Source organism: Crocodylus siamensis, chromosome 7, assembly GCF_052110815.1.
Source record: "Crocodylus siamensis isolate JL-2025a chromosome 7, ASM5211081v1, whole genome shotgun sequence".
NCBI classification, from domain to species: Eukaryota; Metazoa; Chordata; order Crocodylia; family Crocodylidae; genus Crocodylus; species Crocodylus siamensis.
This window is the reverse complement of record NC_143401.1, coordinates 13,641,539-13,713,167: the sequence shown is the minus strand read 5'-3', so window position 1 is coordinate 13,713,167 and position 71,629 is coordinate 13,641,539. Positions and strand designations below refer to the sequence as shown.

The 71,629-nt window shown below is 48.3% G+C and overlaps 1 protein-coding gene across 1 annotated transcript; it reads right to left on the bottom strand.

The window, feature by feature from the left end:
- Window positions 1–28,732: 28,732 nt before the first annotated feature.
- SERINC2 (serine incorporator 2) lies at window positions 28,733–55,883 on the bottom strand. The gene is made up of 10 exons (XM_090057966.1): window positions 55,683–55,883; window positions 41,439–41,600; window positions 39,883–40,070; window positions 38,795–38,874; window positions 36,461–36,598; window positions 35,762–35,931; window positions 34,006–34,096; window positions 33,034–33,169; window positions 32,109–32,321; window positions 28,733–30,457 (listed from the first exon to the last, which is right to left on the bottom strand). The coding sequence occupies exons 1-10, from the start codon at window positions 55,875–55,877 to the stop codon at window positions 30,319–30,321; spliced, it is 1,512 nt and encodes a 503-aa protein (XP_089914092.1). The 5' UTR covers window positions 55,878–55,883; the 3' UTR covers window positions 28,733–30,318.
- Window positions 55,884–71,629: the final 15,746 nt, after the last annotated feature.

Here is a 71,629-nt window from a genome sequence, read left to right as displayed (position 1 = left end):
ATGCACCTGCAGTGGGGTTGGAGTAAACTCCTAGATCCAGATCTTGTAGTGGGAGGGGGAAGAAGGAATACAACCTAGATCTGAATGCTGAGGCTGGAGCAAATCCAGGCCTCTGCTTGAGGTGAAGGGAATCTTGGGCAGCTGAGTGCAGCAGAACCAGCCCAGATCCTTCCTGTTGGCTCCCCATTCCTTCCTAGCTCACATTTCACCCAGAGCTGGACATGCACAGCAGTGCAGCCCTCCATGTAGCAGGCAAATGCAGTAGCACAATGTTCAAGGCTGGAGGAAGCTGGGGTGGTCTGGGGAAGGAGGCAAGGACCCCACACGTGAAAAGGGGTTATAACACATCCCAGACATGGTCACACCTGGTTACCGCTTCCCAGAGACCGTTCCCACTCTTCCAAACCTCTGGGCCACACACCAGCGTGGCCACCCAATTAATGCTAGCTCGACTGCATTACTCTCCTTTTCCCCTTACACACTGAGCCTAATTAATGATCGCTGCATCTTCAGTTCCTCAGACTAACAAAATAGTTTGGACAGTCTGTCTGTCCCCAAACTCCTGCCAAGCAGAGCAGTATTTACAGTCAGCTCTGCCTGCCCTGAGCTGACCCTGCAGCTCTGATACAGCAGTCCGGGAGGCAGAAGGAGCCTGGGGAGGAAAGATCAATGCTGCCACCTGGAGTTCATGGTCTTGTCCACATCGTTCAGAGCCCAGCGATATGTTTTGTGGGTGTCTCCAGGGAATGTATTAGTTAGAGATAGGCTGCAACCAAACGCCTTCACCACATACCTCCCAGCTCTCAATCCCCCTCCCCTGGCTCTGCATCTGGAGCCCTATCTTTGATACTTGGGGCTGTCTCTCGGCCTGTGCTTATACAGCCCTTAGCATGATAGAGCTGTGACCAGAAAGACTAAGTGAGCTGAGTTCTGGCCTGGGGTTCTTGTGGGGAACACTCTGGAGGCTCAGCGTGAACCTATGTTGCTGTAAATACTCCTGCAAATACTTTTGTAAGAGGGACATGTAGATGCCCTTTTCATCCCAGGAGAAGTCTGGGGCTGGCAGCAGGGCCTGGATACTGCTCTCTGGTTCCCCCTAACATTGTGTTTAATTTTTTGAATGGCTGTTGGTCCCCAGATTGACTTTAATTGTTCTGTTGCAGTTTTGTTGCAAGAGTGGCTGACGGCCTGCAAAGAAGCAAAGCTCGGATGGAGCTGGAGTCCAAGGGAGTGCAGAAGGAACTGCAGTGGCACAACAAAGACTGTTTGAAGAGGAGCTGGTTGCTGTGCTATTTGGGATACCAGCACTCCAGCCCCCTTTTTGAAGAGGGAACTACCCACCTTGGCAACTGTCCAAAAAATGAGCTTTTTGAGGCGGGGCATGAAAGATAGCTTGCCCCGCCAGAGTATGGAAGCCAGAGGTGTGCCCCTTGGGAAGCCATGCCAGGGTAGGTTCAGGGGGTCCTTCAGGGTGGAGACTAGGAAAGCTTTCTTTCTGGGGAGTCCTGAGATAGACCTTCTCCTGAAAGGGGCAGATCTGTGAGATGGGCCATGAAAAAATATGCTTTCTCAAAAGATCAGCTTTTGATGGGCTGTAGGCAGTGTAGGAACTATTGTTTTCATAGGGTTCCTTTCTGCCTCTGGTCTTAGCTGGACCCTGGGAGTGTAAATAGTCAGGAAACTAGAGGAGAAAACTGAAGGAAAATGAATAGTGTGGACTAGTGAATAGTGCACTGTGCTGGGACTTGAGAAATCTGGGGTTTATTCTCAGTTCTGTCCCTTGGCTATGTTGCTTGCCTCAGTTCCTCCACCCACCCTCCTTTGACATTGAAATAATGGGCATTTATACACGTGCTCTGGGGGGTGCACTTAATTAGAGTGACTCCAAGACCTGCTCTAATTAAAGTACCTTGAGCATCTCAGGTATCAGCATCCCCATGCTGAAAAATGGTGGTGGGGGGGGTGCTTTAACTAAAGCTAATTGACCAAGCTTTACTGAGGAGTTGCCCTATTACCTCCACAGCAAACATCTTGGTGGTCTAAGCATGCAGCCCTATTAGGCTGCAGGAAGCCAAAAGCTCATTGAACAAGTTTTAGTTAAAGTGTCTCTGCTGCCATTTTTCAGTGGGGGAATGCTGATACATGAGATGCTGGAGTCTGCTAAAGTGCAGTTATTACCATGCTCCAGCAGACTCAATTAACTGAGACTGCTCCAACATGCTGTAATTACAGCACATCAGAGCAGCTTTGCTGCACATGTATAGGAGCCCAATGAGACTAACCTCTTCCAGTAAAAAAGAAGAAAAGTATTACAGAAGAGCCTGCACTTATCAATATGGCCATGTCTATGGGATATGGGGATATGTATATAGTACTGTGGGGGGTACCATCTCTATACTACATATCTCCCATACCCTTGTGATGGGATAAAACTTCACAAAAACTGTGCCAATCTGAAAGTTGTTGTGAAAGGGTTAAAAATGGGCTGTGCCCCCTCCTGCTTTCTGGAAAGAACAAAAAAGCAGGCACCCATCTTGTAGCACTACATTTTCATGAAAAAGCCAGCTCTAGGCCAGGACTCCGGAGGAAAAAATATTTCTACAATCTGCCTTCCAAAAACAAGAGGCAGATCTTCTTTCAGAGTGTGGTATGCAAGAAAATATGGTATAAGGTACTAGGATCTGTAATTGTTGCTACTGTTGATGGAGTTCCTCCTGATCTATGGTGATGTGGGTGACGCCAAACCACTCACTACACACTGAAGTTTTTTGCCTCCTACAGACAACTACAGGCCCTGTGCCCATCTTATGGGGTGGGGATTGAGATCACATGGGATATTCCTGGAAATATGGGGGTTGGTGGCTTCTTGGCTGGGGCCCAGAAGGAGGGGGATAAGCCTAGCCTGTTCCTTCTGAAGGGGCCTGATTACTTTAATCATCTACAGAGATGAAGTTGTCCCTGGGAATCTCTAGGAGCTGCCAGCTGCTGAGGTTAATACGCACCTTTCTTTCCAGGAGACGAACCTTGCTTGAGTGCAATGAGTGCCCCTTTACAAATAACCCTGCGGGACAAGACTGTGCTATGCACACTGGATTCCACTGGTAAATAAAACATCCTGCAGGAACTAGGAGGAGTCCAGCACCTGCAATGCCCTTGGCTGGAAATTTGAATCACTTCCAAGCTTTGCTGGGTTTGGGAAGGCACTGATTTATCTCTAGCTGGACAAAAATAGTAAATAAGCAATAGGTTTGCAACACCAGTGCTATTGAAATGAACCACCCATGCAAGACTTTGCAACGACAGGCGTTTTAAATATGCAACATACGCAGATTTGCATGTGCAACTGTGCACAGGTATCTGGCCTGGAATTATGCAGCTGTGTCTGAATCTGATTGGGCTTCTGAACTAGACCACAAGAGTTGCCTGCTTGCAAAAGGGTATTTAAATGGGAAGGCGTGTAAGTGGGAGAGTAAAGCTTGTGCAAGTCAGCTTCTCCTTGCTTCAGTAGAACTACAGGCATTTTCACCAGCTCAAGATCTGGCTCTGTGTGTAAGCGGGTGATTGAAGGAATATGAATGCTCCAGAAGCTTAAATATTGTGGTCACACAAGGAAGTTCCCAAACATAAGAGAAATAGTCTGTAGCGGGATATAAGGTTTCTCTCACACAGTCTTTATTTGTCTTGGGAAAATTTGCCTCAGAGGACACAACAAACCCTATAAATCACAGCACATACAAACAATGCAAAACAATGAAGGATTAAATCAAACCCTGGGGTATTTCCCCAGCCTCTGAGAGAGCTTCCAAACCTTGGAATCTCTTCCCAGACCCTGAAAAAGTACTCTGGTTCAGTGTTGCAGCAGCTAACCTGGGATCCCTCTTTTCCCCTGTCTTCCACTCTCTCAGCTTTAACTTCCTCTGGCCAGCCCATTATCTCCAGCAGCTGGCCCAGTCCTCCTAGGCAGCCATCACCTCCTTAACACCTTCAGCTGGGCTGCAATCCCTGGTACATGCTGCCTGCTACACCCTGAAACCTGCAGCCTGCTACATAGCCCATAACATCATAGATGGCCATGTGTATCTGCTCGGTTTGTGATGGCAGGCACACATGAGGATGAGTTGATGGGGTGTACATGTTTATGGGTAAAAAACAGTCATTCGAATTAGGTCATATGTGTGGACAAGAAGGGAGTTGAGTGCATATGCAGATTGCAGGTGTGGGTTTATACCTGCATGAATGTATGTGTGTAGCATGGAGAGTAGGTAAGTATGTGCATGCATGTTTGTTTGTGTGCAGACAGCATTCTGTTAGCTTATGACTTTATATAGAAGACACATTTGTGTGGTTCAGTTGTGCAGACAGCTGATGCAGGACACAATTTTAGATTCAGTTTTGGTAAGTGAGAAAGACAACATAGAAAGATCTGGTTGTTGAAAATAACCTTAGAGTGAGTGATTATAAGTTGATTTAGCTTGAATTAAATTGGAAGATGGACAAAAAAAGATCTGTAACAAAGGTTTTCCTTTACTAAGGGGCAGACTTTGAAACAAATGGAACTAGCTAGTGAAGTCAGATATACTGAAGGACTTGGGGAGTAGGATGTCTAATAGGCGTGGAATTGCTTTAAATCAAAGGTATGAAAAACTATCTGGAATCATTGTCCTAAGGAAGGAGGAAAAACTCATAGGGATGAGCTGGATGAGTAACCACTTCAAAAAGGACATTAGCTATAAGCAGAAAGCCCACAAGAGGCAGAATATGGCGATCATCAGCAAAGAAAGCTGTACTGGAGACAGTGTGCAGGGATGAGGGAAGAATTGTCAAAAGTCGGGCTGACTTAGACCTTGCAATGGAACGGTAAAAATAGGGACAGGTTCTTTAGCCATATAAATAAAACATGAACAAAGAAAGAAATAGGGTCAGTATGAAGAGATAAGGGGGGTCAAGATTAAAGAGCACCTGGGGACATAGATGAAAATATCAATTCTATTGATATCAAAGGATACTTATAGAAGCTGTTACAGTGTAATACGTGGACATCCAACTGCTCTTGAAAAGTTACAAGTGTTGCAAAGCCACTGGAACTTTAACTTTATGCTCCCCATTGAAGTTACAGCAATTTAGCTAACTTGTATTATCGTAGCAGCAGCTTCTGTACATCCCACTAGAGACAGCTCCCTTTTTAATAAGGTTACAAGTTATACTTGTGCACAGCCTAGGGTTGGATCAAATTCCAAATGAATACTTTGCTTCAATTTGCAAACAGGAGGATGATGTAGAACAGGGAGCAAAGGCAGGACGGCTAAAGGCGAAGAAAGCCTAGAACTGGGCAACCAAGAGCTCAAGCTGGACAGAGCTGTTGAATGAAACTACACATGAAATGTAAAGGCTGGTCACAAAGATTCTCAGTAAACCTATCAAATCACAGGTACGACATGACTGGAGAATAGAAAATGCATCTATATTCAAAAAATGGGGAAAAAATAATTGGGCAACTAAAGACTTGATAGTCTGACTTAACCAGTACTCAAGGCTTTAGAATAAAGTGAAGGCATGGAGCTAACAGGAAAATGAAGAAAAAACACATCGTGGGCTTTCCAATGGTAGATCATGCCAGGTTCACCTGACATCTTTGATAAGATAACAGAATATTTAGGCAAGGAGAATGTAGAAGATTGAATCTACCTGGACTTCAGTTGCGCATTTGATATGGTGCCACGTAAGGATATATTAGTTAAATGGGAGACGTGGGAACTGTAAGGGCCTTGTTACACACTACACTGTGAGCCATACAAGTGTTACTGGTTGTTAAGGCTAGCTTGAGTTTAAAGCAGACACATTCAGGCCAGCAGAGGCCTGAATGCCACTTGCCCCCTGGGTCTTCCTGGTTCCCACTCCCATCACCACTACCCCCAGGTCTCCCCTCCCTGCCTCTCAGGGTTACTCCCTGTCTCCTGCCTTCCCCCATCCCCAGGACATCACTTACTTGTGGTTGCCTGCTCTGTGTGTCCCAGGAGAGCAGGCAGGGAAGGATTAACCTGGCTGCCAGGCTGCTTCTCTTCTCTGGGCTGAGCCTGCCCAGACAGCAGCAACAGCAGGGCTGGTGGGACAGACAGATTAGCTCTTCCCTTTCTGCTCCTCTGGGACAGATAGCATGAGTAGCTACAAATAAGCACATGGGGGAAGGGCATAGGCAGCAGAAGGGAGGGTGGATAACAGGGCTTAGACCCCTCCAAACACTAGGCACTGGTAGGGCCACAAGGCAGCCTGGCCATGGGTTTCTGGTGGCTGTAGCAGGGGTGAGGGAGGGAGTGGGGTTAGGGCAGGGGCAGATGCTGCACAGCCTGGGCAAGGCACAGGATGGACCCATGAGCTGCTTTTCCAGGGGATGTGGCTCCCACCACTGTGCGCACCCTGGGAAGGCATTGGGGTGGGGAGCGGGTGTGTGCCCCCTGGATCTGTGGAGGGCAGAGTGGGCTGCAGCTGCTGGCTGGGGATAGAGCTGCACCAGGCTCTTCCTGGCTGGAAGATGAGCTGAGCTGCACTGGGGATGGGTGGCAGCAGCACTGGGAGGGGACTACATGGGGGGGGCTACAGTCACCCCAAAATTGTCTGTATCCCACCCCCAGCACCACCGCCACCCATCCCAAGCACAGTGGGACCCAACCTCCCCACTGGGAACAGCCTGGCACAACCTCAGCCCATCCTGCCCCACACACACAGATATGGGGGCACATGCCTCCCCATTCCCTCCTGGGGTGCACGCAGCAGCTGGAGCTACCACCCCTCTCCACGCTGGGTGCTCCTGGGACAAGATGCTCACGCCCCTGTCCTATGCCTGCCCTGGATGTGCAGGTCTGCCTCTACACCCAGCCCCACTCCTGCCCCCTGCTTCTTCCCCCAGACTTACCTGCTGGGGTTGCGGGGCACATACTCAGCCCCCCCAAATAATTGTTTCCCCCTCTGCCTATGGGAAGGGCAGTGAGCAGGGATTTAGGGTGCTGGGCAGGGCAGGGGGGAGGTAGTTAGCCTAATCTGGGCTGGTGGGGAAGAGGGGCAGGTGGGATGTTTACACTAAGGTGTTGCTAATATAACACAAGCTAGGTAACATGGATCAGAGGTAATCCTGCCCTGGAGTGGCATAACTTTGGGCAGAAAAAGGAGTGCTTAAAACTAGTTGTAGGTGTTGATGTGTAGACAGTCCAGGTATTAAGAGCTCCAGAAGCCACCCAAAATTACTGTATAACAAGACCCTAAGAAAGGTAAAGCTGACTAAAAAGTAACTAATAGAATTTCTCAAGGATCAGTCTTCTGAGAAATCTTATTTAATATTTTCATTAATAATGTGGGTACAAAACATAGGACTATGGTAATGAAATCTGCCGATGGTACAAAGCTGGAGGGCATTGTCAATACAGAAGAGGATTGTGCTACCATTCAGGAAGGAGCAAATGATCTCAAGGATTGGGTAATAAAGGAGATACAATTTAATAATAGAAAGTGTATGGTCTTGCATATAGGGGCTAAAGCTAAGAATTTCTGCTTTGAGCTGTGGGCACCTTAGCTGAAAATGACAAAGCAGGAGAAACATGTAGGTGTATCCATTGACAACTATGAGCCATCAATGTATTACAACTGTGACAAGAGCAAATGCAATATTAGCATGTAACAGGTAAAGTATTTCCAGTAGAGATAAGGAAGTATTACCAGGCACTGGCAAATCTCCCCAGAAATATTCTGATATACTATGCTCATACATGTTCAAGACAGATGAATGCAGACTGAATGCGCACAGAGAAGAGCCAGTAAGAAGAGCAGGAAATGGAGAAGCTATCTAGAAGGCCTAGGCTTATTTAGCCTAACAAGGAAAGGGCAAGAGAGATTGTCCTTGGTGTGCAAAGTCACACAGCACAGCAAGCCTTGGGGAAGGAGAAGAGTTATTTTGCTAAAGAGCAATATTCACATAAAGACAAGTGGGGAGAACCTAGCCATGAATAAATTTAGACCGAAGAACCGGTGTTTGGAACAGCCTTGCAGTGGGAAATGTCAAGGCAAAAACTTTGCTAGTTTTGAGGCAGAGCTCGATCCTAGTCTTCTGTTCTGTTACCTGCTTCTTGTGCCTGTGGTATATAGACAGCAGGAGTAAAGTATGAGTTTTACATAACAGCTACATTACTGCAGTAGCCAAGCCAAAGGAGCCTCCTATGTGACGTCATTGCCATGAATCCTCTACCAGAGCTCAAAGGTGAAAATGCCAGGCTGGAGCCGCTCTGTCTGGACATTGTGCAGTTGTGCAGCAGCCAGGGAGCTGGGCAGAGGCACTGCAGCGCAAGAGGAACTTGGGCAGCAAGGAAGATCCAGGATAGAAAACCTTCTGCTGAGGTTATCTTTGCATAAATTTATTAGATTGTCCTTAGACCAGTCTTGACAAAGAAGCTCTGTCTCTCAGCAGCTCTAGTTCTGTTGGATCAATGAGTCCCTTACTGGCCTCCAGCTTCTCTTCCAGGGGACTTATGTGGGACAAGAGGCCATGGAGTGATCACAGAGTCCTGGTACTCCACATTGACTAGGAAAGACTACATAACAATGCTAGACAGCCCACCCTATGGCAGCATGTGTCTCTCTGTCCCTCACATAGCACTTCCCAAAGCAGAGCCACCCCCCATATTGCTGCTTCACGTTGTGCAGCCTCAGAGCATGGTCCAGCAGCAGGAGACAGGGTCCTTGACATTGAGGCCACTATTGTGAATACAATTCAGTATGAGAACAACTCCTCAGAGCTGCCCAGCTCTCCTCTCCAACATCTCCTCCCCTACCCTCACAACAGGCCAGTCAAAGAAAGGCACCACAAAGAAAATGGCAACTGCTTCTGTGGTAGCAAGAAGGGGGATAGTTTCACTTGAGTTGTAATGTGCTTTGAGAGCCAGTCAGAGGGCCTGGAGGTCTTATCTATTGAACACAAGGTCTTATCTATTGAAAGACTAGGTCTTCGGCACAAGCGACTTAGGGGGCCTGTAGATGCGCTGGGAGGCTGCTTTGAAGCGTTGTAATTAAAGGACATTGGAGCAGACTCAAATAATTAAGTCTGCTGGAATCAGGTCTGAGTGCAGCAAGTCTGCTGGAATAATCAAGTCTGCTGGAACTAATTAGCAAGCGCCAGCAGCCTCCATGTCTCATGTATCAGCATCCCCGCTCTTTAAAATGGCAGTGGGGCACTTTAACTATAGCTCATTCCATGAGCTATAGTTAAAGTGCCCTCACCACCATTTTGAAGCACAGGGATGCTGATACATGAGACATTGTGGCATTTTAATTAAGCCACTCTGAGTAAAGCACCACACTGAAGCATGTGCAAAAATGCCCTTGGTGCCTGGAAGGGGCATTACAGAGGCTGGTGCTTAATGAATAGGGAGGTTTGGGGCCCTCTTTCTCTTACAGAAGTCAACAGGGTCTTGTGACAGGGTAGGCAGGCCAGAAACCCCTTTAGAAAGCCTGCAGGCCAGAGATTTATTTTGCTCTTTTTTGAAGCATTTAGTATGGGCACCCAGTGCTTCACAGCCCACTGGTCAGACTGTTTGGGACAGAGACAACTCCTTGGCTACCCTCATGGCATGCTCTTGGACATCATAGGTTTCTAGGCAGTCTTGTGGGACATTGTAGCAAGGACAGGGTCTCAACCATGCTATGCTCCTGTGGGACAAGCCATGCCGGCTGGGAACTTGCCAGACTGGGTCCGGGTGAGTGGCGCATCCTTGGTGAATGGAGAATGATGGTCCAGGGCAAAGCAGGGCAGCAGGCAGGCCCCAGGAGCACAGCATATGTATTCCAGAGAACCATCTCCAACAGGCCTGAGAGGAGAAATGGGAAGTTTAAAGGAGGAAGATGAGGAAGGGCTCAGCATTTGGCATTCTCCAGGATGGAAACCATCACAAACAATGGCTGGGAGGGAAAAAACTCAAGAAGAAGCCTCTGTATGCTTGACCCTTGTGAACCATTGGGACCAAGAAAGATTATAAGCCAGGATCACTTACACTGTCCCCAAAAGGTATGTAAATGCAAACAAGGGGTCATCCCCATAGAAGCCTCAAGGAGTGACCCAGCAGGACGTACACTCATGGGGAAACAGGTGGTGGAGACCAGCCAAAAAGAATGATAGAAGACAGAAAGAGAGAGAGAGAACAGGTCTACTGGGAAAAGTGAGGGACTGGAAGGAAACTGAGGCAGCCAGAACAAGGGAAGGCTTATTCCTGGCCTGTCAGTGGGAAAAAGGAAGAAACTAAGCAGAAACCAGAAGACGGTGACAGAGAGTGCCATGCAGAAAGAAAAGAAACCTGAATGATTCTCTTTTAATTTTTTTTTTGTGAAAGAAAGGAAGAAATTGAGGGCCAAGGGCAAGAAGCTCTCCCTTTGATTTTTTTTTTTCCAGATGAGAGAAGGACCAGAATATGAGGGAGTAATTCCCTAAAGATTTGATTTACAGTTAAGCATGACAATATACCCAGCCCTAGGGGACGGTCAAAGAAATCCGGGCAAGGAGTCCTGAGGATAGGCTGGGAAGAAATCTGATTGAGTTAACTTAATTGATCCTTGTTTAATTGGACTATTGTAGTCACATAGAGATTGGACCAGTTTAAGAGGAAATCTGGATGCTGCAAGTTCAAGACTTGGAAGAGGCTGAGAGGTTACTTCACAGGGTATTGTCTACTCACCATCATTGAGGAATTATGGCCATCAACCCAAGAGGAAAGGGGTAGGGTGTCGGGGAGGTGGAGCCCTGAAGAAGATCAGCAATCTAATCAGACTGACTTGTAAGCCAAGAGACATCCATCCTCCAGAATATCAATTTTCCATCCTGGTTGTGGCAGGTGAGTGGGAGGAAGAGGCAGAAGTCAGCGTGATCCAACACAACTGGAAGTGAGGAAGAACACCGCCCACTCACAGACACACTTGCCTAGCACTGCAATTCACACATGTACACACTGTCGGCACACTCATGGCTGGGTCTGCAGTATTCATATTTCATATTTCACTTGGTATACGGTGGGCATATCTACACAAGACACTAAATATGCGGTAGACCAATTCTACAGCACATTAACACGTCACAGCAAAAGCTTTGCTAATGCACATAGTAGAATTAGTCTACTGCACATTAGCCTCACAAAAAACTCGTGTGCCGGTGCTACTGATTCCAGTGCATTGTTAGTACCTGCTATTTCAGGTACTAAACTTAATGCGCCATAATTATGGTAGATTAATGAATGTGTAGGTGCACCCTTTGAGTATGGACTCTGATCTAATGTGGTTGAGACATCCCTGCACTCATCCCCAAAGCTGGCACAGTGGCATGGGTACTTTAGATAGACATTGCAGCATGCTGTCTGGTACTGTAGCACTTTCCTGCCTGGAATTACTCTAGCAGCCTCTCTAAGTATAACCAAATCATATGACATAGAATACCCATGCAATGGCTGGTAGCCAGGGCTCGTCAGTGACCCACGTGGCTGTCCGGCCCTGGCCAGCAGGATATACCCTGCGAGACAATTATGCAGACCTCTTTTGCCTCTCTCCACTCTGCTCACCGGTCCTTTTAGTCCTGTGACACCCAACATTTCTCCCAGTCTGTGCAATACACATTTGCCTCTTTGACTTAGAGGCTTCCTGAGAAAGGAAGCTGTTGGGGGGAAGGGGGGGGCACAGCTTTCAGACAACACTAAAGAAATTAATATTTGCTTTGCTCTTCTTAGCTAGACGATATAAAATTACAGAAAGATTCCACCCGCAAAACTCCGACAGTGCGTCTGCCATCCTTCACACAGCTCCTTCTCGGGTATCAGCTCCTTTTTTCACTTGGAATGCCTCTTTAGAGGCTGAAATCCAGACTTGATTGATCTGGGAAAAGGGATTTGCCCATCTGGAGGATTCCCACGGCAAGGAATGCAGAGCTGTGTGCCAGCATGGGCTCTCTCCAAGAACAATCCCTGTTTTCTCACCTCTAATCCCATCACCAGGTGAGCTTTGGTAGAACAAGCTGGAGAGGTTTTTGCCAGATGGTGTTCATTTCATGATCTGCTTTGTTTCAGGCCAAAGGTTTTTAAAATAAAACAAACAAAAGGGTTGGATGCTAAACTGCACAATGGAAACCAGTCCAAACAAGTCCAGGAAGACTGAGAAACCGCAGGTTTAAAAATCCACCTGTCTTTAAAAATCCACCTGTCTCTGGAGGGGGAATCCAGAGTATTTATAACAATCCTTCACACCTTGAGCGGGATTCTGCACTCAGCAATGGTGTGGAGAGCCCATTTCCTTGAAGGGGTGCACACTGCACGATCTTTGAAACAGCGCCATGTTCTTGTTTGATTTTGTGATGCAGCTTCTTTGGGGGAACTGTGATAACCAGCAGACAAGTTTGGTGTCTGCATCTGTCTCCCTAACTAAAGTCTTGAGGCAGGGCAGCCCATGAGGAACCAGATGTCATTCAGCTGAGGATGCTAAATGGGAGGTTGGCCCACCGGTAGCAATGTGGTATACTTCTGTGAGCATCTCTGTAAAACAGATTATAATCAAAATACCCCCTCAGGATCCTATTAGCACTGCAGTCTTAACCCACCATCCATCCAGGGTGCTACAGAAGAAAGGGTGTCTGGACCAATTTTTAGGGTCAAGACAGAATTTTTGCCCCCAGGTCAGACTGACAGAGTCTGTGGAGGTTTTGACCTTCCTCAGTAGTGCGGGGCAGGGTCCTCTCCAAAGGAACCTTTGAGCATATAGAAACCCAGGGTTGCCCAGTTTCTGAGTGGCTGGGGCTGCATGCCCTGTGGGCCACCTGCTGCAATGGTGGGCTCCTCAGGACATGCATGCTTTCATGTTGGTAGTGCAGCCCCCAGCACAACACAAGCAGCACAGGCCCTCTACCCCACAGAGAGCATCATCACATTGACACAAGCCTTCTCCCCCCAGCATGCAGGCTGCAGACTTCCCAGGCTCTCTCCTGTCTTTCTGCCAGGAAGCAGAAACTGGAAGAAGGAGCAGGAGACTGGAGCCCCCAGCTGCTGCAGTGGCAGGAGCAATGGGGGGAGCAACAGCCAGGTGGGAGCCCATGGGCTGCCTCAAGACTGCATCCCATGGGCCACCGGTTGGACAGCGCTTTATGGACCAGTTACTTCTTTACCACTGCAATGACAGGGCATGGATGTTGCTTTCAGCTCCTCAGCTTTTTCTCTGTGGCAGAAAGTAATGTGCTTTTGGTTATATTTCCACAAAGAAACAAAACCATCACATGTGGCCATGATGCACGAAGTGTCAGGTTGGATGATTTGGAGAACTTTCTGGGTAAACGGTTGCCTGAAAATGTAGGGTCCCAGATTCAGTGTCCAGGGAGGCCCCTCCTAGGCCTATCACCCTGTGTTCACAACACGGTGGGAGCAAGTATGAATGCTGGTGTGCCCGGTTCAGCAGAAAGGCAGGATCTGACCCCACGATGGAGGCAGCATTGCTGAAGGCAGGACTGCAGCCCTCTCACATGCACATTGTTCAGCAGAGCTGGGGGAAGGGCCGTCCTGAGCCTGTCTGACATAGGGAGCATTCTTGTCTAGGATCAGAGACGCTTCTGCCAGATTTGTTGAAAAGCTACTTCCCACAGGGGACTATGAGGCAGCAAGCCACAGAGAAGCTAAAAGGTGTCTCTTGTTGTTGAACATCGGTAAGGAACAGGCTGGGACTCACCAGCTCTGCCCTGTGAAGGACATGTCTGCAAGCAGTTTGTAGTAGCAGTCCCTAGCGGTTTACAGTAGCCCATTCCCTTGCTGAGACGGGAATCCCGTGTTTGTCACCATGCTGCATCCCAGAAGCTTGTCCATCACAGCTGGAGCCCATGGCCGGTGCTTATACATTCCTGAACCCCAAAACAAGGAGTGAGGCCCTTCCCCTTTCCTGTGACCTGTGGCTCCCAGGCTGGGGTCCTCTTCCCCCATAGTCAAGCATGATTTATCTGGTGTTCTCCTGTTACCCAGGAGCAGTAATTATCATCTGTAAATCAGCTCTGAAGAGGAGTCAGATGAAAATAGGGCTGGCGGGGCTCTGCAATCACTACAGAGAGCCTGTTTGAAGAGCGAGGCGGTAGACACTCATCTCTCTTACAGGGAGGCAGTGTTATGACAAGGGCAGGAATAACGAGGGTAATTAATCTTGACAGCAGGGTCTGACTCAGCAGATTTGTCAGGATGAGCCTGTAACTGCAGCACAGTTGAGGGCTGGCTCCCATGCTGCGGGGTTATTTTACAGCTATAAGAGTTAGTGGTCAGGGCAGGGGACTTGCTGTCAGGATTGCAGGCTCTGCTCCTCACTCCGCTGCTGGGTGACCTTGACCAGCCCCCATAGGCCTATGGAAGTGGTAAGCAATGTTAATCTGTGTTTTTAAAGGGTTCTTGCTTGCAGACATGGCCTCAAATATGCCAGATGTCTGCTAATAAAAGAGTGTGCTGCTTCCTTCGGTGTCTTCTGCACTGTCCGTTTCCTCAAACTCATGAAAACTCTTCCCTTGCTCACCTGCCTAGGACTCTGGCTGTCTTCCCCCTTCCTGTCCCACCCCCTCCTCGTTGCTTTTTGTGCCCTGGCATGAGCAGATTGGCTTCTTTCCTCCAGCTCACTCCTGCATCCTTCTCCATCTTCTTCCTCTCCATCTCTCCTGCTTCCCCTGATTCAGCAAAGCATGTGACTACTGAAGCACTTGTTAAAGTGTTTTCTGAATCACGGCTTCTCCGTTTTCTATCATGTTGCCTCTGTGCCTGGGACAAATCCCATAATCTTACACCCCAGATCCCCGCTCTCCGCAGTGGTTAAGGGCTTTCCTTAAAGCCTGCTTCTTCCCAAAAACAGGCCTCTTCTCCCTACCAATAATCCCCAATCCTCCCCTCACTTTTCCTGAGCTGTATTTTATTTATTGATTTGATTTATATACAGCCCTTCCCAACAAAAGCTCAAGGCAGTCTAAGATGCAGCTTTCATGGCAGGGAGGTGTTTGGAAGTACAAACACTCTGTCTGCTACCAAGAGGTTTTATTGCCAGTGATGGTATGCTGCAGTTCCCAAAATAGATGGATTTCTATACTCCTGGGATTTAGTGGCTGTGTCTTGCAAATAGATGGATTTCTATACTCCTGGGATTTAGTGGCTGCGTCTTACACAGACGCATGCCCAGTGCAGGAATAAACAGCCACAGGTAAGCAGGTACACAGATATGCATGCATATCTATACAGTCCTGCCTCCCATGTGCACATGCACACACAGACACACAAGACGCATGCAAATATATTTTCAGCATCATTCAAATATACCAGGATATATGCACATACTCACACACACACGTGCATGAGCACAAAGGGCTGACCTACATAAGCAGACTCCCTCAGTTCAATTACCAGTCTTTACTGGTATGCCGATCTCTACAAGTCTGCTGAAGCAGGAGGAAAAGAAGGGCCCATTGGGTACAACCCAGTCCCCAAGAACATTGTAGGAATCTGCTGTCTAAGTGGTTGCAAACAGTGCTGTTACTGCACGCTCTGCAGCATAAGGCTGGCTCTTCACCTCCCTCTAGGTTCAGGCCTAGTTTTCCCTAGTCACTTTAGGACGAGATGTCCTTTATGACCACAGGCCCATTCTCTTTTCCCACCCCAGTATTAAGGCACTAGTCAAATGCGCCTTCTTGTCTCAATCTCCTCTCTGGGCTACAGGCTGCACAATCTGGGCTGGATTTATGCTTTGGGCCTCCTGATTTCCACCTCTCATTTGTGGCCGCTTTTGTAGCAGCTCTGAGAGCCACTCTAATTAAAACTCCCACAAGTGTCTCATGTATCAGTGTCCCACACTTCAAAATGGTAGTGGGGTGCTTTAACTAAAGCTTGTTCAACGAGAGATGTAGTTAAAGCATGCCCACCACATTTTGAAGCTCGGGGATGCTGAAGACAAGCCGTGGAGGCTGGCTGGAGTGCACTAATTAGCACACTCCAACAGACTCAATTAATTTAGTCTGCTCCAAGGCACTATAATTACAGCACATTGAAGCAGCATCCCCACACTTGTCCAGGCACCCATGGGCTCCCCCCACCCAGAATGCAGAGATGCACAGTCACACGATGCTCATGCGTGTCTCACATGACTCACAGAGATGCACATACAAGAGGCAGGACACACACCCAGTCACGTTCTCTGCACATTGAGTACCGAGAGCGTCTCATGACCTTTCTCCTTAAGAATCCAGCTCCTGGCCCTTTCAGAAAGCTGGTCCAGCAGCACTCCTATGAGTCCAGCCCCAGAGGCACCCAAGCCCCTCACTGTCTCCAGGGCTAATGTTTTCCCCTTGTTTTGGAGACCAAGCTCCCAGAAAAGCACCCACCCCCTTTGTGGTAACCTCTTGACCTATGAGCTATTCGGACTCTGGCATGGGCTGTTGCTGCCATGCCAGCTCCCCGCTTCCTGGATCCTGTCTAATGGAGGCTACTGCTCTTCCCCTAAAGGGACCTTAATCAAAAATTTAAAACCTCTTTAAGTGTAAACTCCCACTAGTCCCCCCCCATCCTGTAGCCCTTCCCTCCCAGTGCCCATGTCCCCCATGGGTCATCAAAAGCTGCCAAAACCAAAACAAATGGATTAAGACCAATTAGTGGGAAATGTACATGATGTCACTGTGTCTGCTTGATTGAGGGTAATAGGGAGGCAATTCACTTACTACCTTTTACAGCAACCAAATCAAAAGACAGCACATCATTACACAGCACTTGGTAAATAATTGCCTTTGGTTCCTATTAATGCTCTTAAGCACTGTCTCTGGCCAGGAGTGCAGAGCTCCATAGAGGGAGTCACTCTGTATTACTGGCTCTGATTTACTGAGGAGGCAGACAGGTGATCAGTCTCTCAGTGGTCTCATCTTATGGCTTAGCTCAGATTTCAGTAAATGTTAAAGAAACAGTGAGCTTGGAGCTTAAGGGCCAGGGCCAGGGGAGGCATTGGACTTCCATGGATATATGGTAAGCTTCTTTGCATGTAGTGTCTGGGAACTGAGTAGCATCCCTTTAACTACTATGTGAGCCTGCTACTTTAGATAGCAGCAGACCACTGCAACATATACAGAAGGACATATGTATTGCTTTGAACACTGGGTATAGTTAACAGATAGTTATTTTGGTGTGCCAGGGTGGGTTCTTCATGTGGCAGTTTTTGTGGAAAAAGCAAAAGAAGCAACAGTGTGTCATTGGCACTGAACTGCAAAATAGCTGTATGGTTGGGAGCGGTTTGTGAAACAAGGGGCATGTTTACACAAGACACTTTACTGTGCAGCAGAACTAATTACTGCATTGTAAGTGTCACCATCTATACATGCAGACCCTTACTACACAATAATTTGCTCTACTCAGCAGATAATTTGCTACCTGAAAATGCAAGTAGCAAATTAACTGTTGAGTAATTACTGTGTGGTATGGCACATGTAGATGGCCAACTGGGAGCAAATTTGCTTCTGGTCAGCAGGGCAGCAAGGGGCAGGAGACTTCTGCCTGTCCCCAGAAGCTCCCTGCTTCCAGAATGGGCTCCAGCAACAGAGCCTAGCAGGGACAATGTCTCCCTGTCCTGGTAGCAGTAAATTACTCTAGAGGAAACCCACTCCACATTTGCACACATAGACATGCCCAAAGGGCCTGATCCCATTCCACCTATTAGGCACCTAATTGCAATTCTGTTCTACCCTGCTCAAGTCCCTGGAAAGCTGTTAATACAAAAGGCAGCTGGGGCTTCCTCTTACTTGATGCTTCTTGTGACTCAGTCTTAAGGCAAAGATTATGGTGTGGTATGAAAGTAGATGTGCTAATGGATTTTCAGGGTCTTGAGCTGAGCAGAACACCATCACACTTAGACAAGTAAGGCCAGTCAAATGTCCAATAGGTAGAGTAGGATCTGACCCTAGGCATATAGCACACTGCCTCCTTCCCCCTGGAGACCATATGCATGATGAATTTGCATCTGCCCAGACTGATATTTGCCATCTCTGGCTGATCAAGTAAGGCTGTCTTCACCCTGCCCCAGGTTTAGTTCTTCCTACACTTGCCATTGTAGAGGCAGCAACTGGAAGTCACTACTGCCCCTGTGTGGGGCAGCTGCCTTGTGCCTGGCTGCACGATTAGGCCTCTGACTTACTGCCCTGGTGACTGAGGCTGGGAAGGGCCTGGCTACTTTAAAGGGAGAGATTCTGCCCCAACTGCCCATTTCCTTGAGCTTCCCTAACTCTAGGGACATAAAGTCAAGTTTTTTGCATTGCAGCCAGTGTCCTGGCCACCTTTCAGGTCTACCTTTCCCCTCACTGCAACAGGTCAGTGACTTCATTTTCTCAGTCAGACAAGACATAGCACAAAGCTACTAAGCATGTCCCTGGAGCGTCTGCTTCTAAAAGGCCTGCCCCCATCAAGCAATGCAAGCTGTGGGCTGGTCCCACTCAGTGACTGCAGTGAGCAGGCATTCTCCGATATGGCTCACTGGGGACCCTACAGCTGAGCCCACAAGGGGCTGCAAAGAAAGGCTTTGTCACAATGAGCTGAGGCCCTTCTGTAGCTAACCCAAGCCTATAAGGGTTACATCCACACAGGGATGAGAACTCATGGGCCTGCAGCCCTCACCAAATGCAGTGGGCCTGGGCGCTTGGTCTCTATGAATGTTTGCATCTGTCACTGCTGCATGTAGGCCCTTCAGAAGTTAGGTCTCTACTTATGGGTCCAGCTCTGTAGTATCCTCTCATCATCACTCTGGCAACAGGGTTCTTCAGCACCTAAGTGGCTCCTTTTGTGCTGTTCAGCTGCTGGGCTCCCAGAGCAGGAGGTGCAGAGATCAGAGCTGTGGCTGGTTACTTTGTATAACTGCAGGTAAAGATGCAAAGCAGCTTTGATTCCTAAGGAGATGCAGAAAACCTCAGACATCAATACCATAAAAAAGTCTTCTGTTCCTTTGAGAAGCCAGCGGGGCAATCTGGACCGCAGGCTCAGAGCCTTCCTGTTCTAGGCTAGTTCGTCTGTTAGCGGCACTTCTGGGCTGCAGTAAATGGCTTTTTCCAGGAACTTGCCTTTTAGTAAGAGTTTCTGCAGCAGTGAATCTGCAGGGATTTTGTGGTGGCCAGCTGTACTCAGAGCTTGGCCAGAATGGCTCTGCAATGGCAGCTGTGTGCGTTCCAGGCAGCTCAGGGGGCCTGAAAACATGCTCTGGGAAAGAGGAGAAAGAGGAAGCTGTGCTGGGATGCAGGGAGCTCCGGACAATGAGAAGGAAGAGAAATTGCTAGGACAGCCCTTGGGCTTGGAGCAGAATCTACAGGGGTACTCTCCTGCTGGGCACGATCAAACAGTGAAACACCCCCAGGAAGGGAATATGTGGAGACCTGTCTCCGTTCTAATGCCAGGCCTCCCTGGAGCGGCCACAATGAGAGTATTGAGACCTAGGCTGGATTCTTGGGACCCAGCACTAATATTTTGTTCTGACGGGAAAACAGACCCAAAACAAGGATTTCATGGACTCCTCTTTGTGTTGTGGGGTTGTTCAATAGTATCTGAAGCAGAGCTGGGTAGATGTCTCACACAACCCCCATCTCCTAGGTTCAGAATTCTCTGGGATTTAGTTGTGATGCAAGTTTGCAGCCCAGTCATTCCTTCATGGCTGCTCTCCAGCTCCTGGAGATGAATTTCTAGAGTCCTCTGGGCTGACCATATGCCGTTGCCAACCCTGCATTGAGTCATTTGGACCTAGGGAAGGGAAGCACCAAAGCCTACTATACTAGTGTATAGGATATTAAACTGGAGGAACAAGACCTGAACTATATGCCCTACTCAAACACCAACCTGCTGCATGACCTGGGACAAAGCACTCCTCTTCAGTATGACCCTCTTATTGCTTCTATCTTTGTCTTGTCTTTTGAGGCTATGAACTCAGTAATCAAATGAGCCAAATACAAGGTTGGCAGTGCTTACAATGCCCAGGACAGAGGCCCTGATTTTGCAATGGACATCCAGATGCTACTTTAATAGCAAGAACAACAAAGTCTTGGAGGGGAATGAGGTTGGGAGCCACAGTACTTTGGATCCAGCTGTGGGTGAGTCTGTCAAACCCAAAGAGTTCAAGGTTAGGGTCAGGAGACCTGATGTTGGAGATACCAAGTGGGTCAGGTCAGATGTGCTTGTGCAACTTTCTGAAGAATGCTTTCAGCTCCAGGAGCCCACTTGCCTGGAAACGAGTGAATCCTGTTGTGCGGCCAGTCATCCCAGCCTGGATGCCCAAGAAGCTGAACTATGGACAAAATATGGCCAGTGATGGTTATACCTTCTGGTTCCTTAAACGGGCAAGGGGGATCCTTGCATCTTCCCCAGCTAAGATTTTAAGGCAAAGAGTTGCCTGCTGATTTGCTATGGACGAGGGTAACGGAGAGCCTGATTCTCCATCCCACTACATCCTCTTTTCGCCAGTTTGTCAGTGGGCCTAGACTCTGAGCCACCCCTTGCTTTCAGCTCTATGCACTGGGACATGTAGGAGACCTTGCCAGGGCAAAGGGGTGAATGTGGCATGTCTGTACACTGGCTGTTCCTGAATACTAACACAATCTCCTGAGCCTGGCTCTAATGCTGGGCTAATGTAAGCCAAGGGAAGACCTTGAAATATAGAGACTGTAAAGGAGTGAAGAGCCTTCTGGGTATCCCTTCCCACCAGGCCAATCTATCCCTGAGGCCTGCGGTCTAGGATTTCATATTAAAACACCACATTTCCTAAATGGCTATGTTTCACATGGGCAGAAGATGTCTCCAGCGCCCCTTGGCCAGGTATGGGGTGAGAAAAGGGAATTTCATGCCCTCTTCAGTAGCCTTCCTGTGGTGGCCTCCTACCCCCTGCTGCTCCTCTATGAACCCTCCAGAGCAGCATCTTCACTCTTTCTGAAGAGAAGAGGATAAATGGAGTAAATGCAGGTGCCTGTTGCTGGGGAAGCCATGGTGGCTTATCTCCCACCTGCCCAGATCTGTAGATAGTCATACAAATACAGGAAGGCAGAAATAAGGTAGAAAATAAGCTAGGTGTCTTCTGCTGTCCCAGGGATGGGGAAATCTTCAGAGCTGCTCCTGCTTACTTCATGTGGGCTGCACAGGGCCTGGGCTGACCTAGACAAGCGCCAGCAGCAGCACCCTTCCACACCTGCTCCGGAGGAAACTGGATAGTGTGGGGGAACCCACCTCTCCCCATTGCTGCTTCCACTGTTCCCAGCCAAGCCCAGCCCCCTGCCACCCACTTGGACTGTGCAGGAGCATCTCTAAAGCTTCCCCTGCCCCCAGGGCTGTGGAGAAAGCAGCAGGGACCAGAGGAAGAAGAGGGGGAGGAGATGTGGCTCTGAGCATGGAGGAGAAGGGTAGAAACTTATCTACTTCAGGAAGTTTAAAAAGTCCCCAAAGGCTCCTAAAGTGCATTCTGCCTGCACCAAGGGTTGGTGAGGATGAGGCTGGCACCAGGGTGGCAGTGGTGGCAGGTCCCACACCTCTCTGTCAAATCCTGGATCCTCCCCTGGTCTCTCCAATTGGTTTTTCCTGTGTCCCTGTGCTCCCATGCCATGTCCCACTATCCTCCTTTGCCCCCATTGCCCTCTCATGTACTACTACAGGTAAGACCACTGGTTCTCTTGCCCCCCTAGCACCCTTCTGCTCTATGAGGTTTATCAGGTTTACCATGAGCCTCCCTGCCAATATCCTGCTCCAGTCCCCAGGACACCACGCTCGCCAGCTGGGTGCTGGTAGGCATGGGTCCTGAGGAGCTTGCTGGCCAGGGGAGCAGTGCCACTCGGTGTCCCACTACAGCAATAGGTCTGAATGCCAGCATGAGGGCCAGGGGGAAAAAAAGGTCAAACACTGGACATGGACTTCTGCCTTCCCTGGAGACTAAGCCTGGTGCTGGCTGATGTGCTGTCATGTGAGCCCTGGAGGAGGGTGTTACCACTGCTGCATGCTACACACACTCTGGCACATCTCGTCCACTCGGGGCCCAGGTGTGCAAGGCCTGGGTCTCTGCCTCTCCAATGGACTGCAACCTAGAGGGGGCTTGCAGGGAAAGAGAGTCCTTCGTGGCCAAGGAGGTGTCTTTTTCAGTCTCTCTCACCCATCAAAGTAAGGTCTTAGTAAGGGCTGTAAGGGCTGGTGGAGCCCCCGCAAGGGGACAACATCCCTGTCCCCGCTGCACCAGGCTCTCTGGCACAAGCACTCAGTTGAATACTCACAGGGAGCCTGGGCATGGCCCACACCAGCACATTCACAACTAGCCCTCCATACTGGCAGTGCAGGCAACTGCCAGGAATTGAAGGGGACTTACAAGAGCAGCTGTTGTGGAGCTCATGATCTACGCCCCTGTGGGGATAATTGCCAGCAGGCCTGCCCACCCCTTCACAAACAGCACCCCCCACTCCCCACCCAGGCTGGGTGCCTGGCCCAGCTGCCCCACTTGTCCAGACTCAAGGAGCTGACTCAGCCAGACCTGCTGAAGCAAAAGTTCCTGCAAGTTCACCCTGTGCTGGGGGCAGTGGGGTGAAATGATCATGTCTCCCCTGCTGCTGAACCATCTCTTAAGATGAAGAGCCCTCGACATCTGTGCTGTTGAGTCAGCCCTGACCTTGGACCCTCAGTAGATGCTGCTGCCCTCCGCAGGGCAATGCTTTGTGTTGGCGGAGGATGTCTCAGCATCAAACGCGGGAACTCGCCTCTGACTCACCCCTTCAGTCACTCCTATGGCCTCATTGCTTAAGGGCAGCACGGTGACTTCGTGTCTGTGAAAGTGCCAGGGAGCAGGGGGAGCTGAACAACACTTGGAGCTGATACATGGACAATGGCTCCCAGCCTTAGGCAAACCCAGTGGTGTAAGCTGAGAGCTGGGCACAGGGAGTTGTTCCTGACTTGGACCAGGTCACTCCCTGGCTCACTGTGGGACCTCAGGCAAGTCATCAGCTGCCTGTATGTCAGACTTACAATCCAAGCACAGGGTTAATAAAACTGTGGGAGTGTTTAGGAGCCCTGCTCCAGATCTGGGTGCACAAGTGGATCTGGGCAAGGAATAATTGCATATGCTGGGACAGGGCCACATTAGTTGGTCTGCATGACTCTCCATGGGTCCAGAAACTTGGCAGCAGAGGGGGAGCCGGGGGACGGGAAGAATTAATGTTGCCACAACTACTCTGCCACCCAATTTATGACCCTGTGGGGAGACCTGTGGGCTGGAAGTTGAGCACTTCTGTGCTAAGTAACTAGTCACAGACTAGCACAGAGGTAACTCAACCTTTTTGGGTCACAGGCTGGATGGGCAGTGATCTGGCTGGTGGGCTGGATCTGGCAGGGGCAGGGAAGGCAGCCTGACCCCGATCCAGCTGTGTGGGAGGCAGGGGCCATGCAGAGCTTGTGAATTTGGCAGCAGGGCAGGGGTGGCAGTATTCACCGTGACTGTTTCCCCCCACGGGGCACCCTGCAGGCTGGATGCCATGGCCCAGCGGGCCAGTTTTGAACATCCCTGGTTTGGTGCTCCTCTTCAGCAAAATGACCCAGACGCTTTACAAAGCAGCCTCGTTTGTCTCACTGCAGAGCTCAGATGCAGCACAGTGCAGAGGTAGTCCTGGAGCCAGACATCACTAGCTAGGATAAACATTACAGTAGTGCTTCATGCTTAGACTTCAGGGCAGGCAGCAGTCCTACTTTACAAGCGACAAGGAGGAGCTAAACAGCAGAGCTGGGAACAGAGCCCAGGAGCATGAGTCCCAGTCCCAGGCATCAGCCCCAAGACCTGCCACAAGGAAAACAGGGACAAGGCTTCGACCATGCCTCTATTTTACGTGCTTACACAGCCCCCATCATGACACAATCTTTAGCAGGGTTGTCTTCAGCCACTTCCCAAATAGGGCAGTGCTGCCTTTATCTCCATTTTACAGATGGAAACTGAGGCACAGAGAGGAGAAGTGACTTAGCCACAGCCGCAAAGGAAATGAGTGGCTAAGCAAGGAAACAAACTCAGCTCTCCAAGTCCTAAGGTAATAGCCACTCCTTGCGACCACCTTGATATTCAGGGGCTTGGCCACCACCTCTGGGAGTTGGCAAAGATGATGGCTGCCTCGCCATCAAGCCTCCTCTGGTTCACTGCCAAGTCTTCTCTGCCTCACTACCCAGCCATGTCCCAAATCCTCAAAATGCCCCTTCTGCCAGTCATAAGCCACCTGTGTTGTGCCAGCTGGTGGCAGTGGCAGCAGCCAGGATGGAGGGGAGCTGGGTTTCGTGGAGGCCACGCACAGCAGTGAGGTGGGTAGCTAGAGCAGTCTTGAGGCCAAATGCAGCATGCTGCTGGAGCCAAGTGCGGCATGTCTGAAAGAGAAAAGGTGCCAGAGGGATCTGTTTTCGCTGCCTCCCAAACCAAGGAGCCTGGAATAAGGCAGGGCACAGGCATCCAAGGGCACCTGAGGCAGTGCTTGCCAAAATGCTCGTGTGTGCAGATGCAAGGCACAGCGGCATCGCTGCAGGGAAATGCACAGCCACTGACTGTCCCTCACCCCCTCCCCAGCCCCCTTCCCTCGGGCATGTGCGGTTCCCTGCCTTCTGCTGAGGACTGCTCAAGCATCAGCTCCAGACTGACCTTTGTGTTTTCCACAGGGCCGGGTAGGAGCTGGAACCAGTGTTTCACAGCACTTCTTTTCACCGCCTGAGCACAAAGACCTGCTGTGGCAGGGTCTGGAGGGCTCCTCTGCCAAGCATGTGGCCAACAGTTACGTGATTACTTATGCATCGCCAGGCCTGTTTCAGGAAAACATCTTCCTTTATTCTACCCCAACCCAATCCCTTGGCAGGGACTAATTGCTCAGGGCTCTGGCACAAACACAGGTGGAGCTTGCCATCTAGCGGCCAAAATTAAAGGCAGCTTGTCTGTGAGCTGCAGCGTGCAGGAGCTAACCGAGCTGCCCAGGTCCTTCCTGCCCTTTCACCCTTCCGGTACCTTGCACACACAGAATAAAGCTGAGTCACTGACTTTAGTTCCTAGGCTTACGCCTTCCGTTACTAGTGCAGCAATGAACAACAGGTAGAAATTATTATTATTAATCACTGTGTGTAGCACAGAATCATATAAGGACAAACCAAGCAGGCATGTACAAATGCCAAGGAGCAGACAGAATCTGTCCCAGAGGGTCACACACAGAGAAAAAGAGAGCAGCTGAAGTGTAGGGAAGAGGGAAGCAGTAGTGACAGCATTTATGATCCAGAGAATTTGCAGCATACATTTTTGATCAAATCATCCCTCCTTAAAGTGCATTGTTCAGCACTGAGATGCCTTCAGTAAAAATAGAAATCTCAGCCATTTAAGGGGTAGGAACAACCAGGGGCATCTCAGATGACCTGCCACAAAACAGATCTAAGGAACAGGACAGCCTAGAAAAGCAGTTCCTAAGCGACTAGCAGCGATGCCACTTTCCATCCGCAGCATTTGACCTTCCACTGCATTTGACAACATAGGAAAAAAATCTAGCTGAGCGTGTGAAACAACAGGAAGAAAAAGGAGATAAATTTATAGTGAGTTCAATCCTGTGTTGCCTTCAATTACAGGCACTTTGATAGACTGATTAAAAGGGCACAGAGCTTTTGGAACAGTCTCTTTCACCTCTACAAATGTTTTCTCATACAGGCATGCTCTTTTCCATTTGCCAGTCAAGCTCCACATCCCTTCCCTCCCTCAGATGGCAGTGGGCTTTCTCCAGTGGGGGTAACACACCACCATCCCGAGCTCTTATATTACTTTAATATTGGTAATGTGGTGGGGCCTGGAGGGCACAACCAAGATTGGAACTCCTTGGTGCTAAATGTTTGTTCAAACAAGTGATAAGGGACAGTCACAGCTCTGCATTGCTCTGTCTAAACCAGTGGTGGCTGATCTGCCACAAATTAAGCCCCGCACCCTCTCTGAGTGCTGGCACTGATCCCCACCCCCTTGAAGCCAGTGAATTTGCCCTGAATTTGCCATATAAATTGGCAAAAAGCACTGAATTTGCCTTATAAATTGTGGAGCCAGGGAAGGGTTAATCTCTCAGCAGTGACACTTCTTGAAGCAGCAACCTGTCCCCACACTCCACTCCTGCTCCATGTTGCTGGAGGCTCAAGCCCCGCAGCATACACTGTAGCACCAAACTTTACTGAATGCTTAGGGCTTATGTGCCACACACACCACCTGTAGCATGTACTGCAGGCTGTTCACCTGGGTCTAAACTGAGCAGACAGGCAAAATACATCAAGGAAAAGAGAGGCACAGAGAGGATGCCAAAACCCAGCTATTTTGGCTCCCTGAGCAGTACGGCATGTCCTGCGCCATACACCTTCTCCGGAGAGCTGCCCTGTCCTCACACACAATACTGCAAGGCATTGTTCTTGACTGGGGGCTCCAAGTACTACCACTGTACAAATCAGAAGCCATGGGAATGGCCCTTGATGAAACGGTAAGGATATCTGCCTCATGCCAGTGAATACAGATCCACTGGAAAGTGATCCTGTCCCTCGCCTTGGTGTCTGCTGATGCTGGGGAGGAACATAACCAGCAATTAGTGCAGAGGTGAGCAAAATGCGGCCCCTGGGCCACATGTGGCCCACCAAGCCATCTTATCCTGCCCATGGGGCCCCTAAAAAATTTAGAAAATTAATATTTATCTGCCCCTGGCTTCCTGTCATGCAGCCCTTGATGGCTTACCAAAACTCAGCAAGCGGCCCTCCACCTGAAATAATTGCCCGCCCCAGAATTAGTGACCTAGTCAGCAAACACAGGTTTGTCTTGTATTGCATATGCTGCAGGAAATAGACAAAAATCCAGAGCTGCTTATGAATGGAAACAAAATCTCCCAGCCCTCTTGATGGACTCAGTGATCTAAGCTGAGCAATACTTAGTAGCAACCCAAAAACAACAAGACAGCGTGTCCTGGCCTCTCCAACCTGCTAGTAGCTGTATCCAGTGGAGAAGAAATCATCTGCTAGAAACTTTGGCTACTGGAAACTGAGCACTCTTTTCCTAGCAAACTGCCCACATAAGGGTCTCGCTCACTGGCAGCACGTCCCTGCACTGCAAATGCAAGCACCTTCAAAGGAGGCAACACCCATTTCCTAAGCAGCTTCCTGCTCCAAGGTGTTCACATGGACTGCTTGGGCATGAGGAGTGAGGCCTGCAGCAAGGTTACTCATTATACACAGCGGGTAGAAAGTACCACCTGGCTTCCATGCATAGCATGTCACACCTATTTTACACTGGCATAAAAGATGACAAAATGCAGGGCACTGAGGATTATGGAGAAGGATCTGTTTACATGAGCCCCTTCCACAGGCCGCAGAAAGTGACTGGCTCTGATGTTCAAAGAAGTACTATTATGCACCATTCACTTGCTTTTTTTCTTCTGAATATTCCCCCACTGCTATAGCCTCGGGGCTAGCAGGATCCACACGCACGGGTTATGATTTGATTCCTGTCACCTGTGTGTGGGAGGAGAGGGAAGCTGGGTGTTCCTTTGCTTTCAACACTAGCAGAAATAGGACCAAGATCTTCTCTCAGCTTTCGACAAGTGCCTGCTGCCCACACACACTGAAGATGTTGTAAGAGCAGGCTAAAGCCAACCTGCAAACAGAAAAAAAAAGAGCAGAGCCCTTCCTATGGGTATCATTCCCTGGCATGCACAGGTACACACACAGTCTGCTCTTCAGAATGGGGTTGTGGTCAAAGATCCTCCAGAACCAGGACTCACATGCATCTCTATCCTCTTCTCCTGCCCACACACTCCCAACTGTTCTTCCCATTTCCCAGGCTTAGTCTCATGCTGTAATTCCCCTTGCAGCTTCCCAACTATGGCACCACACACCTGTAAAGCAGCACTTTTGGAGCTCATAGCAAAAAGGAAAGCAAGCATCAGCCTCATTTCCTCTGATGAGGCCACATGGCCATGCAGGGGGCAGGAACAGAGCCCAGGACACTGATCTGAGCAGCCTATGTGAAGAACCATGCTGCCTTCCCTGCCCTCCAGATAATGTACTCATTCCCTAAAGCACTCGGGCTGCAGCAACCAGCCTAGTCCACCTATATAACACTTAGCCGCATTCATCAGAGCTTCTCTGAAAGTTGTCCAGGGTTGGGATGGTGTGTAGTACCCACCAGACGAGCCGCCACTGGACTGGACCCAGAGGGCACCGCCTGAACCGCACTCCCCCCCACCCCCTTCACTTCACTCCGAGAGGATTCTTCAACCACGGACCACCCTGCTCCACCCAAAGAGGACCCCCATGATGAGACTATACAAACTGAGACACTTCCTCCGAACCACTTCCTCCACCATTGTGGACCATTGTAAAGGGTTTGTGAGTATCTATCTCCTTTCTCTATCAGTGTCAGGAACCCCCTCCCTCCCCTTCCCCCACCCCCAGGCTTAGTTGGCTAACACTGTATCTCCTGTAACCTAGTTGCGCTCCCCTCCTCACCCCCACCCCTCTATTGTTAGTCCCTCGTTCGGGCACTCTGTATTTCCATATCAGCTTTGTCATCTTTTTTCTGGGTTCCCAATCCTAAACATTTACTAATAAAAGTCAAAATGCTCTGCCTGCTACAATGGTGCTAACACTGCCTACCTGTGTCATATAGGCAACTTTGGGAGTCCATCAGTGATGGACAAAGGAATACTCCAAAAGTGCAAATTCCAAACCAGACTTTATTGGCAAGGCAAATCACGCAAATCTCCTGAGGGAAACCTGCCCTTGTATGATGCAGGAAAAGCTTTTAGGCTCCGATCCTGGTAAATGGAAAAGGACGGGGAAGATTCTCCATGGTGAAGCAGATTGGATGCAAAGGGCTCCCATGCAGTTCTAGTTCCTGAGGCACTTCCAGCCACTTGAATTCCAGCTCCCTCTTGTGTCCAGGAAGCTGGTCCTAGAACTGGGCTCCTGGGGAGTGAGATGGACTTCTGGTATGTTGTTTTACCTGCTCTTCCCCCATATAACTTGTGTGATGCAGGTGCTTTAAGGGATCGGGTGAACAATGGAGTAGGCAAAACCCTACAAAGTGATACCTACCTATGCTGCAGCCAGGCCTAGATGCTGGCTCTGTTTTCGCTAAGTCTACCCTACAGACACTGCCATAAGTGCATCTTGTGTAGACACACCTAAGCTAACATGGGTCCTTTGAGCAATGTAGTGACAACAGTGCTAAATTCAGCCCAGACCAACTGCCCCAGCATTGACTGAAGCTCCAGCTAACTTTACACTGTGTGCTGAGCCCTGTGTTGCTGTAGCTCCACTTTCACAGGGAGTCTCCTGACCTAGCTTTAAGCTGGCTTGGGCAAGTATGCCTCCATAAATTGCAGTCACAACCATGGCTGTAGCAGGGATCCACCCAAAGCAAAACCTGTGTCATATGTATTATTCTTGTTCTACAAGGTCATCACTTGTAATGAGCTAAGCACTGCCTACCAGAGCCTGGGCAGTTTCTGCTGCTGTTGCACAGGGTTGGAGCTGGAGGAGCTGCCAAGTGAACTTACTGCAGTGGGAGCATCCTGGGTGGTGTAACTGTAATGCAACTGAGCAGCAAGGCAGGGCTGAGAAGCCCTTTGACAAATGCTATTTCCCTGCTGCAACCACTAACACATCTTCCTAACACAGTAAAAAGGTACGCTGGACTGAAAACCAGTCTCTGAATATAGAATATTCATTTGCCGCAGCAGCTGATTACACAGGAGGGCCAATGCTCAGCAGGCACCAGCCAGTACTAAATTTTATCCCTTTATTTAATCCTTTGTTCTACAGGTAGGTATGGGCCAAGACAGGGCATGCAGGAGTCTCAAACCACTCACCAGGCAGCACAGGTTTTTTTGACTGAAACCCATGTCAGTCAAACAAAAAATGCATGAGCAGCTCCTTAAAAACAGTTCCTCAAGGGCAGTTCAACCTTGTCTTTTTCAAAAAGAGAAGGATGGAGGCCACACTGGGATGCTAGTCAACACACACAGAGACTGCAGTAGAAGCAGTGCTGTATGAGACTGGCTTCACCCACAACGGGCAGGCTTTCTCTGACAGGCACTTTTTCCCTTTAAAAACAACAAGAAACAGAAAGGCAAAATCCTGAGGAACTGGTCTCAGTCCTAAAATGAGAGTCAAAGGGTAACATACAGCTTGGAAGAACCACAGCCCTGCTCTCCCCACAAGCCAAGAGCAGGGGGCCATCCCTTGGCAGCATGGTTGTCTGGCTAAAAGTAGCTGAGCTGTCCAACAGGCAAAGTCCTTTTCAGCTGAAGTCTCTATCTGGCAGTACGAGGGGGGCTACCAGAGTCCAGAGGTAGAGGAGGAGCCCGGCCCAGCTGGAAGAGATCTTTACCCACACTGCAGTCCAAGGACTACTCATGGTCTGGAAATGCTCGTCAGGCCTGCAACACCAAACAGAAAATCCAAAATCAGATCAAATGAGTCACTGCAATGTACTACACAGGGTGTTTCCAGCTAGAAACTCCTGCTTATTCCCCTCGCTGCCCCCAGCTTCATAGATGCCTAACCAGCTAAGCCCTGAATCTGTCTAGATAAGTCAATTGCCCAGGTCATTTGGGAACCAGGCAAAGATCCTGTTTACTCCTCTACATGTCCCAGTTTTGAGGCATCCCTGTAATTAAACTGTGACTTGTGCTCAAGCACCAGCGTCTCTGTCGGAAGGGATCACTCCTCACTGTACAGGCCAGCTCTGCATCCCAGTGGCCTGGGGAACTGAGGAGAGGAAATATCTGCCCCCACTCTGCCTTGCAGAATGAGTGCTGCCCTGTGGAGAGTGCAAGCTGGATCCTGCTGAGCGGTGAAGGACAACTGGAGCTTGCTCTGACTCATGCATCAGCACCACAGGGGTCTGAAGGCAAAGTCACTGCCCTGCACTGTCAGTAACTGAAGGGTAACTGAGAGCTGTCACTAGAGCAAAAGGGAGAAGGGAGGGGCAGGTGGAACAAGCAGTAATACAGAGCTCTGGAAGGAATGGGGGGGAGGCTCTAATGGCCAGATCGTCCTAACTTGTAACTGGATCCTGCATTGCCACCACCAGCTCTTTCCCTGCCTTTCAGCAGACATTAAGCTCCTCTGCAAGCTCCCCTGGCACAGGCTTAGCAGAGTTCAGCTGAGGACACCTCCACGGATCCCGTCTGCTCGGATGCTGCTGCGGCTGCTGCTCTGCGCTGGTTACCTAGGCAACTTCATTACCAGCAGCAAAGCAGCAGGCGAGCCCAGGAGTCTGCCACTGACCACGTGCCCCAGCCAGTTCTGCTGCCCAGCTTGTAGCCACCATATTCACAGCAGCACAATGAAGGGGCTGGGGAAGCTGGGATGACCAAGGTGCTTTGCTTAGTTAAGCTGCCAATCATAACCAGGCCAAAATGTCTGCTAACTGCAGAGACCCAGCCCCATTTCCTACCAGGCCCTGCACTGTCAGCTTCGCTGGATAGAGCTGCAGGGACAGGGTGGGGCAAGCCAAGCAACCTCAGGCTTTTCTCCCAGCAAAACAGTGCTGTAGGCAACCAGGGGCAAACTCACTCCAGAAGAGCAGCAGCAGCAGGTCTGTGAACCATTCACGGCCTCGTCCAGCACCAAGGGCCCTATACTGCTCTGCTCTCTGGGGGGAATTTCAACTTCAGGAACCTCTTCTCTGGTTAGACAGAGTGGTGGTTCCTGCATTGGAGTCAGCACTATCTTCACATGCCTGAGGGGTGGGCAGTGCTTTTTATTCCACCAAAACCAAAGCTTTTAATGAAGGGAGGCTACTGCTTAGCCACCTCTGACGGATGGATGGGTCCCTTGTCTAATTGTGCCTCAGCTCCTCCATCCCAGACAACTATGGGCTAACCTCACCAGGAGCAGGTCACTAACTCAGTCTGGGACACAACAGCTACAGCTTGGCCCAGATGCAAACTCATTAGGTACCAAGTGACTTTTCTTGGTTCACCTTCAGCTGGGAGTTGAACCCCAGTATTCTCACTCCTGCACTAGGGTCCTACCCACTGACATGTCACTCCCAGGACACAAAGACACTGATGGAGCACACACCTGTACCAGTTTGTGAGCGTCATCATGATGTAGAGGGAGGCCAGGAAGAGGCAGAGGTGGAAGAAGCTGTAATTGTAGGACACGCTGTCCTGCTCGTTGTCATAGGCCCGGTGCACGCCATCTTCCAGGCTTGCCCCTCCACTGCCCGCTGCACCTGGGCCTTCCTCCGTCAGCATCATCTTATTCACTTGGGCATGGTCCGAGGAGCGAATGCTGGGAGCAGATGTGGGAGATGGGTTGAATGCAGGGCAGACAAGCTGGCAAGCTCTGTATTAATACTACACCTAGTCCAACACACAGACAAGTTACCCTCCTGCCAGGCTGTCCCTTTGGCTCACTATCTGAATGGAAACATCAGCTAAGGTCCACTGCAGGCCAGATTCAGCCCTTGGTTCCATTTGACCTGTCCCTTCCATGCCCTCCTGGTTTCAAGGCTGTTTCTAGCCCCTGAGAGCAAGTGTTTTTGGCAGCATGACCCTTCACAGAAATTCACAGGCTTTTATCATACATTGCAGTACAGACAAGAGAGGAAAATCACAGCAAGTTAAAAGGGTGTGAAGCTTTACTGTGTGCTAGCTGCACTGTGGCAAGTGTCTGCGCCTGGCCTCCCTGCAGCAAGTGAAAGCTGGGCAGCAATACTTTAGCAGTCAACGAAATAGAGTTAAGCTACCGCAGTTAAGCTTTCACTTAAATGGACATGTGGACAGGCACTTGGGTGGAGCTGATGCAGAGAAAGTCCCCCATCTCCTTTTAACTTGCTGCAATTGTTTCATTCGTCCCTGCCCCCCAGAAGGGGTACCATGTGCGAGGTGAGAGGCAAGGGCTCCTATGAGCCCTCATGTGAGCTCGGGCTACAAAAGACTAAACATGACAGTGATGGACAAAGACTCCAGTCAGACATGGCAGAAGCACCTTGGATCCTCACCTGATGAAAAGCGTGCACAGAACAAAGATGATCAATCCCACAATGCTCGGGGCATCCCACCACATGGTCACATGCCCCTCAGCCACTGGGGTGGCCGTGCTGTTCCTGACCAGGAGGGTAGGGTTACAGGATTTGTCTGTAACAGATTTCAAGATAACAATATAAAAAGCCAGAACCTTTCCAACTGCTCAGAGCCAAGGTGTCTTTTCATACAACATGACCTTCGTGGCCCAGAGCACTCCACCCTTCTGCCCCTGCCTTCCCCCAACACTGCAGAAGTCCCAGGGCCAATCCAATGTCACTTCACATGGGGACCTGCCCCCAAGGGCAGCTTGACACCACATGTCTTTAGTGAAGAGGATTTACCCCCACCCCTCCCAACAGGCCTCCAAAGTGGCTCCCCTCTTCACACTGGTGGAGCAAGCCCCAGGTCACTGAGTAGTTGTGCCAGCCCAGAGTAGTCTCTGGGCCGGCACAATGGTCCAGACTGGACCTGATGCCCAGAAACAATGGAAAGCAGGACCTGCAGTTACAGCCCAGAGACCACAGGAATCCTAAGGATCAGAGAGGAGCAAAGGCTGCTCTTCACGGATCTTTCTGGCTTGAGCTCTCATCTGTAACCAGCTGCAGTGGGCACAGTGAGGAGCAGGAAGCATTTAAGTTAACTAATACAAGTGAAAGCCAGACATGTAGGAGACCCTGTGGATGCTGGGGGTGGGAAATGATCAGGGAAGAGAAAGCCAAGAAAAGCCAACGCTGCTACATTGGGAGACTGGGGGGGAACATGTGGTTACCAAGACCCCCAGCAACCTACACAGGTCAATCACCCACCCTTGCCAGTGCTACCACCCCCATCACCCATGTCCAGCCAAGCAGGTTGGCTGAACACGCTGCTCTGACAAGTCTGAGGCTAGGATTGGTATTGTTTACTTGGGATATCAGCCAGAGGCCCTCAGGACCAGTTTCACTTACTTGGCACATTGGCCAGGGCCGACCAGGTGATGAACATGGTGTAGAGTGTGATAAGGGAGGCCTGCAGCAGGCCTGAGTGTGGCTGAGCATCCTGCAGAGAGGAAAAGGGGGTCATTAGGGCTGTATACCCTGTACAACCAGCTGCATAGCGCAGAAAAGCAGGCAGCACTAGCATCTGTACTGGTATTGTGTGGCCAGGTCAGTCAGCAGCAGTGTGACAGCTGAGGCAATCCAGGAGGAAAGAGCATTCTGCTGCCATGTAGTGTGGCTGAATGCCACCAGGCACAGCCAGGATGGCATAGCTCCGCCCAATGGGCCCCAAGCAGCTGGGCTGGCACCTGCTCCACAGATGCAAGGGTTCTTGAGAAAGAGATAATAGCAGCTCAGATCTGCGTGGGATGTCAAGCTTTGTTTTTCAATGCAGGAATCATTACACTGGATCAGAGCTACGATACATCCAATCCAGTCTCCCATCTGGGACAATGACCAGGGCCAGATTCCTCAGAGAAGGCACTAGTGACCCTGCAATAGGCAGCAATGGGGTAACCTATCTTGCAGGCATGTCTCTTCTTGACCCCCAAGAAGTTAGCTGCTCACCTATAGCCTAAATCCTCAGGGAAGTAGATAAGGGATAGAACTATCATATGGTACGACCATCAATATGCTCATCAACCATCCACATAACCAATCTTTCTATGGATCCTGCCAGCTGTTGGCATCAGTGGTACTTCAGGGCAGGAAGCTCCTGCTGGGTTAGTGAAAGGACTAAACAATGTTGCTGTAGGTCCCTGGCCTTCCTGTGGTTCCACAAGCCATGGAGTGCTGAACAGCTGGAGATGCCCCAAATCAGTGTGACCTGAGCACTCCAGGAAGCTACACGAAAGTGCAGTTGTATAAAAGTAATCAGGGTCAGCTTACAGCACAGTTTCCCATCATACAAAGCTGCCAACGTTTGTGAGAGGGGCTCCCTGCTCTCTACCTCCTTGTCCGAGCTGCTGAACAGGAATAAGAGGTACTCCTTGCTGACGTGTTAACTCAAAACTCCTCATCTCAGACAACAGCACCCCTTCCCTCACACATCAGAAGGAATGCCATTGAGATCAGAGCTCTGCCACAGACTTGGGCTGGGTGATAGGAACTTATCACCCTCTGCAAACCTGTACAAGGCCACGTGCAGGCAGGGAGCATCCAGTCTGCCTCAGCTCATTGCTCAGCTATTCACTCTGGCTGTTAAGTCAGACAAGCAGCCTGGTTGCTACCCCTGCAAAGTCCAGCTGGAGCTAGATGCAAGCCAGCGGGGCAAAGTAATCAAGGGAGCTGACTCCATAGCATAAAACAGGCTTCTGAGCATACCGCATTGACCCTGTACTGCAGCAAACAGCCAGCTAGCTCAACGAAAACAGGGCAGTTTAGCTCATCAGACTTTGCCTTATACAACAAGCTGGCTCCATTAGCAGAAATCAGGTTCCCTCTCCAGAGCTAAGCCAGAGGTTGTTTTATCCAAGCCCAGGTTTCAGCCACCATGGGACAACCCGATTTCAGACAAGGGGCTTGTTTAAAGGAAACCAGACTAGGTTGATCTGAGTTTTAATAACTTGCTGCCTTTCTAAAGTGGGCACACTGTTACATATCAACCTGCCTTGCTGGTCAGCTGCAGTTCTTGATTTAATCACCAGATGGCACATGTGCCCCAAAGGGGGAGTGAAGCAGCACAAGCGGTAGCAGAGGCCTAGGAGCATGCCACCTTTCTCCTCACCTGGATTTTGGGCAGGATGGACACCACAGAGATGATCACACAGAAGATGAGGTTGAGACTGATCAGCACCTTGTTCTCAGTGCAGCCATCATGCTTTGTGTAGTAGACATAAAGCAGCACCATGGCTGTGATGGACGCTGCATAGAAGATGAAGGTGACGAAGAAAAGGCCTGGAGAGGACAGAGAAGAGAGGACTGAGCAACACAAAGGGGAAGGGGAGCACTTGTGGGGCTCTGTTACCCCCCCAAATTTACTGTCAACTACTCCTAGAGCTCCAAAGGGACAGGGACTGCAGAGCAAGCACGCTGCCTATGCTGCAACCTGTCTGTAGGCACTTGGCCATTTTCTTTCACCCCACAAATATAGGGGAAAGAAGCATTAACATAAGGAAAACAGCAGCTGCTAGCAGGGTGTCTTTGGCCAACAGAGCATCTCAAACTTTCCAGCTCAGGGGGATTGATGAGAGCCACTTCCACGTAGCAATCCCTGGTAACGTCTCTGATGGCCAAGAACTCTCAAATCAACAAAAATGCCAAAGTGCACAAAGATAAAGATACGGACACAGGTTTTGTCATATGAAAAAAGAAGGTCTTTCAAGTTGGATCAATTTAGGCTGCTGAGGCCGTGTCAGTGTCTCCCCCACACTCCGTTCCAAAGGAGAAAGACTTCTAAAGACTCCCAGCATCACTCTGTACAGACCTGCGTACCAGCCTTTGGCATTGCCTTCATCTGCATTGCGAAGCCAGATCTGACTCCAGGAGTGGGCAAAGTCAATCAGAAGGATGAGCTGGATGAGGATGAAGAAGAAGGAGCCCACCACACCAAAATAGAACCACACTGGATTGGGGAGGGGAAACAAAAATACCAAGAAGTAAAAAAACTAATTAGCACCAAAGAAATGTCTAAGTTCATGAATAATTAATCCATTGGAGATGGAACCAAAGAAAGAGGCTTCTTCTGAGCAGCTCCTCTGCTTGAGCATTGCGGCAGTGGGACACCATCTCAGCACATGAGAGATGCAGCGCTTTAGAGCCAACATGCCATAGTGCATTCTGCCAAAATGAACTTGGCAGGGGAATTAGCTCCCATGACTGCACACTGGAATTTAGCTGTCTGTCCTCTGGGACAAGGGAGAGACCCATTAGCTGAAGCTAATGTAAAGGGCTGGTCTATACCTGAGAGTTAATTTTCATTAAAAAAAAGGAATGCATTTAAAAAGGGAAGTGGCTTTTCCTGAACCATGTGGAAACAAGCATCAAGATTTAGCCAAGTCATTACTCCAGCTTCTGTCTTCTCAAGCCCCTTCCCCAGCTGCATGGTCCCAGTAACCCACAGTTGCCCCCGCCAAGAGCTCTGCTATCCTAGAAGCCCTTATTCCTCTGCTGCTGTTTGGCTCAAGGTAGGTAACACATTCAACAAAGCTAGTTCAAACACTCTCCAGGTGTTCCTGGCTCCTCCCCTAGCTCAGTTGAAGATACAATTGTTATTTCTAGAGGTGCACTGGTACATTGATCCCATATCAGATAGGCACCGATATAAGGAAGATTGACAATATTGGCAAACAGCTTTTTTTGGCTGACGTAGCTGATAATGTGGCCAATAAATACCCCATGCATGCACGCAGCCACAGGGCAGCAGGCCAGGAGCATAGCTTAGCAGTGTGGAGAGCAGCATGGGGCTGGTAAGTTGGTTGTGGGGGAAGGTGTGGGGGGATGGAAGAGGTGTGGGGGGTGCAGATCAAGCCTCCCATGATGAGGGAGGGAGTGGAGTTGTGGCTGGTGGTGGGGCCGAGGCAGGGGCAGGCTCTGCATAGCCAGGGCAGGGCAGGACGTGGGATGGAGCTGTGAGTGGCTCATTCAGGGAGCACAGGGGAAGGTGGCTTCCACCGCTATGCACAGCCCAGGAGGGCATGGGGGGGGTGCCCCCCAGATCTGCACATGGGATGAGGGCAAGGTACTACTGCAGGCTGGGGCTGGGCTCTTCCTGGTGGGGAGACTGGGCCAGGGTTTTGCTCAGGGCAGGTGGCGGGAGGGGGCTGGAGGAGCTATGGTGAATTTTGGCGTGGCTATAGACCCTCCCCCATAGCCAACCTCCCAGCGCCCCTACTGCCAACCCAAAGGGAAGTCTGGACCCAGCGCCCCAACAGGAAGAGTTTGGTGCCCTTCCAGCCCCAGCCCACAGCGGCCAGCCGTCCTTGCCCCACATGCCCTCCAAGAGGGAGCATGGCAGTGGGAGCCATGCTCCCGCCCCCAGACAAGCCACTCACAGCTCCATCCCGCAATCTGCCCCACCCGCCTGTGCCCTAGCATCAGCCCCATCCCCACTCCATCCCTCAGCGCGGGGGCCTTGATCTGCCCCCTCTATGCCCCTTCCCTCACACAGACTTACCAACCCGATGCTGCTCTCCAAGCTGCGAGGCTACATATAGGCAATTGGATCAGTATTGACGGATCTGGCTCATTAAAAATCAGCCATCAGTATCAGCCCAGAAAATCTCTATCGGTGCACCTCTAGCTATTTGTGTAGCTGTAGTTCCCCAAAGCCCAGGAGCATATTATATTAAGCACTGTACATACATGAAGCAGAGAGCCAAATGTATTTGATATGTGTCCTGACAAAGCAGTGCACAAATTTGTGAAGGCTCAAGCTAATTAATATTAAAAACTGGCCTAATGTGGACCAGCATGAAGACCAAAGGTTCAGCCAGAACAGGAGGCAGTATCAGGGGGCAAATATAAAACCTCAAGTTGCCCAGGTTGGAGGACTGCCCCTCCCATCTGTCCCTGGGCACCCCAATTCCAGTGTAAAGCCTGAATGCACAAGCATTTCACCAAAGCTTCAGGCCAGCTAAAATGGGGTACAAGCAGACTGCCAAAAGAAGAGGTTCCACAAGTGAGAGATCTTCCCTGAAAACATCCTGCTATTCTCTTCAACTAACAGCAAAAGCAGCCTGTTAGCACAGCCTGAATGGCCATATTAAAGGTAACTTGCTGGCAAGTACTATTACATATCTATATGTCTATGCAGGTTTACCTGATGTGAAGGAGCCATCAGGAATATAGAAAGCGCCCACGGTGATGCCAATCAAAATCAGGAACTTGAAAAACCAGAACCTGAATGCAAAGACAAGCAGCAAGAAAAAACTGTGAGAGCTGGGAAGGACAGCATGCTGCCCAGATCCACTGAGACAGAGTGCTACCCTCTCCTTCCCCACAAGGACATGCCATCCAGGGACCACTCATGCCCCCTGGCATGAAGTCAGAGAGGAAAAACACACACTTAGCATCACTCAATGGACTCCCATTTATAACACATGGAATCTCGCAGCCTAAGGAGGCTGCCCTGGCTACAGTTAAAAATAGCCTCCCCCCTCCTCTCCAGTCGCAAAGAGTTCCCTTAAAAAAATAATAAATGAAAGTCTGCTTTTATAGCAAGATGCTCTGCCCCCGACTTTCCAGAGGCCAGTAATGATACAGCTCTTAAACTGAGTGCAAAACTGTCTCTTTCTTGCACCAACATCCATCAGAGAACCTAATTAAAGCTCCAGTCAGATTTTTATTTAATAAAGCAGTCACAGATCAATGGCTCCTACTTTCAAGTGAACAAGAACTAGCAGCAGGAGGCTATTACCCAACAACATTGACTGCTTCTACCCACAATAGCAGCAGGTTGCCTAGGGCCAGAATTGAAGGCATTTTATTTGGAAAGAAATTCCACCTAACTGCTATTATTAGACCTCACTCATGCAGCAGCAGCTGCCAAGATGAGAAACTGAAGCTCAACCAAGTTACTGCGTGAGAAAAAAACTATGCTAAACCCAAAGTAAACCCTAATCACTTCCACTGTAGAATAGCTGGGCCAGGCTCTGTTGCCAGGTTTAACCAAAAGAGGACTGGAAATCGGTTTCCCTGGCCTCAAAACTGACAAGACCCTAACTGAAACTGGCCAGTAGGTGTCTGCTCTGCAGGGCATCAACAATATAATGCACACCAGGTGTTTTTTAAGTTTTTTTCTTTTCAAGTAGTGATAGTATCACTAACTTGCTAGGGCATTTGACAGATGTGGTACTTTGGGTGGAGGGATTAACGCTTGCAAGACGCAACAAGTTCCAGAAGCCTCACCCGTTTTGAATGGCTGCTCTCGGATCCTTGCTGCTCCTCACGCATATCATGATCAAGGCAAACAGGAAGAAGAAAGCAGCCATGGCAAAGCCCATGCGATACACGGATTTATGACCCAGGAAGGAGTTGCAACTGACATGGCCTTCAACACCCAGGATCTGGCTGCCTCCTTTACAGAAGCCAGGAAGCTGTTGTAAGGAGAGAGAAAGAATTCAGTGAGCCTTAGAGCCAGCAGGGCCCTGCAGAGAACCACTGTACCTCCAGAGAGCTTGAGCCAGGCCATACCCTGCTGTATCCACAGTCTAAACAGACACAAGAGACCAAGTGTAAGAATGGAAGCAGAGCTGCAGTGAGCTGGCCAAGCTCAGTGATGGAGCTGGGAAGGTCCAACACTGTGGCTGCCAGTTGCTGGTATAAAAGTGCCAGCAGCTCTGCGCAGGCCTGCCCTTTCAGGGCTCCATGCAGAAGCATGGCTACTTGCAGGGTCAGGAGCTTTTAGAGCTCAACAAGGTTAAGCAAAGAAATTGTATCCTAGACTAGAGCTTAAGGGCTTGTCTGTGCCACTGCAGACCCTGATAAGGATGGGATAGGAGATGTCCTGACTAGTGATGCACTCCAGACCCCAAAGTTCATCACTGAAGCTGCTCCAGGCTCACCCATGGTCACTGCCCAGCCTCAGGCACATCAGAGACTGAGTGGGCACTTGAGACAAACCTGAAGCAGCCTCAAGGATCTGGAGATTGCCCACAAATTCTGGTGGGCAAGACATGCTCAGCCCCATCTTTGCTGAGACCTACTGCAAGAGAGATTGCAAAACGCATCGCAGTTGCTGTTTGGGAGCAAAATATTCTAAGGACACCTTCCTGGCAAGAACTGCAGTCCTGCAGCCAAAAGCCCTGGAAGTGGAGGGAGTCCACTTAAAACCAAGGATTGGCAGAGCTGTCTCCCTCCAGACCAGCTGTGAGTCTCAGTCTGAAGATGGAGTGACCATATCTAGCAGCAGGGTAGTTGCATAACACATTTTTAATGGATAGGGCAATCAACCATTGAAGCAACTCCTTAATAGATACAATGGACTCATCAGTTACAGTCACTGTTCAACTAGCACGGGCTAGATCGGGCTGGGGAAAGGAAATCAGCCCAGGTGGGCTGAGTCCCCCTCCCCAGAGTGACCATACCCCGCCTAATCTAACACCAGGGACGGGAAGTCAGCCCAGATGGGCTAAATCCCCGTCCCCGGCTGACTGAAAGGTCGAAACAGCCTCACTGTTTCAACGAAGCAACATGGAACAGCTGTTCTGAATTGAAATGAAATTTGATACGAAACACTGTTCCCTCAAAACTCAAGGCAAAACAGAACGGTGCCATTTCACACAGTCCTATTGACTAGTGCAACATATTAACATTTCTCTTTCAGTGCATGGGAACTCAAATATTTATATCTCATTTCACCTGGTAAATGACCCCAGCATCCCAAGTCCCAGTGTTTTGCTTCCACTTTTGCTCACTGGTCTCACCTTGGTAGGGAAGGGAAAAGCACTGTGGTTGTTATTTACCTTGTACAAGTGGTTTTCCACACCGGGTATTATCACGATGATGGACACTAGTGTGCCCAGGAACAGGAAGAAAGTGAAGATGAGGCGGGAGATGGTGGAATTCCTTGTAGAAGGGCAGCAGCCACACAGGAGACAGGGAGCTGACCCACATAGGCATGACACCTGGGGAAAAGAGAGTGAGCTGAGCAGAGAGCACAGAATGGGGAGATAATATAAGGCCCACCAGCCATTGTTCTCAGAAAGGTACTGCTTCTGGTTGCTTAGAAAGGGAGGGCTTCTCCCTTCCACCCCATGCCTAAAGCCTAAGAACCCCAGCATACAGGGGAAAGGGGTACAGTTTAGACACACCTTAAAAGACCCAGTTTACTATAAGGATTGGCTGATGAGCAGGGCTTGTATTCTAGACTGGGTCTGTGACTCTGGTCTCACACCAATAAACCTTACAGGAGCTAAGGTAAAAAGGAGGTAGAGTGTAATGACCATGCTGTCTGCATGCAGCGACCTACGGGGGTTGGTGTTTTTACCAGCATGGGGCCAGTTTTGCTCACAGCAGTGGCATCTCCCAGAGGGGAGGAGAGGGGTGAAGCTGACAAGGGGAGTCCTGCTCCTGTCTCCATTTTGGCACCCTCCCACCTTTGTCAATGCCCAAGACTCACACCCGGGTTGCCCAACCCCTAGTTATGCTAAAAATTTGAAAACAGAGCTGGCGGGAATTAGAGGTGCACCAATACATCAGTCCCATATTGGATCAGCATCGATTTAGGGGAAATTGACAGCATAGGCAATCGGCTTTTTTTGCCTGATGTGGCTAAGGTGGCCAATAAATGCCCCATACAGGCGCACAGCCACAGCATGCACGCAGGCAGGAGTGCAGCATCTGGCTGGTAAGTCTGTTGTGGGGGAAGGAGTGGGGGGCAGATCAAGGCCCCCATGGTGAGGGAAGGAGTGGGGCGGGGCAGGTGCTGCACAGCTGGGGTGGGGCATGGGATGAAGCAGCAAGTGGCTCATCTGGAGGTGGGGGGGGGACAGCTCCTACTGCTGTGCACACCCCAGGAGGGCATAGGGGGCGTGTGCCCCCAGATCTGCATGGGGCAGGCCAAGCTATGGCTAGGGTTGGGGCTGGGGCAAGCTGCGCTGGGTTCTTCCCGGCAGGGGGGTGGGGGCTGGGCTGTGCTGCACTCAGGGTGGGCAGCAGTGGCAACAGGAGTGGGTGATGGGGAAGCTACGGTGAATTTTGGGTGGCTGCAGCCCCCCTACCCATACTCCCCTTCCCAATGCTGCTGCTGCCTGCCCTGAGCACAGCCTGGCCCAGCCCCTCTCCAGGAAGAGCCTAATGCAGCCCCAGCTCCAGCCCACCCTGCAATGCACAGATACAGAGGCACACACCTCCCGCCCTCTGCCCTGCAGCCCCTGGATGAGCTGCTCGTGGCTCTGCCCCACATATCACTCTGCCCCGGCTGAGGAGCACCTGCCCCAGGCTCACTCCCTCCCTCACCACAGGGGCCTCAATCTACGCCCCCATGCCCCTTCCCCTACAACAGACTTACCAGCCTGATGCCGGTCTGCAAGCTATCTGGTTGCATATCGGAATCAGATTAGTATCAGCCGATATGGCTCTTTAAAAATTGGCCATTGGTATCAGCCCAAGAAATCTCTATCGCTACACCCCTAGCAAGAATTTTAATGAAATGTCTTTTTCACAAAAAAAGCCAGTTCAAACCACTGTTTCTGAAACAGGATCCATTCCCCTGAATTTCAACAGCTTCAAAAAACAAGGAAAATAGTTCCGCTTTTCAGTCCAAAATGACTGCTTTGAAATTCAGCTTCATTTACAATCAAAGTGAAGCACTGGCCTAGACTGAGATCTCTTTTTTGTTTGTCAGTTGGAAGTCAGAAGTTTTCAGGGTGGACTTTGCATACCAGCGCAGAGCAGAAACTTCAAATACCCCTGTGATGGGAAAGCAGTTTCCCACCCCATCTTAACTATACAAGGTCAGTATCATTAGCCCCCTTTTATAGATGGGAAATGGGATGCTGAAACAGTATGTTTAAGATCACTCCATGGGCCAGTGGCCCAACCAGAAGCACAAGTCCAGCTTCTCTGCATCCCAGATGGGTGTTTCATCCAGCTGGTCTCACCACCTTCTTTCTTAATTTTGGAAAATTTAGGTTTCAAGTGCCGTCCTAGTCCCATCTGCTCTGGATTCCCATATTCCCAGCAGCAATGGGTATTTTGTTAACAGCTGAACAGTTTAGCTGGCTCCACACGAGCTGTAGCAGCAGTAGCAGGGCAGCCAGGTAGTTATTCCACAGCTAAGAGACAGGGACATATTTTTTCCCTCTACTCCCTCAAAAAGCCTGTTTGTTTTGCTCTCCATTACAGACAGCCCCTAGCCAAAGGCCAAGTAACGTCTACATGTTGGAATTGCAGAGCCTACATGAGAATGTCCCTAGACATGGAAATCCTCATCTCCCCCACTCCTGATGGTGGGTATAGCTTGAGAAGAGAAAAAGGAGGGCTGGGGGGGAAAGAGTACTGTGTTATTTAAAGGACGTTTAAGAGGCTTCCTGGAAAAGAGTGTATGCATTTACATGACAAGCTGTATGAAGAAGAAATAGCATTTGGGATTAAATAGTGGAGAACGCTACAGGAACTGAAGTAAAAAAAATTATATCTACAGACTTTTCTATGGGAGGGGAAAAGAGTGACAGACAGATACAACCCTTCCAGACCAGCTGCTGTCTCATCAGGATTTAGGAAATAGAAAACTCATCTTTTTAGGGTTTCATTACAGATGTTTGGTCATTTCTATTTTACCAGGGGGTTGCTTCCATAGGCTGGGCTCTGTGTCTCATCCAGCTTTGCATTACAGTTCTTTACTTACCTAACTGCTTTTTAAACTGATTACACAGGAAAGGTACTTTGGTGAAAATCAAAAGTCAAAAGGATTTGGCCCACCAATGTCTAGACTACTCTTGAAACTCTGAAGCTGATCATACATGGTGTTCAAAAGCTACCACTGCACAGAGACAAACAGAGAAAGCTTCCTGAGCCAAGCATGGGGCCTCACTTCACTCAGCCAAATGAGAAAGACAGGTAAAATTGTGCTGTCCCACTGTTTCAGCTGAACTGAGTTTTGCATCACCAGTTATGTAGGCCAACTTTCACGTTCGCTAAGTATCTTGATCACTGGGATTTCCCTACACGCTTAAATTCCAGGTAAGTATGAAGCTATTTCTAATTTTCCAAAATTTAGAGAGGCCTGACTACTTTGCATTAAAGCAAATTTTAGAATCTTAATATTATTTCTGGCACAGTAACGTGCAACCCTGCACTTCACTCCAGGACATTTCTTGGCTCGTCTCATTTGAACGTACAATGGGACCAGCTCCAAGTTCTAGGCACTGATGAGCAGAACTTTTGAATTTGGAGGTGGGGGGAGAGAGGGACCTATTTCTGCATGATCAAAATTTGAAAGAAAAAAATTGGTAAATTAGGACAAGACAAAAAATTATAAAACGCACTGTACTTGGTCTACATAAGCAATAAGGTAGTGACCGTCTCATTACATGAACACATGCTTCTGTATTTTTTGAATTAGTATATTATACTGGGTAATAAAATTAAAGCTTAAGGATCTGTTGTCTATGACTCACTAAGCAGCAAACACTAATCCTGTTGCAAGAAGATGGCAGGTCCATAAAGAAGTATTTCAGTAACAACAGAAGAGCAAAGGAATTCCAGGTTTGCATTATGTAACTGCCACCCCCTTGAAAACTACTGAGGAAGAGAAGTGAAATGTATTTTCCGCCCTGAGCTATACTGGATACTCTCAGCTCCTGCTACGTGACGCAGATGTCCTAAAAGCTTGCTAACATCACTCAGGAACTATATGACAAGCATGTTGAAACTGCGTGACGTTACCACCGTATTTAGGGATAAAAATAACCAGGGAACCAGTTTGTTAGCATTAGCATAAATGAATTGCAGCATAATTGCTGCTGATAGCACCCGCCCTGCGCAGAATGTCACAGCATGTGACGCTTGCTGCTGACGGGGCCCCAGCCCAGCTACAAAAAGGAAGCAATCATATCATATATGTTAAGTGATAGCCAAACAGACCGTCTGTAAAATGGAACATTATTACAGTGACCTAAAAAAGGACAAAAATGTGCTTGCATCTTCCTTTTATGAAGTACAGAAGAAACTGCAGTTTAACCTCCTTGAGATTTATGAAGCAATGCTACAATTTCCCCAGTCATCTCCAGCATCTAACAGGAAAAACTGGACTTACAGAATGTGCATTGCAAATGTGAAACTCAAGAAGAGACTGGAAAATTTGGGGGGGGAAAAAAGCTTGCATTCAGGTGTTCTCGATATCTAATTTAAAAAACAAGTGAAGGAATAAAGGCACTTTTGTTCCATTTTTCACAACAGGTTACAAAGTCAGGTTACAGCAGTGGTCTCCAACCTTTTTAAGCAAGAGATCACCTTTGGCATTTAAAAGCAAACCAAGATCTACTGTGTGCCGCCACCCCCTTCCCCCCCGCCCAGCAGGTAAGTCTGCGGGGAGGTGCGGGGGGGGGAGGGGCAGATCGAGGCAGAGGGAGAAAAAATTATTTGGGGGCATGCCTCCCCAGCAGGTAAGTCCCACCTGGCCGGGACCCAACTCAATTTACCCCTGCTCTTGCCTCTGTGGCACTGTCCCTCACTGTGAGAGTCTCACTTTTGCCCCCACCTCTTCCCTCCCCCACTGACTGACCTGCTGGGCTGGGCCCTGCGTGTGCATGCACGTGGGTACTCAGCCCCCCATCCCAGCCTTGGACTGACTCCAAGAGGCTCTGAGATCTACTGCAAGAGGCTCCGAGATCTACCAGTGGATCAAGATCCATTGGTTGGTGACCAGTGGTTTAGAGGATGGTCTGAAATGGCCAGGGAACTTATGACGGTTTGTTGTATATTCCCTTTCTTCAAGGAGAACGTGCTTAATAAGATGCACAAAGCCTAGGTTTTCCAAAACAATTAATGTTGGATGCCAGACTGAAGACCCCTACGAAAGGGCATGTTTCCACAGACAGGTGCTCACTGTTCCCAGAAAAAATCAGTTCTCTCTCTCTCGTAGATTGTAAGGGGCTGAAAGCGACCTTGCAAGATCATTGGGTCCAGCCCCCTGCACGAGGCAGGAAAGGCAACAGCTAGGTGACCGTCCAATCTCCTCTTGAAGATCTCCAGGGTAGATGATTGCACCACCTCTGGACGGAGCCTATTCCACAATCTAGACTGTGAAGAAGTTTTTCCTAATGTTGAGCCTGAAACGTTCTTCCAGGAATTTGTGATCATTGCTCCTGATTTTCCCCAAGGGTGCCCTGGTGAACAGTTGTTCACCAAGCCCTTGATGTATTCCCCTGATTTAACAGTAAGCTGGTACCAAGTCCCCTCTCAGCCTTCTCTTTTTTAACCTGAAGAGTCCCAGACCCCTCAGCCTTTCCTCGTATGGTTTGCCGTGTAAGACTCTAATCATACGGATGGTTCTTTTTTGGACTCTCTCAAACTTGTCCACATCTTTGTTGAAGTGCAGTGCCCAGAACTGAACGCAGTCCTCCAGCTGCAGTCTCACCACTGCCGAGTAGGGTGGAAGAATCACTTCCTCGGTTTTGCTGGCAATGCATCGATTGATGCATGCCAGGGTATTATTTGCCCTGCTGGCTACAGCATCACACTGATGGCTCATATTCATACTGTGGTCTATTATTACCCCTAGGTCCCTTTCAGTTGCGGTGCTGGTCAATTTGGCGCCACCGAGCCTGTAAGTATGTTGGGGATTGCTCACCCCCAGGTGGAGCACTTTACACTTCTCAATGTTGAACTTCATCTGGTTCCAGTTTGCCCAACTTGCCGGCCTGTCTTGATCTGCCTGTATCTGTAGTCTACCTTCAAGCATGACCACGTTTCCCCCATAACTTGGTGTCATCTGCGACCCCGGCCAGTGAGCTCTTCAGTTCCTCATCCACATCATTGATAGAGATGTTGAAAATAACTGGAGCAAGCATGGACCCGGGTGGGACACCGCTGGCCACTTCTCACCAGGATGACACAGATATGTTCATTAGTACTCTATGGGTCCTGCCCCGCAGACAGCTTCCTACCCACATGGCTGTTGAGCAGTTAAGCCCGCAATCCTTCAATTTGCCTATGAGAACATCTCTCACATCAACAGTGTTGCAAAGTCTCATGATTTTTGGCATTGTTCTTAAAATCTATACTTTGGGAATGTGAAAAACTTAGCTCTTTCTTTTATCTATATTTATATTATATTTTATATAGATATAGACATATAGATAAAAGAAAGAGCTAAGGTTTTCACATTCGCGAAGCATAGACTTTAAGAACAGTGCCAAAAATCATGAGAGTTGGCAACACGGCATCAAGCTGGGCACCTGGGGTCACATTTTTAAGATCAGACTGGACATGTGCTCAGCCTACAACATTTTGATCTGCTGCCTGTAGAGCCACTCAGCCAAGTTAGTTTCCTTCTGACTGACTCTTCTGCTACGAAGTGCTAGTACTGTACTCTTAATACTGGCACAGAAAAGTGCACAGTCCTGTCCAGACCATTAGCGCAAGAGAAAGATTTGCTGAATTCTAGGGCTGTGCGAAACAGCATCATTTCGCTTTCACTTCCGTTTTGACATTTCAATGGAAGAGTGTTTCGTTTTGAGTTTTGCTTTCTTTTGAAAGCACTGTTCCATTTTGTTTCGTCAAAACTCTTTGGCTGTTTCAATGCTGTTTCGACGTTTCACCTACAGCCAGCTGAAGATCCGTGCTGCCGCTGGTCTCAGCGGGCAGCACCAGCCTCCTATGATCTGGGAGGCAAATTGAGGGCCTGCACCCTTGGGAGCCGTCCAGCACAGCTGCCGCAGCCCTCCCAATGGTGCAGGCAAGCCCCTGATCTGTCTGCCAGATAACAGGAGGCTGGTGCTGCTGGCTGGGGCAAATCAGCTCATGCAGGTTCCTGCCCCCACACAAGCTGATTTGCCCTGGACACCGCACTATCCTCGGGTCTACTCTGGTGCGGGGCCTGGGGAAAATCAGTTCATGCCAGGAACCGACCCCGCCCCGATCCCAGGACCGGGAAAGGTCTCTGCACGAGCTGATTTGTCCCAGGCCCCGCACCCTCCCCCATTCGGCTCTGGTGCAGGGCCTGGGGAAAATAAGCTTATGCAGGGACCCAAGGCGGCAGTGGGTCCCCACATGAGTTGATTTTCTCCAGGCCCCACAACGGAGGGTGCGGGGCCCAGGGAAAAAACAATCATGATGGGACCTGCCACTGCCTTGGGATTGGGGTGGTGGCAGGTCCGCACACGAGCTGATTTGCTCCGCACCCTCCTCTGATCGGCTTCAGTGTGGGACCTGGGGAAAATCTGCTTGTGCAGTTTTTCTCGTGCAGTTCAGCCCGGGGATCAGGGCGACGGCAGGTCCCCGCACGAGGGATCTGCCCCTCCTCTGATCAGCTCCCGTGTGGGACCCAGGGAAAATGAGCTTGTATGGGGACCCACCGCTACCCCAATCCCAAGGTGGCAGCAAGTCCACACATGAGCTGATTTGCCCTGGGCCCTGTACCAGAGCTGATCTGGGGAGGTGGGGAGAGCCACGGCTGCGCTCCCCGCGGGGCTGAACCACATGGGCCTGCAGAGCTGCTTGGAGTGCAGCCCTGGCTCTCCCTTGCCTCCTACCGCTGGGCTGCTTCGAAATTCAAAACATTTCAAAACTTTCTAAACATTTCAACTGGCCTCGTTGCGTTTCAAAGCTGTTTCAAGCCCTTTGCTTCACTTCAGTTTCACTGTTTCGAACTTGAAACAAATCAAAACAGCATTGAAACGAAACAGCCAGCAAAGCTTCACACAGCCCTACTGAATTCAAAGAGAGGGGAAACCTGCTTCTTATTTTTAAAAGATTATGCATTTCTGCTAATGTGAACGCCAAGAAATATACAAGGTTTCCAGATATGTTTTAAGCAAGGCAATGTTCATTCATTTCACTTTTTAGTGATAAACTTAGTTGTTGTCTGAAGTGTTGTTACTGATTAATTTGGGCTCTGATCCAGGAAAGCACTCAAGCACACATTTCAACTTTGAGCCTGTAGGCAGGCTCCCTGACATGCCAAGCACTCGATTAAAAAATCACCCCCACAAATCATATCCAAAACAACTGAGAGATCAGGCAACAAGAACTCCCTATTTTCAAACTGGAGGGATCTTTATACTTGATTTCTGAGTCTGCTTCACAAGTTTTACATGCTCAAGCCCTAGAAAAACTGCTGCCTTTTAAAAAGAAAGCTGAGATTCTCATGCAATTACTTGAATCAAGCTGCTGAGGGTTTAAGAAATAAACTAACCTAAAACTGCAAGACTTGCAATAAAAATCACAAGAGTTGGCAAGACTGAATTTAAGCGTGTGCTTCAGTGCTTTGCTGGATCCATGCCTTAGGTAGTATACTGGCCTCAGCAGCAGGATGTTACACACATGAATTGTTATTGATTCTGAGGAAAGCCCAGAGGGCACCGGCTCTAATTAAAAAATTAAACACAGCTGGTTTGAGTTTGTCACGTCAAAAAAGCAAAAATTGCATACTATTTGCAATGTTTTATCAGAGCATTTCAAACAATGGAGAAGCAAAAATACAACCAATGGGCTTCCTAAATACTGGAGCCCTGCAAGCAGTTCTTGAGCATATGCAGAGAGTAAGAAAAAACAAATGTAATGGTCTCCAAGGAAGTGTTCAATGTGATCAGGAAATTCCAGCCACAGCACTGCAAGAGAGACCTGAGTAGTCAAGGAATAGCAGCTTTGTGAAGAACATTTATGCTTTTGCCAGATCCCGGGCAGTCCCCCGTGGCTGTAGCAGGGAGCTGCAGCTGACTCCGATCTGGGAAGTACTAGGGGCTGGGGGAGGAGACCACAGGGGGACCCCTGCCTTCCCCCCCAACCCTCTCTGCCCCCCCCACCCGGCTCAGTACTTTAAAGCTTACCAGTTGCTGCTGCGTGGGGCGGGGGGGCAATCCCTGCTGTCCCCCACTGCCCCACGCTGCATGGGGGGCTCTGCCACAAGTCCCCCAACTCCCCCACGGGTGCCCTGCCTGGGCCAGCTCCAGCCCTTTAAGAAAAAAAAAAACAGAGAAAAGCCCCAGGACTCACCACTCCTGCAACAGCCTCGAGGCTTCAGGGGGTCATGCAGAGCCCCCCACATGGTGCAGGGCAGCAGGGGGCAATGGGGATTGCCCCCGCTGGCAGGAGCGGTAAGCCTAAGGGGGTTTCCGGGGGTTTTTTTTTCTTAAAGGGCTGGAACTGGCCTAGGTGGGGCACCTGTGGGGGCGCTGGGGAAGTGAGGAGGGGTCGGGGGGTCTCATGCAGAGGCAACAGGGATAGCCTCCCCACACTCTTCTTCTGGAAAAAAAACCCCAGTGGAGACAAGGATAGTTAGCATGTATTAGGTATGTCCCCATTATTGAAAAAACTGTGTTGCAATAAAGACCCAGAGCAAGTAGAGAGCAACTCATTGTACTATGTCCACTGCTGACCTACCATCACAGGCCTCCAAGACAATACCAGATACCACAAAGCTGCACCTCACAACCAACACTGCAGTTTAACTCCAGTTTCCAATAAAGTAGCATATGGGAGGAAAGTTTATCTGGCTGTCTCACAGCTATGCATGAGTACAAACCAATGATTTGCCACAAAAATAATTACTCTTGATCACATGTACAAAAGAACAAGAAATCTATTAAATGTGAAAAAAAACAGTACTGTTTAACTAAGTTAATTGCATAAAGGAAGTTAATGCCATGGCATGAAGTGCACCTTACTACAGAATCACTCTTTTTTTTCTATAAACAAGCTCAAGCAAATTAAATGCAATAAAATACCACAATTAAACGCAACATTTTAGGCAAGAGTCAAGTCAAAAAGCTCAGGAAACTCCAACTTGCAGTTCTGACTTTAAAAAGGTAACTACTAAATATTAGTTAAGTGGTAGGTAAAGGTATAAAAGCTTAACACCCAAAGAACATAACACGTTGAGTTGAAACAAAGGGACAAAGTTAGTCTGAAACCCTAGAGCCCTGCATATCCAAACTACGAAGTCTTAGCCATGCCTCCCCACTATTTCTTGCTTAAGCTCTGTACTCTACAGTCTTGTATTAACAGGTTTTTGTATTAGCTACATTTCATCTCCAATAACATAGATTTTCTGCTGTCTAATGTCCCTGTGTTACCCTCCTCTCCCCTTCCTATGTGATGGAGCAGGCTAATGCATTTGAAAAGGGGCATTTCTATACAAGCTTGATATTTATTAAGCCTTATGGAAGGAAGCAGCTTTGCCATAACAACATGACTTGAAGCAACTAAACTTGCCCACTTACACACTCCTCTCTTGCTCTCGTCTATCACTTTTTCTTCCACCACTCACTAAATGCAGCCTCCAGAGGCCTTGAGAGGAATAAAGAAAACATGCAGATTTGTTGCTTTAAAACAAAAGGAAAACTGAGCAGCTAATGTGTTTTGTCATGTTGTATGAATTACCGTACATGGCAGCTTTCTGCCATGGGACATCTGGGCTCAAAACCAGGTGTGATAACCCAGAGTTGAATTGTTTTGAAAGTTGCCTAAACATTTGAAGTAACCTGAAGTTAAACGGTTTGTCTCAAACATTGTAAGCGAGCACATTACTGCAAATGCTGACTCTGTGGTAACAAGTGCTGGGGGAAGTGGGAAGTAATGCGGGTCCTGTGTAGGTGGATCAGTGCACTGTATCAGCTTCCTTAAGCTGCAGCTTGTGTAAAATTGGTTGTTTGCTAACCTGAGCATGCGCCAAACAAAGGTCACGTTTCGGTCAACTCAGCTACCATTAGAAACCCCCAATGAGCCCACCGACTCAAATGGGAAAGTTTCTAGAACTCTAAACTGCGCAAGTCCAAGTGACGACAGCCAGAGGCGGAACCACCATGAGGGAAGAAGATAAAAGGCGAACAGAAAAACGCGCGGTCGTCGACCCATCACCCACGGATCAAGAAAGAAGCGCCAGCGACGGAGACACGCGTCGACAATGCAGGATCCAGGGGTGGTGATATCTCTCTCTCTCTCTCTCTCTCTCTCTATTTTTCTCTCTTTCTCCCTCTCAAGTTTTCCTTCCTTCTCCTTGCCTCATGCGAATGTTTCTAGTAATGAGTTTTGACCAAGGGTTTTAATGTCGTTATTGAGTTAACCAAAATAAAACAGTGAATTGTTCACTTTGAGAGTGTTGCCTAACCATGCCGCACAGAGGATTGCAAAAGTACCTCTCCCTTCACCCCACCGAGCGGGACAGGACACCAGGCTTATTGTTTAAATTACTACAGCATGAGTTCATGGCTGAGGACTCAGATACCATGGTACAGAACAGCAGGCAGACATGCAAATGGAAAATGCAGTGCTGCATATTTGCATCCCAGTCAGCAACATGAACTCCCCACTTGGGCTATTCCCGATAAAACAACCTGCACCAGGGAGACTTCAGTCTTCAGTGCAACAGAGCTGGGTATGAAAATACTTTGTTTGCCAAAAATGGATTTCCGATTAACAGAAACTATTAGCAAATTTGGATCAAATTCAGCAGTGGTTTGTCTAAAAAGTAGGCACTCATGGACCAAAACAAAATTGTTTTTACACTTATCAGATGTTTTCCTTTTGAATATGGGCCACTTCATCTGAACTCAAAAACTGACCTAAATTTTAAAAAAGAATAAAGGTTTTTAAAAGGATAAATAAGCCCTCAAGATTAGAAACATTCTATTTTGACCCCCAACAAGACCTTTTTGGGTTTTTTCCCTTAATTTAAATTAAACAGTGCAAAACATGTCTGCTTCAGTTTGTTCCACTTCATATGCATCACTCCTCCCCAGCTTCTCAGTACAGCCACTAATTAAAAAAATCCATCATCTGGCCAGCTCTGGTCAATAAAACTAATTGTGAACACCACTATCCAGGTTGCATCTCACAAAATGATCATCTCTTGCCTTGGACAAAGAAAGCCGGAATTAGGATTGGAAAAGCCCATACCCTTTCCCTCAAGTTATCCCCTGGCAGATTTCTGCCGTTTGCCCAATGCCTACATGGATATATTTTTTACCCTGGATTTTCAAACATTGCTCAATATAATACAACCGCTACGCTTTAAAGGCTCTAGTACATTACAGTGTTGCAATTGCTTTTGAAGTGCATTCAGGTTGGGAAACCTTCCTGCTTCCAGTATTGGTAACCCAGCACTCTGGCATTGGCCTGTGGCAATAACTACAGAGCGCAGCGACAGTTAAGCCCCAAAAGACCTGCCTGGAATTACGCTTTGCTGCCTCATTCCAGCAAGCCAGGTCATCGCAGGGCAGGTCTGGCTACAAGTAACCAAATATGATTCAAGCTGCCAACTTGGGTGAGGTTCCTTTCATACAGAGAGCAATGTAAACCTAGAAAAATGATTCAGTGAGGGAGATCATTCATAGTTACACTCCCTGGACTAGCTCAGAAACCAGCCTTCCCATTCCCAATTATACAATATGACAGAATCCTGACTATACAATGCAAGTGCCACGGCATTATCATACAGCTACTGTACTTAATATATGCCTCTGAAGGATGGAAATAATTGTGCCAGGAAGACAACTCTTGCCCTGAAGAAGTTTGATCAAATATCCACGTTACTGAAGAACCCCCCAAACAATATTACCTCCACAGAAAGCTTAGACAGGCCTGCCAGACATTAAAGTCACACATGGTCCCAATTACAGTCAGAAACTTATGAACAGTTGTATTTCGTAGTAGAAACGTTTCTTGCTTTCTTTTCTTTTTTTTTAAGTTGATCTCACTAAAATACCAAAGCACATTAGAAAATGTGTATTGGTTTTTAAGCTAGCTCCACTAATATTTAAGGTCTGTCCATTTTTTAAGCTTTGACAAAGGAACAGTGCAACGATTTGTTCTACTTTTTTAAGGGTCTTTTGCATTCTCTTATGAAGTATTTCAGCGACTACAACATTTGCTAGCTTGAAGGTCTGGTTCGATGAACACTAATGCATGTGAATTCTTTCAGTGGGTGTAGTTATTCATGTGTTTTCAGGATTAAGCTCATATCTATACTAAGTACAGGCTGTTCATAAGTTCCTGTCTATTACTGGGACCGTGTGTGACTTTCATGTTTGGTGGCTGCTTTGAAACTTTCTTTTGCGGTGATATTGTTTGGTGTGCAAACTTATATATAGACACATAGCTATTGAGATATAGATCTGTATGTGAGCTTAAACCTGCAAAACATGAGTAACTATTGCCGAAGAAAAAATGTGCGTGTCTGTGTATGTGTACCTTCTTGCTCCATTTTACGTGCCTTGAGGAGTGGAGGTGTACATGCATGCGTGTGTGTGTGTGTGTACCTTCTCTCTTTCACAATGTTATGTGCCTCAAGGGTGGGGGGTGTACGTGTGTACATTCTGTCTCACACAATTTTATGTGCCTTAAAGGGGGGGGGGTACGGGTGTGCATGCATCTCAATCCATCACAGTTTTATGTGCCTTAAAGTGTAGTATTATTGAGCGGCTTCGTTTTTTAAGACACCGCCATATAAAAAAAATGTAATGCTTCCTTTGAATCCAAAAGCAAAGGCTGTTCTGACAAACAGCTTCCTTGCGGGGTCCAAAGCTGGACGGACGGACGGACACACGCGCGCACACGCGTCATGAAAAGAAGCAGTGTCCGGTGCTAAAGACAGAGGGGGACAAAGCAGACAAGTTGCTCTATGAACCAACCCCCGTCCCATTTTCAACGCAAGCGCTGACCTGACCCGGGAGAACTACCCAGCCCCTTCAGCAAAGACCTGCAGCTCGATGGGCCTCCCTGGGGCACCCATGTCAGCCGGCCTAACGCCAGAGACCAGCTTCAGCCCACGAACCTGGGCTCCCTACCCGCCGCCACCCGCCAGGCTTCACGGGCACCCCGGGCAACAGGCCCGTGGTCCCCAGCTACTCGGTACTGGCGCTGCCTGTCCAGGGCGCCGGGGAGAGGGTCGAGGAAGGCGCGCCGCTGAAAGAGTTTCCAAGCGGGCTGTCAAAAGCGGCGCCAGGAGGAAGCCCCCGAGCCTGGCTCGCTACAAGTTGAAGGGGAGGCGGGGCGAGGGGAGAAGAGAGAGTGGGGAAAAGGGGCGCTGGGAAAGAGGCACTCACGCAGCTGAGGAGGGAGCACACCCCCAGGCAGGCCCCCATGCCGCCGCCGCCGCCGCCGCTCGCAGGGCGCCCCGCCCCGCCCCCCGTCGCCCCGCCCCCGGCCGGGCCGGGCCGGGCCGGGCCGGGCGCGCTGCACCTGGCGCGGGGCAGGGCCTCGGCCGCAGCCCCGGTGCCCTCCGGGGAAGACAGAAGCATCTTTCTGGAAAAGCTGTGAGGAGTTTGCGGGGGGGCTCTGCCCCTCGGACACGCTGAGCCCCTCAGGGGTACGAGCCCCCCGGCCTCTCCCTGCTGGGCTCCTGGTTGCCCTCCCAGGAAGGCACCGAAAGCGTGTCTCAGGATGGGGGCAAGAGCCAGCTGAATAAGTGGTGCGGGTGAACAGGCTATGCCCTAGGAGAGCGGAGCGTGCTGGAAAGACGTGCCCTCCCACGGTGCCCCTTATGCCCCTTGGGTACAGCCTGCGCTCTCGGTGGCTTTCCAGCTCCGTGCCCCAGTGACAATACGCGATTACTGATGTGATTAGAGAGTCCTCTGTGGCCACCGAAACCTCAAATCGATGGATTTGGAGACATCTGAAGCCGCAGGGGTGGGTGGAGGGTGTTTGCCGGTAGCAGGGCCACTGATGGTTCTGGACTCTTGGATTTGGAATTAGTTTGGGCTAATTTGGCCTCATACAAATTAAATTAAAAACAAAAAAAAGTCCTATGCTTGAAGGCTCAGATCAAGCGTAGTGGCTTCTTAACCTGGCAGGGGAAACACCATGTGTCTGTGTCCATGAAGGCAGTTTTCCTGAACCGCCCTGCAGGAGAACTGCTCTTCTGGCATGGTTCAGTACTCCCCGAGGTGCGGGGGCTTTAGGCCAAGTTTATGGAAATAGTCTCCCCGCTTCGCTTGCTCCAACGGTGTTATGGCTGAGGGCAGGCAAAGCTCAGGGGCACCCAGACCCCAAGCCTCTGGGCTTGGGCCTGCAAGTAGGATGCCTACCAAAGGATTTGAAAACATCTGAAGCCCCAGGTGCGGGTGGAGGATGTTTGCTGGTAGTAGGGCCACTTATGGTTCTGGACTCTTGAATCTGGAATTAGTTTTGGCTAATTTGGCCTCAGATACAAATTTTTTTTTAAAAAAAGGTAGTCCTATGCTTGCCAGGCAGGGGAAATACCATGATCGCCAACAGTGGCTTCCTAGTTGCACCTGGGGAAGACCACTCTGCTGGCATGGGATAGTACCTGCGTAGGTAATGCATAGCTAACCATGGCTTTATGCCCACTTTATGAAAATGGGAAACTCCTCCCTCGCTGGCTCCTGAGGCCTTATGGCTGAGAGCAAGCAAAACTCAGGGGCATCCAAACCCCAAGCCGCCAGGCTTCGGCCTGCAAGTAGGATGCCTGCCAAAGGATTTGGGAACATCTGAAGCCCCAGGTGGGGGTGGAGGATGTTTTGCCGGTTGTAGAGCCACTTATGGTTCTGGGCTGACTCTTGGATTTGGAATTTGTTTTGGCTAATTTGGCTTGGCATACGGAAATTTAAAAACCAAACAAACAACTAACCAACTAATAGGACTTTAGGCCTTCTTGTGGCATCTGTGGTAGAGGAAAAACTCCATGACAGACTATCAATGACAAGGTCTCTTCTGTGAGTGAGTAAAGCCCTAGAATAGAGGAAGATTTCTCTGGCCTGCCAAACAGCAAGGCAGTCTAATAAACATTAAAAATAGTAAGCAGGAGGCAGGTGAGAACCAGGCACAGGCAGGTACAACCTGCATTTGGGGATTTACCTTAGGAACATGAGAATTGCCAGGTCGCACCAGATCTAAGGTCCAGTATCCTGTCTCCGACAGTGCCCAGCACATGATGATGCAGAGAAAGGTACATGTCAGCAATGGGATGCCCCCCTCCAATGTTTCTGACCTCTATTTACCTTTCAGATAAATAGATACCTTATAGATTAATAGTTTTCAACCTTTTTTTCATTTGTGGACCCCTAAACATTTTTTTTTTATGGAGGTATGGATCCCTTTGGAAATTTTGAATGGAGGTGCAAACCCCTTTGAATTGTAAGTGTGGGTATTCACATAGTTGTGATTGATCATAGCCATCTTTCATGGACCCCTTAGACAACCTGAGGACCCCCCAGGGTCAATGGACCACACGTTTGACACCCACTGTTATAGATAAATAGATAATGCACATTAATCTTGTGTCCTTCATTCATGCTCTAGATAAGGTTGAGTACAAACTAAACTTCTGATTCATTTCTGAAGCTTGGATAGGATCAGTGTGATGTAACCATGATGGTCTGGGAATTACGTGATAGGCAAGGATTTCTGGGTGATATCTTTTGTTGGACCAACTGCATGATTGGAATAAAGTTTTTAAAGTTTTTCATTTCTGTTTTGTTGTTCAGATTTAGAGCCACCTAATTAGTTTCATCCTTGTTATGTTCATAACAGCTGTAAGGGGTGAATATCGACTTACATTTTGTGAATAAATCATTTCATTTACCTGACTGTAGACCTCATAGGCTAACTTTAAATACCTGATATTGTCAGTTGACCTCCTAGCTGCCCTTTTACCCAATACAAGGGATCTTAAGGTTCCTGATTAATAGGGTTTTTCAGCCTTGTAAATTAAATCAGTTCCCAAGCCATCCTTCTTATCTGAGCCCTGAATGAGTGGAACGCACCACATATATACATACATTATATACATGCATGTATGTATATATGTATGTTTGTCTCTGATGTTATGCTGCACTGTTTGTAATCATATCAGCTTTTACATCAGGGTGCAGGTGCCAAGGAGGCATGCAGTCCAGTGGAAAGGGCCCCAGGTTGAGTCTCAGGAGACCTGGATTCTCTTTGAGGTTTCCCCTGACCAACTATGATACTGGGCAGATACTTCACCACTGTGTTCACTCTCATCCTTTGACACCTACTTATTTCTCCCTATGAAGGTACCTATACACTGTAATCAAGTCACCTCTCAATCTTCTTTTCTGATTAACTAACCAGATTGAACTCATCAGGTTTCTTCATATAAGCCAGGTTCTCCAGCCCTAAAGTCACTTCTGAAGCTCTGCATCATTTCCAGTGTTTCAGCATCTCTTTTAAATGGACACCAGAAGTGTCCAGCATTCAGGACAGCATTCCAGTGTCAACCTCACCAAAGGCATACACTGAAGTAACACCTCCCTACTTCTTTTCACTGCTCCCCTTTTAATACATTCAAGAGCTACATTATTAATTCTTCACACTGGAAACTCCAGCACTAAGTTACATGTCCACTGTGACCCCTAAACTCTTTTCACTACTTTTTACTACTTTCCAGGAGACAGTTCTCACTTGGATACGTACAGCTTGAATTTCTTTTTCTGGCTTGTATCATGTTCCTTTGGACTGTATTGAAACACAGATGATGATCTGTCAGTTATTTCTTCATGCATTTAGAGTGCGCCTGTATTACATTGTATAGTACTAATTTTGTACTCAGTATGACATGTGGTACCAAGTCAAAAATCTGTTACAGCTACACAATTATCTTTATCAGCCAAACTTGTAAGCTTATGAAAAAAATGAAATCACATTTGTTTGACAAGTCCCATTTTCCACAAGACTACATTGACTGGTATTACCATAATAAAATTCCTATCATGCAGCTTAATGGGGCCCTGGTCTTACTTCAGGCTTCCTTATCCTACTGAAAACAGTAATAAGAAGAAATGGGGTGGTTTGATGCTCTTTTGTTAGGAACATGCTTTTCAGGTTGTATTCCCTGCTTTCCAGAATTGGTTTCATCTGTCTTTGGGCTATGAATTCTTATCTGTCTGGCAAATATTGTGTCAAAATGGATAGGACTAATGGTTTTTGAGCAGGCACGAATAGTGCTGGCTGATGATTCCAACAGTGCTACACCCTGGAAAGAGCTGGAAGAGAAACCCAGCATCTGCTAGTGTGGTGATTAAAGAGTGTCTCAGCAAGCTGAGTGTTTTATACAAAAGAGAAGTTAAGAGCAGAATAAAGAGCTAGAGTGGCCATACCTATTTGACTAATAAAAGACACTCCAGAAAAATCAGTGAGATGAAACTGATGGAAGCATAATGTTACAAGCTCACTTGAGACAGCAAAAGTACTGTATTAAAAGAGCAGTAATGTGGACTACAGGTTAGAGTATCACTTTGGGGTTCAATATTTCTTGGTTTTATTCTCTGCTCTACTACTTGCTGCTAAGTACGCTTTGACATTGATCTGCAAAAAGCACTTCACGATCTGCTGGTGCAAAGTGCCATGTAAGATTCTTAATACACTAACTACAGCCTCCCTGTAGAACTGGAAGGGAGAATCTGATGCTTAAGAATCCTAGATATTATGAAGAGGCCTGCCACGTCCTATCAAGCCCAGTCCTCTCCCAAAGATGGACTGCTCCTAGTGTACATTTTCTACTATGATAGCTATCAGTCCAGACCAGTGATTATCAACCAGGGTGCCACAAGATCCTTTTAAGGGTGCTGTGCAATTTGAGCACTGTTAGATGTGTAAACCATATGCACATGATTCGCAAGATAAGCCGAGAGATTTCACATAAGAATCTGTAGTGTCAAAAACATTTGGACCTGTTATGGGTTTTTTCTGAGTTCTCTGCAACAAAAGAATTGAAATTGCTCATTCATTCATTCATTCATTCATTCATTCATTTATTTCTTGTGGACAAAAAATTAGCAAACCCTAAGAGCTGGCATTTTGTGAGGGGTGCCTTGAGTCTAATAATGAGGGTTATTTTAAATCTGAAAAGGTTGAGAACCACTGCCTTAGACCAGGAGTGGGCAACCAGCCGACTGGAATGACCCACCCCAAGTCAGAGGCAGGAAGGCAGAACCCACTGACGGCTGGTACTTGTCTCTGCAGCAGCACAGGGAGAGCACCCACTGCCAAAGCACCCCCCCCCCCCCCCGAATGCCATCAAAGGTCATATGCATTGATTGGGTACACTGGTTCTGTGAGCCAGTTTGTTCCCATGAGCAGTACCTTGCCAACCCCTGGCCTAGATGTATCCCACTGCCAAGATTATTTGATTGATCTTTATCTTAACTTTTCCATCTCCTAGTTTTCTCCCATAGATCCTACCATCATGCTCTTAAAGAAATCCTATCTTGCTGTTCCCCACACCCTGCAAAGTCTCTGTAGGCTGTATTCCCTTCTCCATCTCATAGCTTAGCCAAGACAGATGTACATTGTCATTTCCTTCCTTATTGCTCTGATATTTTGTCCCCTTCCTCCAAACTCCGGCCTGTTCATCAGCATCATTCTGGAAAGAAGGTCTCTGGCAATAAATGGCTGACCCAGTTGTTTGCTCCAGAAATACCATGTTCCAAGGGTTACGATGACTGGTTCCAAACTGTCTAGATGAAAACAGCACACTGTAACCCACTCAGTAGCAGTTCTAGGTCTAAATGCACAACTTCTATTGCCTAAGCAAAGAAAGAACCAGCTCTGTTAGCTAAGGACTCACCAGGCTCCTCAGCTTCTCTCTGTGATCCAGGCACCAGCTGAGGGAGACAGGCTGTGTCTATATGAGATGCTTACTGTACAGTAGCTTGTTACTACTGCACAATAGCATCGCGTGGCATGAACCACGATGCAGCGCTAGTGCACAGTAGTAACAAGCTACTGCGCACTCAGTGTCACCAGGAAGCTGCACAGGGATGCTACTACACAGTAGCTCCAGTTCTTGTGCAGTTGTTTGGTACTTGGGTATGAAAGTACTAAATGACTGCACAGTAACAACTGTGCAGTCAGCATTTTGTGTAGACATGGCCAGCGACACACACTTCTTCATGACAAAGCTGAAAGAATTCAGCACAGCATGAACAGTCCCCATAGCCCCTGCCTGCCCCCTGTGCAGTGCCTTCAAAAGTGGCAGGGGGGCGGAGCACATTCTGCAGAAGTGCTGCTCTCCCTCCATGCACCCCTGGACTCAGATCTGTAGGTACCTGTTTGAAACCATTCAATCAGGTGGAAAGGAATATAGTGAGCAGGGAAGACCTTAAATTCTTTGAAAAACAAGAGAAATCATTGTAAGACCTTAAAATACAGAATCACCTTTTATTGTTCATGTTACAGGACCCCTTTCTAGGGCAATCTCAGCTTAGCCACCCACTCGCACGGCTTTTCAGGCACAGCATTTTCCACTCTCCGGTCTGAAGAATACCCTTGCTGTGAATCCTACAATACATAATTAGTGATTGGAACACTCTAAAGCTGGGGTTGCCGAAGGGGCCTAAGAGAGTTAGGCACCCAGCTGTTATTGACTTTTGATGGGATAAGATCCTTAAGATCCTTTGAAAATTCCAGCCTGGTTTTCAAGAGCCTTCAGCACACAGCAGCTCTCATACAGTAAGGTGAAAATCCAGGTATTTGGATGGGTGTCTAAATGGCAGCAGGGCTTTATTGAAGCTCTGTTCCCCCACCCCGCTCTTAGCTCACCTGCTACAGTGCTCTCAAACTGTTCAGCCTGTATTGATCATTCATTGGTGTGTTTCAAGAGGCCGAGAGACCTGGAAGTGCAAAGCACTGTGGGAAGAAGGGGAGTGAGATTTCTTTGCTCTAGATTGAAGTTTATTTTACAGTATGTCAACTTCCTCTCATGGCTTTTTATGACCATCTCAGACATCCCATTACAGCATTTGAGAGCCTTAATGTGGTCACTGTGGGCACAGCCTATCTTTTCTATTTCATGTTAAACATCCCAGACGATAAGGTTTCCAGTCCATCCTTGGTGGAGACTATTCCACAGCCTTTAAAGTCTCAGAATTAGTGTGTTTTATCCAATATTCAGCCTAAATTCCCTTTCCCAGGATCACATCAAACAGCTTGTCTCCCTTCTGTGGCCAGATTTGGCCTCCCTGGCTCCCAGTGAATAGATTGATACTAGTGGCATACAATGTCTGAAATGATCTCTGTGCACCAAGCCAGCATGAGAAATTGCTTTGCTCACACTTAAGTGCTCCAAAGCAGCATCTAGGTTTTTGAAGTCTTTCTGCACAGCAGGGAATCTTAAAGCTGGATTCATGTTCAGACGGGCTTCAGGCCCCCAGGTCCATCCACAGGTGCTCATGCCACATGCCTGACGGTGCCAGAATCTGACCTGAAGCAAGCAGGAGTGTGTGGGAATACCCTTCTAAAGAGCAGTAGGGACTCCAAAATCCTCTGTTTCTCAAGCACCAGTTAAGTTCCCTTTGCTTTCTCGGGGCAGGCGCTGCCACGTTCTGGAATTCTGCACTCAGACGGACGTCCCTGAACACACAAATCTCTCTAACAGGGAAATGCTCTAAGTTCAGTGCTTTCTTGCTCATTTACACTCCTCGGGAGTCCGCCTGAACTCGTTATTCACTGTCCACAGATCTTCAGGTTGCTCCTGAATTGAGCCAAATTTATATCCACCAAACCATTCCTATGGAAAGTCGCTCAAATTTCAGTCCCACAGACTGAAAGTACTGCTGTTTCTTCAAAGCAAAGGCAGACGGACAAGCAGACAAAAGCAAATTGTCCGCAGGGATAGTGAGCTGGGATTTTCTCACTGCAAAGCTCTTGTCACTTTTTAAAACACCACGGTTTGTGTTCTCTCTCTAAGTTTTTCCTGTCAAATCTCATGGAAGTGTCTGGGTATTTTAGTCCTGGTTTCAGTGGGTGGCAGGTTGACTCTGAGTTCATCCTAAATGTTACTTATGTCCTTTGAATGAGTGAATCTTGCTATCTGGAACAGCATTTCTGTATGTCATATTCCCCACTGGCTGGAAGACCACATTTTTCTACCTTGATTTGGGTTCTGTTCAGCAGTATTTACCCTTTAACTCTATATGGCATCCATTCATTAGCAAGTGACAGTGGATATTGCAGCTATTCTATTGACTGGTGGTGCATTTTATCTTGTGGCTGTTAAGACCAATGTTAGACTTGCAAGTTCTGCCACAGTGGTCACAGGTACATGGCATTAGGGGCTACTGTACTGACAGGCTATTTCCTTTGATCATGTTTCTGTTGTAATTTGAGTCACCATTTCTCGTTGTGACGTTGGTCTCCATGATTGAGAAGGGAGCGGCTCTTTGTCCTGTGTCCTACTAGAGCCTCCCAAAGGACTGGGTCGATTCCAAAAGCCTTCATATCCTGCTTGCAGGTGTCTTTGAAGCACGGTTTTGGGTACCCTACTCTTCTCTCCCCACCTGCAATTTGTCCATACAGGATGTCCTTTGGGATGTGCTCATCTTCCATCCTGCAAAGATAGCCAACCCAGAGTAGGCACCACTGTTTGAGTACTGCAGTGATGGTTGGCAGGTTGGCTTTGGCGATGATCTCTGTGTCCATGATTCTGTCTTGCCACTTGATGTCAAGGTTGCCCTACAAACAGCATAAGTGGAAGCTGTTCATCTTCTTTTCTTGACATGCATACATTGACTAGGTCTCACTGTTTTATATAAGAACACTGAGGACACAGGCTTTGTGTGCAAGCAGCTTAGCTTTGATTGGATTTTGTATTGTTCCAGACTTGTTTGGTGAGCTTACTGAAAGTGGTAGCTGCCTTTTCAATGAGCACATTTAGCTCTTCATCCAGTGATAGGTTGTCACTCACTGTGGATCCAAGGTAGCAAAACTTGCTCGCTGGCTTCAGAGGTATATTGTCAAGACTGATAGATGGGGACTGGCAAACACCCTGTGCTAGGGCCAAAGTCTTCTTAATGCTGATGATCAGGGTAAATATCCTGTAAGCATGGGAGAGGCGATTCATGAGTATTTGTAGGTGGCCTTCTTCATGGGTGGTGAGTGCAGCATCATCAGCAAAAAGGAGCTCCAAATAAGTCTGTGCCTCACTCTTGATTGGCCTTTAGACATGATACATTGTAGGGTTTGCCGTCTGATCTTGTGTGAAGGTATGTGCTTTCCTCCAAGCCATCAAGAGCACAGTGCAGCAGCATAGAAAAGAAAATCCCAAATAGTGGGCACCAGGACACAACCCTGCTTCACTCTACTCTTCATCTCTAGCCTGTCAGAGGTTCATCAAACTGAACTGTGGCTTGCATGTTTTCATGGAAGGAGCATATCATGCCTAGTAATGTTTGCGGGAATACAGTCTTTACCAGGACCTTGAACAAACCTGTTCTGCTGACAGTGTTGAAGGCTTTCATCAGGTTGACAAATGCTATGTACTGGGCGTGTCTACATGAGTCACATTAATGCACCTGAGCCTAAGTTACTGTGCAGTATGGGCATGCATCTGCGTGCCCTTACTGCCCAGTAACTTAGGCTAGTCACACCTAAATTTGATACCTGCAAGTGCATGTATCAAATTTAGTCACGATTAGTTAATGTACAGTAATGCACATGTAGACATGACCCAGCACTAACTTTAGTGCTGAGTCTGCCCAGCCAGGAGGGGGTCAGCCTGAGCCCAGCCCCAGGGCTCCTGGCTAGCTGCCTCTCCTGCTCCAGGGCTGGGCTGCTCTCTGGCCAGGGATCAGAGGGCAGGGCTGTCAAGTGCAGACAGCTGGGTCTAGCTTCAACATGTCTGCCAAGCGCTGGTAGCTATCTGGCTGGAGTCTGGATCTCCCCACAGTGGCCACAGGGGCACATGGCAGGGCTGCAGGGACTTGGCACTAACTTTAGTTCTAAGTCTCTGCATGTGTAGACACCTGCCAAAAAAATGCTTACTGCACATTAGCTTAACGCTAATGTTGTATTTAAATGCAAGTGTTGATGTGCCCACAGTAACTTATTTTGTTCTCTGCATTTGTCTTGCTGTTGTCATAAGGAGACTATCATGTCTACTATTGATCTCCCTGCTCTGAATTCACACTGTGATTCTGTGTAGATGGAGTCAGCAAGCTGTTGCAAGCATTTCAAGATGACTCTGGCAAAAGCCTTGCCTATGATGCTCAGGAGAGAGATACCCCTATAGTTGTTGCAGTCATCCTTGTCTCCCTTGTTCTTGTAGAGAGTGATGAAGTTAGCATCACACATGTCCTGGGGTACTTGACCTTCCTTCCAGCAGCACACTAGGAATTGATGAAGATGTGGTAGCAGGCTAGCCTTCCTGCACTTGAGAACCTCAGCTGGGAGGCTATCCTCCCCTGGTGCCTTTCCAGCTAGGGAGTCTATGGTCTTGCTAAGCTCTTCAGCTGTAGGTTCTTTGTCTCGCTATGCCAGTGTACTTAGAGTTGGAAGTTGATTCAGTGCCTCTTCTGAAATATCTGTTTCATAGCAGTAAAGCTCTAAGTAATGTCTGACCCAGCATCACATCTGTTTGTTCTTGTCAGTGATTTTTACTTTGCCATCTCAAGATTTGAGGGGGCGACTTGAATGAGAGCTGGGCCAAGAGATTTCTTCAAGCCTTCATACATGACTTGCAGGTTTCCTGTGTCTGAGGGAAACTGTATCTCTTGATATAGCTCGGTCCAGTCCAGGCTTGCACAGCAACTGGCTGTTTTCTGTATGATTGCCCTGCCATGCTTCAGCTTAGCCTTGGAACTTTCTGTCAGATTCTGGTTGTGTTTCTTGGCTTCAACAAGTGGTAGCATCTCTTCCAAGTGTGCCTCAAACCAGTCTTTATTCGACAGCTTCTTTTTCCCAAATATTTCAGTGGCTGTTTCCTAGTTGACTGCTCTTAGTCTACTCCAAATTCCGTCAGCATTTGCAATTGTTGCTTTTGTAGACAAAGCTAGCTCAAAGGTCCTTTGAAAGTCAAGGCTCTTGCTTTGGAATTTTGTGCTCTGTATATTAATTCTTGCCTTAGTCTTATGCTTGGCTCTGTGCAGCTTCTTTGGTATCACTTTCACTTTGCTAACGATAAGGGAGTGGCCTGTGTCACAATCTTCACTGTGATAAGTGCAGGTGTGTAGTATACTGGGCAGGTCTTTTCTCCTGGTGATCATGAGGTCTCATTGATGCCAGTGGCTAAATCATGGGTGTCTCAATGATACTTTTTGATGCTCTTTGCCCACACGGTAAGTGTTAGTGATGCATTGGTGGTTTAAGGTGCAGAGTTTGAGAAGGCATTGGCCATTTTCATACATTTTACTGATGCCATGATGTCCCAGGCACGCTGGCCACGAGTTGTGATCTGCGCCTATTCAAGCATTGAAGTCCCCTAGGAGGAGAAGCCTCTCATTTGATGGTAGGGTCTCAATGGCTTGGTGCAAAGCATTGTAAAAGTTATTTTTATCATTTGAACTTGCCTTTAACATTGGTGCATAGGTGCTAATGTTGTTAACAAAACCACCAATTGACTGTAGTCAGAGTGAAATGATGCAAACTGATGTTCCAGTGGGTGTCTCAGTGGTTTTGACCAACCTGTTGCAAACTCTGAATCCAACCCCATGTAGGCAAGTTTTTTCTACACTCCTGCCTTCCCAAAAAAGGTGTAGTTGGCCACATGAATGGAGTCTGACTTGACCAATCTTGTCTCCTGCAGGCTACAATGTCTATGTTAAGTTTTTGCAGCTTTTGATCAATCAATGTAGTCTTCCAGACATGGTCCATCATATGTCCATCATGCCAGGACACGTGGTCCTGACATTCCAGCTTCCTGGCCAGAAGTTGTTATGGCTTTTCTTGTTGCCTGGTACTTGATTTGCCATCTGTTTTTCAACTTTTGGTCTTGTCCCATGCACCAAATAAGACAGACAGACCATGGCAGATCAGCACCTTACTGGTGGGGGCCTGCCCAGCTTAAGGCAGGCAGTAGCTGGCCAGTGGAACACAATTGGTTCCTCCTGCCAATGAAGGTCACCCTTGGTGCTCTACTCTACACCAATTGAGTTGAGTTTATAAATCTGTGACTTCTCCCTTCCGTGTCGTGCCCATGCAAGTGGCAAAGATGGAGCATCCTCTCCATTAAATTTTGGCTGCAATGACCTGGACAGTTGATATAGAGACACTGAAGTTGCCCATATATCAGTGTCCCCCTCTCAGTCTAGGTGGTTGATCCCAAAGGAAAGGCAGAAGCCAGTACATTTGAAGCCAACTTGGCTGCAGGAGTACGAAGATCTTCAATTTGTCTGTCTTTTGGGGCTCCACTTCTAGACTAGTTGCCAGCCAAGGCTGGAGAGCCCAGTCCACCATGCCATGGCATTCACTTTTTGGTGGAATTTACTCCACTAGGGGTAAGGACTAGTACCCCCCTCTAGGCTGCTGCTTCACCCAAAGACATTGGCACCATAAAGATTGCTAAGCTGTTTCCCACCACCCAGCTCTCAATTTTGACAGCTGCAGGTAGTACCTTCTATGGTCATAATGGTAGCAGACCTGGCCTGGTCTGACCTGACTATCCTTTAACTCTATATTCTGTTCATGATCTCCTTGAAAGTATTTTTGTCTGTGCTTGGTGTGAAAGACATTGCAGGCTGGAAGGAGTCACTATGCACATGGCAAACTAGCAGTAAGCCTTGTGGACTGACTGTCATCCCCAAGTATATACACACTTTGTTATACAATGCCCCCCCCCCATAAGATAGAGACAAGAGCTTGGAGTGTTTACATGGAGGACAGGGGTGTTTAGTAACAGGTCTGGAATGCACAAAAAAAGAGAATGAAGCTGGTTCTAGCAAACATGGGAGTCTGACCACAAGAGGAAAAAAAAGGTGAGACAGAGACAGAAGTGTTGGGGAGATGAGTTGTAAATTTAGGGCAGCCAGTCGTTGCCAGTATAAATGAGAGGAAAAGAAACAAGGGTGACATGAGAGAAAAGGGCTGGACAGATTCCAAGGAGCTCTCTGAGATGGTAGTGAGAGGTCATGGACCAAAGGTGGAGAGAGATGCAACATCTAGACAGGCTGCTCAGGGGATTACTGAAGCAAGCTGTCCAAAGAAAGGACATGAATATAAAGGAGGGAGCATTAAAGATTCCCCCAAAAGAGAGGGAATAAATCAGGGAACAGGAACCAGCTGCACTGGAGGATTAACACTGGTAGATTTGTGAGTCCCTGATTTAGTAAGCAGAGCAGCTGGGGTATTGTACAAAGCCATTCTTTCTCTCCCAGGAGATGTGCTTCTGGTCTCCCTTACATGATGGTGTCAGCACTGTAGCTCCGTGGATTGGAAAAGAATCACTCCTGATTTACTCCAGGGTCACTGCAATCAGAGTCAGGTGCAGGTTGTAGATTGTAAGGGGTTCATTGTAAGCCTTCTACACACTTGGCTGCCCCAGCTTTTGGGAGGGTCTGTCAGGATGCCTTAGTATGCATAATTGATGATGTAGACTTCTAATTGTGTAACAGTAATTATATAAGTGCTTGCAGCCTGTGAATTCCTGTGGGGCTGAGTTTCCATGGAAATTGCCCTCTCTCCCTCTGATTAAAGTAGCAGTATTATTTGCCTCTGTACAGTGTCTGCTCTCCGATAAGCTCTCTACTCTTCACCGCAGTGGTTTAGAGCTGAGTTTCATGCCATTACCATTATTAACCCATTTTACAGGGAGGAAATTAAGCTGCTGAGACTTGCTGTCAAAGTCAAAGAGGCCACTAGGAGAGCCAGATGCAGGACCCAACTCTGTCGATTTATGCTCTAATCATCAGCCCATGGTAATTATTAAACACCCATCTGTAACCCCCTTAACTCAGTGGTGCAAATCAGGACCACCTCCTCTGGAGTTACAGGTATAAAGGTTTGTCCAGACTAAAGTACTTCTGAGTTCACTGATTACATCTTAAGTTGTAAATGCTGGTCTAGACACTTCACAGACATTTGTTCCAGGGCACAAAGCTTTGTAAGTTTGCCCTAGTCTGAGCTAACTTGAGTTAGCTGGAAATCTGCCTACAAGCATGCTAGGTAGAAAGAGAATCTGAACCCATGTTTTTAATAAATGATTATCTTATTCCCTACCAAGCAGGCCCCTGCTGAGAGGTTCTCAGAAAGAAAGCAGTGGTAGATAAATATGGAAGTTTTCAAGATGTCTCAAGAGGCCACCCAGTCTCTTAAAACCTCAAAATTAGTGGCAATTCTTGAAAGTGTTAACACTTGAATATATCAAGCCTGCCTCCAGCATGTATCTGGCTTATCCTGTGTTAAGCTCAAAAGCAGAATAGAGTAAGGGAAGTGGTAATATCCTACCCAATAGACATGCACAGTCTTCAGTTCCTGCCTCATTCCTGCCTACCTACAAGCCTCTGATAACAGAACAAGAACTAGAATGATTTGCTACAGGAATTTTAAAGGGGAGTGAGGGAATAAGTGTTTTTCTCACTTAAATTCATCAAGTCTTGGACACCTAAATCCCTCCTTTGAAAATTTCAGTCATTATTGACATAATGCTTCAGAGCCAACACAGCTTGAGACAATTAATTGCAGGCAAATTCTTTTGTCTTGTTTTGGGCTGTCTGCAAACTCAGGCAGTCAAATTTGCAGCTGCTTCCCAATCAACAAGTTTATTTGCATCCATAGGATATGCCTCTCATTCACTTTGGTGTAAATCAAGAGTAAGGCCACTGAAGTCAACTAAATTGTGCTAGTGAAGGACAAGTGTGGTATGGCCTTGAATTTTAATTTTGAATTGTGTGTGTAGAGACTGCTGGGAAGGAAATCCGCCAGATACTGCCTCATGCCCATACCCAGCTCTTGGGATGTGGCAGATCAGTGTCACCCACTGGAAATTTGGGCAGATCTCTTTCCAGAGTAAATCCAGACCTAGTGAGTTTCTCTTGCAATGAAACTGGGCTATATGGGGAACCATGGGAACTATTTGTTACTAACTATCCCTAGACAAGGACAGTTGAAAATCACTGTTGATGGATAGAGTACAAGAAAGTTTGAGAGTTGAACTGGAGACACGAGTTCTCCAGCCTGCTGTCAGGAAGCCATCTCTTGACTGACCCACTCTTTCCAAGTACTGAGCTTCAGAATAATATCTTGAAACTGTTCCAGGTGGTTTGCATGGAGTTCATTTTCTTTAGTTCACATGAAGAAGCCTTCACAGCTGCCAGAGTACTCTGTATTCAAGCACAGCTGCAGCACTCACAGTTCTGCTTCCCTGGCAAATGGGAACTTGCTCTGCTTGGTGGCTGGGGTGCAGGGATCCCAGGCTGTACTGCAGCTGGAAAGAGAGACGGTGATCTGGGGAAACTTGTCAAACAAAGAGCCAGCTGCATGAGTCACTTCAGGATGATCTGTATGTCTAGAAAGGAGGCTGGGGGGTTAGCATGCCTGGAGGGCTGAGGAATTGGACACTCTTCCTAGGTGTCCCCTTCCTAGTTTCAGCAGTAGCTGAAAATGCCCGCTGTCCTCAGTGGTGTGTGAGAACTGAATGACTGAATCAGTGTGGCACCTGAAGGGTGGAGGTTACAGCCTCTCATCCAGACTACTCACATCATCCCCCTCTGTGGGGAAGCCAAGCACTGGATGCACCATGGAGTTGGCCACCCATCCCTCCTCATCATGTCTGTAAAACATGGATCTGGGTTATTGCTGGGACTGAAGGATAAGTGATGTTTTCACTGCTGCTATCATTACTCTGGAGATGAATAGTGGGCCTGTGCAACTAGGGAACTATTCGAATCGGGTTTGGATTCAGTCGATTTGGATGCCAGCGATTTGATTCGGAGCTTTGAATCGGTTTCCTGCTTCGATTCAGCCGAATTGGTTCCGAAGCTTCCAAGTCAGCTGCTGACAGGCAAAACTCACCATGGAGGTGTGGAGGACTACTGCAGACCAGGCTGCTAAGCTACTGTGTTACCAATCAATCATGATTCACTTAGGGACTGGCTCAATACACAGTAGCTAGCTACTAGTAGCTACTAGATAATGAGTTAATGAGCAAGGATTAACACTTACAAAACCACAGACTAAGGGGAGGAAATAATCAATACAGATAATCAACTGTCCCAAGACAGACACAGTCAGTTGCACAAGTACCCATGTCACGAGTTTTGCCTGTTAGCAGCTAGGGGTGCAGGGCCCCAGAACCCCCCTGCAC

Bases quoted from the DNA above. Each gene is read 5' to 3' on its own strand.
- SERINC2 (XM_090057966.1), bottom strand. From the start codon at position 55,877: ATGCTTCTGTCTTCCCCGGAGGGCACCGGGGCTGCGGCCGAGGCCCTG. The intron at 38,875-39,882 runs GTGAGGCTTCTG...CTTTGCATTCAG, and splicing joins AGAGCAGCCATTCAAAACGG to GTTCTGGTTTTTCAAGTTCC. The intron at 36,599-38,794 runs GTAAACCTGCAT...TCCCCAATCCAG, and splicing joins TGATGGCTCCTTCACATCAG to TGTGGTTCTATTTTGGTGTG.